Source organism: Delphinapterus leucas, chromosome X (genome assembly GCF_059928025.1).
Source record: "Delphinapterus leucas isolate spDelLeu-1000000601 "Yukka" chromosome X, BTC_Dleu_Yukka2, whole genome shotgun sequence".
NCBI lineage: Eukaryota > Metazoa > Chordata > Mammalia > Artiodactyla > Monodontidae > Delphinapterus > Delphinapterus leucas.
Window position 1 is genome coordinate 29,248,923 of NC_143150.1, and position 72,089 is coordinate 29,321,011.

The 72,089-nt window shown below is 41.7% G+C and overlaps 1 protein-coding gene across 2 annotated transcripts; it reads right to left on the reverse strand.

Moving 5' to 3' along the window:
• Nucleotides 1-18,708: 18,708 nt before the first annotated feature.
• On the reverse strand, nt 18,709-35,792 carry ATP1B4 (ATPase Na+/K+ transporting family member beta 4). Of its 2 annotated transcripts, none has more exons than XM_022561855.2 (8): nt 35,444-35,792; nt 31,293-31,542; nt 27,069-27,197; nt 26,704-26,808; nt 23,458-23,654; nt 22,506-22,562; nt 19,710-19,805; nt 18,709-18,976 (listed from the first exon to the last, which is right to left on the reverse strand). In XM_022561855.2, exons 1-8 carry the CDS (start codon nt 35,504-35,506, stop codon nt 18,815-18,817), a joined length of 1,059 nt encoding a protein of 352 aa, XP_022417563.1. In that variant the 5' UTR covers nt 35,507-35,792; the 3' UTR covers nt 18,709-18,814. The 2 variants fall into 2 exon arrangements, with proteins under 2 accessions (XP_022417563.1, XP_022417562.1); XM_022561854.2 differs by having other exon boundaries at nt 31,281-31,542.
• Between the last annotated feature and the right edge of the window lie 36,297 nt (nt 35,793-72,089).

Sequence of the window (72,089 nt, forward strand, 5' to 3'; positions counted from 1 at the left end):
AGAAAGCTGGAGTAGCAATTCTCGTATCAGACAAAATAGACTTTAAAACAAAGACTATTACAACAGACAAAGAAGGACACTACATAATGATCAAGGGATCGATCCAAGAAGAAGATATAACAATTGTAAATATTTATGCACCCAACATAGGAGCACCTCAATACATAAGGCAAATACTAACAGCCATAAAAGGGGAAATCAACAGTAACACAATCATAGTAGGGGACTTTAACACCCCACTTTCACCAATGGACAGATCATCCAAAATGAAAATAAATAAGGAAACACAAGCTTTAAATGATACATTAAACAAGATGGACTTAATTGATATTTATAGGACATTCCATCCCAAAACAACAGAATACACATTCTTCTCAAGTGCTCTTGGAACATTCTTCAGGATAGATCATATCTTGGGTCACAAATCAAGCCTTGGTAAATTTAAGAAAATTGAAATCGTATCAAGTATCTTTTCCGACCACAACACTATGAAACTAGATATCAATTACAGGAAAAAAATCTGTAAAAAACACAAACACATGGAGGCTAAACAATACACTACTTAATAACCAAGAGATCACTGAAGAAATCAAAGAGGAAAGCAAAAAATACCTAGAAACAAAAGACAATGAAAACACAACAACCCAAAACCTATGGGATGCAGCAAAAGCAGTTCTAAGAGGGAAGTTTATAGCAATAGAATCCTACATCAAGAAACAAGAAACATCTCAAATAAACAACCTAACCTTACACCTAAAGCAATTAGAGAAAGAAGAACCAAAAACCCCAAAGTTAGCAGAAGGAAAGAAATCATAAAGATCAAATCAGAAATAAATGAAAAAGAAATGAAGGAAATAATAGCAAAGATCAATAAAACTAAAAGCTGGTTCTTTGAGAAGATAAAATTGATAAACCATTAGCCAGACTCATCAAGAAAAAACAGGAGAAGACTCAAATCAATAGAATTAGAAATGAAAAAGGAGAAGTAACAACTGACACTGCAGAAATACAAAGGATCACGAGAGATTACTACAGGCAACCACATGCCAATACAATGGACAACCTGGAAGAAATGGACAAATTTTTAGAAAAGCACAACCTTCTGAGACTGAACCAGGAATAAATAGAAAATATGAACAGACCAATCACAAGCACTGAAACTGAAAGTGTGATTAAAAATCTTCCAACAAACAAAAGCCCAGGACCAGATGGCTTCACAGGCGAATTCTATCAAACATTTAGAGAAGAGGTAACACCTATCCTTCTCAAATTCTTCCAAAATATAACAGAGGGAGGAACGTTCCCAAACTCATTCTACGAGGCCACCATCACCCTGATACCAAAACAAGACAAAGATGTCACAAAGAACGAAAACTACAGGCCAATATCACTGATGAACATAGATGCAAAAATCCTCAACAAAATACTAGCAAACAGAATCCAACAGCACATTAAAAGGATCATGCACCATGATCAAGTGGGATTAATCCCAGGGATGCAAGGATTCTTCAATATACGCAAATCAATCAATGTGATACACCATATTAACAAATTGAAGGAGAAAAACCATATGATCATCTCAATAGATGCAGAGAAAGCTTTTGACAAAATTGAATACCCATTTATGATAAAAACCCTGCAGAAAGTAGGCATAGAGGGAACTTTCCTCAACATATACGACATAACGACATATACGACAAACCCACAGCCAACATCGTCCCCAATGGTGAAAAACTGAAACCATTTCCAGTAAGATCAGGAACAAGACAAGGTTGCCCACTCTCACCACTATTATTCAACATAGTTTTGGAAGTTTTAGCCACAGCAATCAGGAGAAAAAGAAATAAAAGGAATCCAAATTGGAAAAGAAGAAGTAAAGCTGTCACTGTTTGCAGATGACATGATACTATACATAGAGAATCCTAAAGATGCTACCAGAAAACTACTAGAGCTAATTGATGAATTTGGTAAAGTAGCAGGATACAAAATTAATGCACAGAAATCTCTTGTATTCCTATACACTAATGATGAAAAATCTGAAAGTGAAATTAAGAAAACACTCCCAATTACCACTGCAACAAAAAGAAAAAAATATCTAGGAATAAATCTTCCTAAGGAGACAAAAGACCTGTATGCAGAAAATTATAAGACACTGATGAAAGAAATTAAAGATGATACAAATAGATGGAGAGATATACCATGTTCTTGGATTGGAAGAATCAACATTGTGAAAATGACTCTACTACCCAAAGCAATCTACAGATTCAATGCAATCCCTATCAAACTACCACTGGCATTTTTCACAGAGCTAGAACAAAAAATTTCACAATTTGTATGGAAACCCAAAAGACCCCGAGTAGCCAAAGCAATCTTGAAAAAGAAAAACGGAGCTGGAGGAATAAGGCTCCCTGACTTCAGACTATACTACAAAGCTACAGTAATCAAGACAGTATGGTACTGGCACAAAAGGCAGAAATATAGATCAATGGAACAGGATTGAAAGCCCAGAGATAAACCCATGCACATGTGGTCACCTTGTCTTTGATAAAGGTGGGAAGAGTATACAGTAGGGAAAAGACAGCCTCTTCAATAAGTGGTGCTGGGAAAACTGAACAGCTACATGTAAAAGAATAAAATGAGAACACTCCCTAACACCATACACAAAAATAAACTCAAAATGGATTAAAGACCTAAATGTAAGGCCAGACACTATCAAACTCTTAGAGGAAAACATAGGAGGAACAGTCTATGACATAAATCACAGCAAGATCCTTTTTGACCCACCTCCTAGAGAAATGGATATGAAAACGAAAATAAACAAATGGGACCTAATGAAACTTAAAAGGTTTTGCACAGCAAAGGAAACCATAAACAAGATGAGAAGACAACCCTCAGAATGGGAGAAAATATTTGCAAATGAAGCGACTGACAAAGGATTAATCTCCAAAATTTACAAGCAGCTCATGCAGCTCAATATCAAAAAACAAACAACCGAATCCAAAAATGGGCAGAAGACCTAAATAGACATTTCTCCAAAGAAGATATACAGATTGCCAACAAACACATGAAAGAATGCTCAACATCATTAATCATTAGAGAAACGCAAGTCAAAAGTACAATGAGATATCATCTCACACCGGTCAGAATGGCCATCATCAAAAAATCTACAAACATTAATTGCTGGAGAGGCTGTGGGGAAAAGGGAACCCTCTTGCACTGTTGGTGGGAATGTAAATTGATACAGCCACTATGGAGAACAGTATAGAGATTCCTTAAAAAACTAAAAATAGAACTACCATACGACCCAGCAATCCCACTACTGGGCATATACCCTGAGAAAACCATAATTCAAAGAGAGTAAAGTACCACAATATTCATTGCAGCTCTATTTACAATAGCCAGGACATGGAAGCGACCTAAGTGTCCATCAACAGATGAATGGATAAAGAAGATGTGGCACATATATATACAATGGAATATTACTCTGCCATAAAAAGAAACGAAATTGAGTTATTTGTAGTGAGGTGGATGGACCTAGAGTTTGTCATACAGAGTGAAGTAAGTCAGAAAGAGAAAAACAAATACCATATGCTAACACATATATATGGAATCTAAGAAAAAAATGGTCATGAAGAACCTAGGGGCAAGACAGGAATAAAGATGCATACCTGCTAGAGAATGGACTTGAGAATACGGGGAGTGGGAAGGGTAAGCTGGGACAAAGTGAGAGAGTGGCAAACATAAAATAGATAGCTACTGGGAAGCAGCCGCATAGCACAGGGAGATCAGATCGGTGCTTTTTTTTTTTTTTTTTTTGCGGTACGCGGGCCTCTCACTGTTGTGGCCTCTCCTGTTGCAGAGCACAGGCTCCAGACGCGCAGGCTCCGCGGCCATGGCTCATGGGCCCAGCCGCTCTGCGGCATGTGGGATCTTCCCGGACCAGGGCATGAACCCGTGTCCCCTGTATCGGCAGGCGGACTCTCAACCACTGCGCCACCAGGGAAGCCCAGATCGGTGCTTTTTGACCACCTAGAGGGGTGGGATACGGAGGGTGGGAGGGAGGGAAATGCAAGAGGGAAGAGATATGGGGACATATGTATATGTATAACCGATTCACTTTGTTATACAGCAGAAACTAACATACCATTGTAAAGCAATTATACTCCAATAAAGATTTTTTTTTTTAAAAAAAAAAGGGCAAAGGGAACAAGAGGACTTCCCTGGTGTTCCAGTGGCTAAGACTCCACACTCCCAGTGCAGGGGGCCCAGGTTTGATCCCTGGTCAGGGAACTAGTTCCCACATGCTGCAACTAAGAGTTCGCATGCCGCAACTAAAGATCCCACATGCCACAACTAATGATCCTACGTGCTGCAGCTAAGACCCGGTGCAGCCAAATAAATAAATATTAAAAAAAAAAACCACCACAGTGATTGTCTCTGCAAAGGGGAACTGAAGGTCTGAGGCAGAAGGGGGACTCACACTTAAAAAAAATTGGCAAAGGGTACAGGATGGTGGACTAGGAAGCTACAGGCCCTCCTTTCCCCACAGAGACACTGCGTTAACAATAACACACAGACCAGAATACCTCTGTGAGAACTCTAGATACCAGTTGAGAAGCTACAGCAACTAGGCCCTTATAAAAACAAGAGGGATTCCAGTGAAAGGGTAGGAAAATTCGTGGCATTTTTGTTTACTCATTCATGTCACTCCCCCTGTTCTGCATAGTACAGAGTAACCAGGAGGAAACCCTCCATACTGGAGCTCCTCCCTCCAGAAGGAATAAAAATGGACCATATGTCCAACATTCTGACTTGTCTGGGACTGCCAGAGGGACTAGTTTCTCTCTTGCCTGACTCAGAACACTGATGGGACCAGCACCAGAGTTTGGAAGCTTCTGAGAATAGAGAACAGCATATTAGGGCTGTAGTTCTGCAGGTAGACACGGGGGGGAGCAAGAGATCAGAAAAGGTTTGAGAGGTCCTAGAACCTCCTGCAGGGATGCTTGGTGAAGGTCTTCCCTTGCAAGAAGCTAGCACTTAAAGATAGGGAGAAGTGGTTGTTTTTCAAATGCCCAAAGCCCAGCAAAAAATTACAAGGTATACAGAGAAACAGGGAAACATGGCCCAATCAAAGAAACAAAATAAAACTCTAGACATCAACCCTAATGAAGCACAGATCTATGAGCTTCCTCACACTCATTGGCATGGCTACTATCACAAAACAGAAAATAACAAGTGATGACAAGGATGTGGAGAAATTGGAACCCTTGTGCACTGTTGGTGGGATTGTAAAATGGTGCAACTGCTATGGAAAGCAATATGGAGGTTCCTTAAAAAATTAAAAATAGAAGTACCATATTATTCAACAATCTCACTTCTGGGTATGTACCCTGAAAAATTGAAAGCAGGGTCTCAAAAAGATATTTGTTCATCCATGTTCATAGCAGCATTATTCATAATGGCCAAAAGGTGGAAATAACCCAAATGTTCATCAACATATGAATGGGTAAACAAAACATGGAATATACATACAATGGAATATTATTCAGCCTTAAAAAGGAAGGAAATTCTGTCACATGCTACAACACGGATGAACCTTGAGGGCATTATGCTAAGTGAAATAAGCCAGCCACATGAAGACAAATACTGTATGATTTCACTTATATGAGATATCTAAGTTCATAGAAACAGCAAGTAGAATGGTTGTTACCAGAGGCTGGGGGAAATGGGAAAAGAAGCGTTGTTGTTTCATGGGCACAAAGTTTCAGATTTGTAAGATGAAAAAGTTTTGGAGATCTGTTTCACAAGAATGTGAATTTACTGAACGGTACTGAACTATACACTTAAAAATGGTTAAGATGGTTGTGTGTATTTTTTTGCCACAGCAAAAAAATAAGAAATAATCAGAAGTGTGCAAAGAGATTTCAGCACATGAATGTTCATTGCTATATAATTTTTAATATCAAGGAAAAAACAGGTAACAACCTTAATGCACAATTTGGAATTGATTAAATAAATTTTGATGCATCCATACCCTGGATAGTACATAATACTATTTAGCTATTAAAAGTCATGTTAAGAACAGAAAAATGATAAAGGTTAAAGCAAACATAATAACAATGAAGTGTGGTGTTTATAACATACATAGAAGAAAAATGTATGATAACACAAAAATGAAATGGAAGTTAATTGTTGTAAAGTTCCTATACGATACATGAAGTGGTGTAATATGACTTGAAGGTAGACAGTGATAAGTTAAAGATATCTACTATGAAACCCTAAAGCAATGTCTAAAAAAACGCACAAGAAATAAATGAAGCAATATAGCTATAAGTCAATAAAGTAGAATCATTTTAAAAACTCAGTTAATTCCAATAGAAGACAGAATAAGGTAGAATCATTTAAAAAACTCAATCAATTCCAATAGAAGACAGAAAAATAGAAAGGGGGAACAATGAACAGATGGGACCAACAGAAAACAAATAGCAAGATGGTAGATTTAAATACAACCAAATCAATAATCACATTGTATATAAATGGTCTAAACAACTCAATTAAATGGTAGAGATTGTCAGGATGAAAAATATGAAAGACCCAACTATGTGTGGTCTACAATAAAGCCCCTGAAATATAAAGACACAAATAGGCTAAAGTATAAGAATAGGAAACAATCACACCATGCTAACACTAATCAAATAAAGCTGAAATGGCTGCATTAATTTCAAGCAGAGTAGATACCAGAGTAAAGAATATTACCAGGGAAAAACAAAGTCATTTCATAATGATAAAGGGATCAATTCATCAAAAAGACATAACAATCCTCTCTACACCTGAAACTAACACGATATTATAAAGCAACTACACTTCAATAAAAAATAAAGTAAAATAAAAGGAAAAAAAAAGACATAGCATTCCTAGATCTTTATGTAACTAATATCAGAGGTTCAAAATACATGAAGCAAAAACTTAGAACTGAAAGGAAAAATAGACAAATCCAAACAAATTATTGTCAGAGATTTCAACACCACTCTCATAATAACTGAACAATTATTAAACAATTATTAAATCAATAAACATATAGACGTGAAAAATATGATTAATCAATTTGACTTAATTGATATTCATAGAACTCTACACCCACAAACATCTGAATACATATTTCAAGTGATCATTTGCCAAGATAGACAATATTCTGAGTTATAAAACAAGTCTTAATATATTTTAAATTATTTATTTATTTATTTGCAGGGTTTTTTGGTCAGGTATATTTAATTGAAATTAATTTATTCAACACTTTTATTAATACCTATAATGCAAATTATTTAAATAATATAAAGCATGTTGTCTCACCACAATGGAATTAAATTAGAAATCACAGTAAGATATCTGGAAATCCCCAAGTATCAGGAAACTAAATAGTACACTTCTAAATAATTCATTAGTCAAGGAAGATATCAAAAGGGAAATTAGAAAGTGTTTTGAAGGGAATGAAAATAAAAGCACAATATATTAGAATTTTTGAGGTGTGGCTAAAGCATAACTTACTTAGAGGGAAATGTAAACATGACATGTTTAAATCTAAATATCCTTGGACGTTCATAGAACTAAGCACTTACACGAGAAAAGAATAAAGTTCCCAATTCAGTGATCTAAGCTTCCACTTTAAGAAACCAAAAACATAAGAGCAAATTAAACCCAAAATAATAAGAAAAAAACCCCAATACAAATCAGAACAGAAATCAATGAAGTAAACAGTAAAACAATAGAAGAAAAATCAATGAAATTAAAAGCTGGTATTTAAGGAAATCAATGAAACTAATAAACCTCCAGCAAGAGTCTAGGGAAAAAAGAAATAAGACACAAGTTACTAATATCAGGAATGAGAGAAAAGGCATCACTATGGATTCATGCAGACATTAAAAGGATTATGAAGAAATATTATGAACATAATATTGAACATAAAAAGAGAGACATGGAAGATATAAAAAGAACCCAAATCAGACTTGTAGAAATGAAAACTACAATATCTGAGATGAAATAAGCACTGTATTAGCTTAACTATAGGTTACCAGTTGTAAAGGAAAATATTAGTGAAGATATGAAAATAGAAAATATTCAAAATTAAACATGGATAGAAAAAGATTGAAAAAAAGATCAGAGTATCAGTGAGTTGTGGGAAATTATTTTCAGTCCATCTTTTTAAAAATAAATTTATTTATTTTATTTATTTTTGGCTGCCTTGGGTCTTTGTTGCTGCACGAGGGCTTGCTCTAGTTGCAGCAAGTGGGAGCTGCTTTTCGTTTCGGTGAGCATGCTTCTCACTGTGTTGGCTTCTCTTGTGGAGCACAGGCTCTAGGTGCGTGGGCTTCAGTAGTTATGGCACGCGGGCTCAGTAGTTGTGGCTCGTGAGCTCTAGAATGCAGACTCAGTAGTTGTGGCTCGTGGGCTTAGTTGCTCCGTGGCATGTGGGATCTTCCTGGACCAGGGATCGAACCCGTGTCCCCTGCATTGACAGGTGGATTCTTAACCACTGCGCTGAGTTGTGGGAAAATTTTAAATGACCCAATATATATGTGTATTTGGAGTCCCTGAAGGAGAGGATGGGGTGGGAGTGGTAGCTGAAAAAATATTTGAAGGAATAATGGCTGAGTTACTTCAAAATTTAATGAAAACTATAAGCTTATAGATCCAAGAAGATCAATGAACTCCCAGCACAAGGAACATGGAAACTATGCCAGGCACATAATATCAAGTTGCTTAAGAATAGTGATACAGAGAAAATCTCACAAACAGCAGGAGAAAAAATATGTTACGTACAAAGGTTGACATCAGATTTCTTGAAGAAACAAGCCAGGGACTTCCCTGGTGGTGCAGTGGTTAAGAATCCACCTGCCAATGCAGGGGATACGAGTTCGAGCCCTGGTCCGGGAAGATCCCACATGCCATGGAGAAACTAAACCCATGCACCATAACTATTGAGCCTGTGCTCTAGAGCCCACGAGCCACTACTGAGCCCACGTGCCACAACTACTGAAGCCCTTGCTGAAGACCGTGCTCCTAGAGCCTGTGCTCCACAAGAGAAGCCACCGCAATGAGAAGCCCGCGCACTGCAACGAAGAGCAGCTCCCACTCGCTGCAACTAGAGAAAGCCTGCATGCAGCAATGAAGACCCAACGCAGCCAAAAATAAATAAATAAATTTATAAAAGAAACAAGCCAGAAGACATGAAGCAACATCTTTAAAGTGAAAGCGAGCACTCTTAATCAAGAATTCTATATTCATCAAAATATTTTTCAAAAACAAAGGCAAAAATAAAGACTTTCGGGCATACAAAAGCTGAAACAAACCATCACGAGCAGTTCTGCACTATAAAACACATTAAAGAACATCCTTCAAGCAGCATGAAAATGGAAATCTGGATCTACTCAAAGGAAGAAAGAGAATTGGAAATGTTAACTACATAATTAAATATTAAGAATTTTTCTTATTATTTAAATCTTTAAAAATAGTTTACTGTTTAAAGAAAAATAATAACAATGTGTTGTGGGGCTTATGATATATGAATAAGTAAAATGTATGATAACAATAGCAGAAAGGCCCACAGGGGAGAAATGGAAGTATACTACGGTAAGGTTCACATACAATATGTGAAGTAGTATAATATAACTTGAAGGTGGATTGTGATGTTAAAGATATATACCCTAAACCAGTGGTTCTCAATCAGGGGTGATTTTGACCCCCGGAAGACATTTAGGAATGTCTGGAGACATTTTTGGTTTCCAAAAGTGAAGGGGATACTACTGATATCTATTAGATAGAGGCCAGGGATGCTGCCAAACATTCCAAAATGCACAAGACAGTCCCCAAAACAAAGAATTACCTGGCCCAAAAAGTTAACAATGCTGAGATTAAGAAAACCTGGTATAAACTCTAAAGCAACCATTGAAATATAACCTTTCTTGCAGAAATTGACAGGCAGATCAAAAAATTTATATGGAAATTAAAGGGATGCAGGAAAGCCAAAAAATATCTTTAAAAAGAAAAAAAAATCTTTAAAAAGAAGAACAAAGTTGGAAGACTTACACTTCCTGAGTTCATAACCTGCTACAAAGCTATAGTAATTAAGAGTGTGGTAACTCAAAATGGTCATAGATCTAAATGTAAAAGCTAGAGCTATAAAACACTTAGAAAATATAGGAGTAAATTTTCATGACCTTCAGTTAGGAAAGAGTTTCTTAGATATGACACCAAAAACACAGGCAACAAAAGAAAAAATAGATAAATTGGACTTTATCAAAATTTAAAACTTTTGTACTTCGAAGGATTCCATCAAGAAATTGAAAAGACAGCCCATAAAATGGGAGAAAATTTTTGCAAATCTTATATTTGATAAAGGTCTAGTATCCAGAATATATAAATAACTTTAACAAATCAAGAGTAAAAAGACAACCAAACTAAAAACGAGCACAGGATCTAAATAGACATCTCTCCAAAGAAAATATACAAATGGCTAATGAGCACAAGAAAAAAAAATGCTCTATGTCATTAGTCATCAGGGAAATGCAAATCAAAACCACAATGAGATGCCACTGCACTCCTAGTGGGATGGCTCTAATAAAAAAAAATAGTAAAAGTGTTGCCAAGGGTGTAAAGAAATTGGAACCCTCATACATTGCTGGTGGGACTGTAAAATGGTGCAGCTGCTTTGGAAAACAGTCTGGCAGTTCCTCAGAGTTAAACATGAAATTACCATATGACCCAGAAATTTCTCTCCCTCTCTCTATATATAGATGGATAGATGGACAGATAGATAGATAGATATTCTCATCCCCATTAACAGTCACTCTCCATTCCCCCTCCTTCCAGCCCCTGGCAACCACAGATCTATTTTATGTCTTTACGGATTTGCCTGTTCTGGACATGTCATACAAATGGAATCATACATGTGGCCTTTTGTGTTTGGCTCCTTTCACTTAACATAATGTTTTGAGATTCATCCATGCTGTAGCATGCATCGGTATTTCATTCCTTTTATGACTGAATAATATTCCATTGTATGGATATGTCACACTTTGTTTATCCATTCATCAGTTGGTGGACATTTGGGTTCTTCCCATTTTTTGGTTATTATGAATAATGCTGCTATGAACATTTGTGTACATGTTTTTGAGTGGACATATGTTTTTAATTATCTCTCATGTATATTTAGGAGTGGAATTGCTGGGTCATTTGGTAAACTCTATGTTTGACCTTTTGAAGAATTGCCAAACTGCTTTTCCAAAGTGGCTTCACCATTTTATGGTCTCTCCAACAGTGTATGAAGGTTCTAACTTCTCCATATCCTCAACACTTCTTACTGTTTTTTAAAGAAAAATTATTATAACCATTGTAGTGGATGTGAAATGGTATCTCATAGTGGTTTTGATTTGCATTTCCCTAATGACTAATGATACTTAACATCTTTTCATATGCTTATTAGCCATTTGTATATCTCCTTTGGAGAAATATCTATTTAGATTCTTTGCACATTTTAAATTGGGTTGTTTTTTACTGTTGCGTTGTAAGAGTTTTTTATATATTCTGGATACTAGTCCCTTATCACAGCGGTCCCCAACTTTTTTGGCACCAGGGGCTGGTTTCTTGGAAGACAGTTTTTCCACGGACCAGGGGCGGAAGGGGGGGGATCGTTCAGGTAGTAATGCAAGCGATGGGGAGCAGCAGATGAAGCTTTGCTCGCTCACCCACTGCTCACCTCCTGCTGTGCAGCCCAGTTCCTAACAGGCCAAGGACTGGTACCAGTCCACAGCCTGGAGGTTGTGGACCCCTACCTTAACAGATATATAATTTACAAAGATTTTCTTCTATTCTGTGGGTTGTATTTTCACTTTCTTGATAGTGTCCTTTGAAGCACGAAAGTTTTTAATTTTGATGAAGTCAAATTTATCTGTTTTTCTTTTGTCACTTGTGCTTTTGGCATTATATTTAAGAAACCATTGTTTAATCCAAGGTCACAAAGATTTAAGTCTAGGTTTTCTTCTAAGAGTTTTATAGTTTTAGCTCTTACATTTATATCTTTGATCCATTTAGGGCCAATTTCTGTATATCGTGTGAGGTAAAGATCCAAATTCATTCTTTTGCATGTATATTGTCCCAGCACCATTTGTTGAAGAGACTATTCTTTGACTATTGAATGGATGTAGCACCATTTTGAAAAATCGATTGGCCATAGACGTGTGGGTTTGTTTTTGGACTCTCAGTTCTATTCCAGTGATCTATATGCCTATCCTTATGACAATACCATACTATTTTAATTACTCTAGTTCTGTAGTAAGTTTTGAAATTGGGATGTATGAGTCTTCCAGATTTTTGTTTTTCAAGATTACTTCGTTTTTTCTGGGTTCCTTACATTTCCATATGAATTTTAGGCTCACCTTGTTAATTTCTAAAGAAAAAAGGAAGTTGGAGTTTTGAAAAGTTTGTATGGAATATGTAGATCAATTTGGGGTGTATGACCATTTTAGCACTATTAATCTTCTAATCCATGAACACCAGTGTTTTTCCATTTATTTAGTTCTTTAATTTATTTCAACAATATTATGTAGTTTTCAGTGTACAAGTCTTACACTTCTTTTGTTAATCTTTTTCTAAGTATTTTGTTCCTCTTTTATTCTATCGTAAATGGAATTATTTTGTTAATTTCACTTTGAAATTGTTCACTGCTAGTGTAGAGAAAGACAACTGATTTTTTATTTTTAAATTTTTAAAAATCTTATTTTTTTTTAAAAATAAATTTATTTATTTATTTTTGGCTGCATTGTGTCTTTGTTGCTGTGCACAGGCATTCTCTAGTTGCGGCTAGTGGGGGCTACTCTTTGTTGTGGTGCACGGGCTTCTCATTGCGGTGGCTTCTCTTGTTGCAGAGCATGGGCTCTAGGCACGCGGGCTTCAGTAGTTGTGGCATGAGGGCTCAGTAGTTGTGGCTCACGGGCTCTAAAGTGCAGGCTCAGTAGTTGTGGCACACGGGCTTAGTTGCTCCGCGGCATGTGGGATTTTCCTGGACCAGGGATCGAACCCATGTCCCCTACATTGGTAGGCAGATTCTTAACCACTGCACCACCAGGGAAGTCCCACAACTGATTTTTTTATACTGATGTTTTATCTTGAGACCTTAGTGAACTTGTTCTTTAGCTGTAATAGTCTTTTTTTTTTAAACATCTTTATTGGAGTATAATTGCTTTACAATGTTGTGTTAGTTTCTGCTGTATAACAAAGTGAATCAGCTATATGTATACATATATCCCCACATCCCCTCCCTCTTGTGTCTCCCTCCCACCCTCCCTATCCCACCCCTCTAGGTGATCACACAGCACTGAGCTGATCTCCCTGTGCAATACAGCTGCTTCCCACTAGCTATCTATTTTACATTTGGTAGTGTATATATGTCAGTGCTACTCTCTCACTTTGTCCCAGCTTACCCTTCCCCCTCCCCGTGTCCTCAAGTCCATTCTCTATGTCTGTGTCTTTATTCCTGTCCTGCCCCTCGGTTCATCAGAACCTTTTTTTTTTTTTTTAGATTCCATATATATGTGTTAGCATATGGTATTTGTTTTTCTCTTTCTGACTTACTTCACTCTGTATGACAGACTCTAGGTCCATCCACCTCACTACAAATAACTCAATTTCATTTCTTTTTATGGCTGAGTAATATTCCATTGTATATATGTGCCACATCTTCTTTATCCATTCATCTGTCGATGGACACTTAGGTTGCTTCCATGTCCTGGCTATTGTAAATAGAGCTGCAATGAACATTGTGGTACTTTACTCTTTTTGACTTATGGTTTTCTCAGGGTATATGCCCAGTAGAGGGATTGCTGGGTCATATGGTAGTTCTATTTGTAGTTTTTTAAGGAACCTCCATACTGTTCTCCATAGTGGCTGTATCAATTTACATTCCAACCAACAGTGCAAGAGGGTTCCCTTTTCCCACACCCTCTCCAGCAATTACTGTTTGTAGATTTTTTGTTGATGGCCATTCTGACCAGTGTGAGATGATATTTCATTGTACTTTTGACTTGCATTTCTCTAATGATTAATGATGTTGAGCATTCTTTCTTGTGTTTGTTGGCAATCTGTATATCTTCTTTGGAGAAATGTCTACCTAGGTCTTCTGCCCATTTTTGGATTGGGTTGTTTGTTCTTTTGATACTGAGCTGCATGAGCTGCTTGTAAATTTTGGAGATTAATCCTTTGTCAGTTGCTTCATTTGCAAATATTTTCTCCCATTCTGAGGGTTGTCTTTTGGTCTTGTTTATGGTTTCCTTTGCTGTGCAAAAGCTTTTAAGTTTCATTAGGTCCCATTTGTTTATTTTTGTTTGTATTTCTATTTCTCTAGGAGGTTAGGATTTTCTATATACAAGATGATATCATCAGCCAGAGGATTGGAGAGGAGGGAAAGGATGTGACCCTCCTCCTGAATCTCATTTGTGAGCATGTTTGTTCTGATTCAAGTCAGATACTTTTATGATTCAAGTTAACTGTTTTATGAAGGTTATATCATTCTATTCCGGGAAGAAAATGTTTTATGGAAGCCAGACTCTGAATGCAGATTTAAATTTTGGAATTCTCTTTGGTAAAGACAAAGTAGAACAAATCAAGATGGTTTCTTTCTTTCTCTTTCCACCTTCCTTTTCTTCCAAGCAAAAGGTGTTGACAAAATGCCAGAGTAGAGTGAAAGGACTGTTCTTTGGAGATCTTAATGTTAAAAATTTGAAAAGATTTTAGTCTAAAAGTTCAGATACAACCATAAGTAGGTATAGGATTTGACAGGACACTGACAAAATGTAGTGAACATCTATTCTATCTTCCACTTCCCATCCGTACACCCTTCTTTGGTAACAACACTTCAGTTTTCCTCAGGAGGATCACCTCTCCCTGACTTTCATTCCAGGCAGGTTGAGTGGTATTGATATCACCCCAAGATCCAGGGCTGGGCATGTGACTCAAGCCTGGCCAACTAGAGAAGTTTCCCCCTGTGGCCACAGAGGTTGGTTCAGGGATGGACACAGAGTCCAATTCAAGCCAATGAGAGACTCAGAATTTTTATTTGAACTATCAGGGAAGAGAAGCTATCTTTTCAAAGGGGAATTAGCCTTTAAGGATGTCAGCCTGGCAATGCTGGCAGCCATCATGCATATCTTGATTTGTGGAGCGTGAGAATGAAGCCAATGTGATGGAAAGCAGAATAGATAGATGGAGAGAGACTGGTTCCTAATGACATCTTAGAGTTCCTGGACTTTTCAGTTATGTGATTCAGTAAATTCCTTTTAGATAGTTCCAGCACTGTATCAGGCTCTGAGGAGTCTGTCCTCAGAATCTCAAAACCTTGGTGGCTGTGCTAGGTATTTCGTTTGCCCCTCCAAATTCACTTTCTACCCTTTTCCACCCTGCTTTCTTCCTTGGGAGGCTGACCTGTATGGACCACATCGGTGGGCTTCCTTGCCCTCTGACTTTTGGTTGATTTTGGGCAATGGGAATGAAACAACTTTTAGTTTCATTCTCCTGTGGCCAAATCCCAGGAATTGGGAAAAAAAAAAGTGGGAGGGAGAAGAAGAAAAAAAGTCTTAAATTAATAGGCTGTCAGTTGTCGAGTTTTCCACCCACATGTCTGTCCAGTATTCCTATGGGAAAATCAGTGGTACAGTTTAGAAAGAGGAAATCATACACTACTTTTTAATTTTAATTTATTGCTGTCAACAACTCCCCAAGACAATATTAATGTCTTCTATATGAAGATTCCCAGCAAACAGATGCCTAAGAAAGGTAACTTCAGGATAATAATTTCAGAGGGATAAGAAGTAAAAAATCCTAAGTCTAGCATGGACAAAATCATGAAGGCATTTGAAAGTAGTATTTCTCATTGACAATCAAGTAAAACCAAGTGCACTGCAACAGATGGTATACAAATCAAATCCTGGTACAGCACAGTTTGGGGGACTATTTAAATTAACCCATTAGAAGTTTATTGAATTGTTAGAATTCAATTTTAGTGAATATATTATAATATCCAGTTCTGTATAATAAAGCTGTTTTTAAATGTCCCAGCTGACATCCCCAACTGCCCTAGTACTATTCATTACTGCTTTGAAACTGTGGACACGATGGATTCCACTGAATGAGAAATACTGTATGACAAAAGATTCATAATTCCTTGTCTAATAGTCAACATATTTAACAGGATAATGTATTATGTATAATATATAGCACCAGTTGAATTCCTGTGAAATGTTAACTATTCTAACTCAAATTTGACATATGTTTTAAAATGTTTGGGATATCATTCATTGATTTTTAAAAAGATGGTACTTCCTGGTAAGCAGCAGCTCAGAGTAGAAAGAGCACTGGACCTGGAGTCAGATGCAACGCAGGTTGTTTTCACTAAACGCTCTAATATCCTTTCCAGATCTAATGTTCTATTACCTTTTACTACTAAATCTCGAGAGTTTGGTTATTTGAGGTAATTTTTAGGTGGCTTTAAAGTTGTTATCTTCAAGTTTGTTTCTTTTTAAAGGTTAGCTTTGAAAATGGAATTTGGTAAGGAAAGGCGTTGGGAGGAGACAGTTTCATTGTTTTTTGTATTTTCCACAAATCTGCTGTCGCATGTCTTTTAATCACTTGTTAATAGCAGTCAACCCCCCTTTACTCTGTCACTAAAAGTTGGAAAGGTGTCTGGGAAGGAGATTCCAACGAGCAGCAGCAGTCCTTTCTGCCATAAGCCAAGAGAGAAGCACTACCCGAGAGACTAGATTGCTGTGGTGTCTTTACATAAGTGGCTCAAATTCCCATGATTAAATAGCTTAGACTTTATTAAGAGAGTTCACTTCAGCGAATGCTGCTTTTGTTCTCAGATTTCCTTCTTCCCAACCCCACTTACATTTACATCTCCACATCAATGTCTGACCAATAGAAATCAAAAGCCTAAAATGTCCAAAAGTGATCTCAACATCTTCCTCTCCAATCCTGCTTCACTCGTGTATTTCCAGTCTTAACAATATCACTATCCCACTGGGTGTAGCCAAGCTCAAAACCTTGGCGTCATTCTTGACTCCTTCTTCTCCCTCGTTGCCCATTCCCCAGTCTTGCCCTTCTCCAATCCACCCTTCACACTGTGGCTGCCAAAGTGCTCTTTCTAAAAAGTAAATATGATCACAGAGCTTCCCTGCATAAAATGCTTTCATGACTCCTTTTCACCTACTCGATAAAACTCAAAGTCTTCTTTCAGTACCTGTATACATTTCTAGCCCAATCCACTGCCGCTCCCTGCCATTGCTCTGAGCCCTTTACACTCCAGCTACATGAACTGCTCAGTTACCCAAACACACCATGGTCTTTCGTGATTGTGACTTTGCATGTGAAATTTCCTCTGCTACTTTCTCAGCTTACTTTTCTTCATGTTCCCATAGCATTTCCACATACTAGTATTATAACTCTTGTCACGCTATATTGTAGTTACTTCTTTACTTGTTTTTCTTCATTACCATACTGTCAGTTCCCTGTTTTGGGAGAAGGTAAACATTGTAGAGGAGATTCAGACTCTGGATACTTCTAGGTGGCATTTAACCCTGCTTTGGACCCTGAGACACTATGCTCTTCTCTGATGCTTTCTTTTTCTCCTTGTCCCAGCCCTCCCCCTGGTGGAGGTGTTAAGGAACAGTGGAATGGTCACATGGCCAAAGATAAGACAAAGCAGCCTGGCTGATCCACAACCTGGATAAACCTCTGCCTCTTATCATTTTTTAAGCAACTGCAAAGCTGGCTAATGGGCCTTGAGTTTAGGGTGGCCTGGCAGGAGCTTTCTGTCTTACCACGTATCAGTTGGGAGACCCTGATTTCAATCCCCAGCGCTGTAACGAGGTGTGGGCGGGGACGGTCAACACACCTATCCCTGATGGTCTCAAAGAACATCACACTACTGTCAAACAAAGAGCTCAAGAATTAGTTGGTGGAGATCTTCCTTGTTTTCCTCCTGTGTCTGAAGCTGAGACAAACCTTTCTGCAGGAACATTTGCCTTTGGATTACACCATAAAGCAAGGAATCTAATACCAGTCACGTCCACATGGTAGGTGTTCTCCCCAGTTGCAGTGGGCCTCACCTCCCAAAAAAAGTTATAGGGAAGGTCTATGTTCTGGTCTATCCCAGGACAATATCCAGTTATCACTGACTTCTGTCCCAGGTGAAGATAACCTAGTCTGTGAATCAGTATTTAGTTGCCCATGTGAGGCAGCCAGTTTCACAAGCACCCCTGGATGTAGAGTTCCCTAGGTATGGTGGCCCTAGGTGTATTCTGGATTGGTCTGGTTGGTGATTCTCAGGGAAGGACCTTGCCAGGCAGGTTAACAAAAATGGTTAGTTATCAGCCTGGTTGGGAGGAATCTTACCTCTAAAAACAACAAATTTTTAGAAAACATGATGAATTTGTAATCATTACGGAAATCCTCCTTCATGGCTATTGTGAATTTTATCAGATACTATGTTACACTACAATGAGACTTCTAGCAGCAAGAATGGGTTTTAGTTTTAAGTGGGAGAAAAGGAAATTAATATAAGCTATTTGTCATCAGGAGAGACTACCTTTAAAAATCAAATAGCTCCCACAATGCCATTTCGAACATATGTCAAAGGCAAGGAAAGATGATCTGCTGTCTCAGGTGTCCACTTGGCTGTCTCCCAATTGAAGAAAAAGAATTCAGGTGCTACCAGGGTAACATGAAATAAAACAGAAACAGAACTGGTGGGAGTGGCCCCCTGAAGTTCTTAGGTTTCTATGTTCAGAGTAAAGATTACCCTACCCACAAAACGATCATTGATGACATCATTTATGATGCCTTTGCCCTTCAGTTGGCACTGCACAGGCACCGCTTGGTTCTTCACTACATCTGTAAAGTGCATTGCCACCAGCGGGGAGGTGTAGTTAACCTGTAGGTGGAAGAACAATGAATTCTAAGTGTGAGGAGGGGAGGGTATGTAGGGGAGGGCAATAGGATGGAAGTGATCAGATAATCAGTGCAGGAGGATGGAACAACCTCCACAAAAGGAACTGAGTAAATCCCATGATGCCAAGCCACAAATGGCTAAAGCAACTGACATGCTCTCTCTGCCCTGGGACAGTGGAGAAATGACATATTTCTCTCATAAGTCAGTGTCAGTTGTCTGATTGTCCTCTGGGGAAAACCAATTCTAGCTCAGCGTGATATGATTTTCTAGATATCAGACCATGAATCAAACCAGAACTAGTATTTATCAAGTCTCCATGCTGGAGATGAAGTTTTCACTGCCCCAAGGCTCTAAGTGGGAGAAACAGGAAAGTGATTATTTGGGCATAATTTAGTGCAATGGCAAGTGATTTGTCTGCTCCTGGCTCTGCCACTAATTAGCTATGTGACCTTGGGCAAGTCACTTCCTCTCTCTGAACTCTAATCTCTCCATCTGTAAACTGAAGGAGTTAGGCCAGACCGTGTCTGAGATTCCTCCAGGTTTGGAAAGGAGCAGTTGGGATAGGAATTGGTAGAGGGAACTCCTAGTTTGGGCCAGCAGCTATTCACCCCTTTGCTACTACCTGCTGCTCCCTAATTCTCATAGATCCCAGCCAGCCCTTCCTTTGTCTCTGAGCCCTTTCTGACAGCAAAGACTGAAGGGAATACAGACTTACGTGAGTCAGTTTGCCATAGTAAGGGTAGTAACGGAGGTCAAAAGAAGCCGACTCTGGGTAGTAATTGATGGATCGGATGTCGTTTTCATCACCTCTCTGTAAGTAAAAGCAAGTACATATCAGGTGCTGGGTCACTCAGTGAGTTGGAGCCTGAGCTAAAGGGGCTTGTGTCCCAGGTGAAATCACTGTGTGACCCACAACTGTCTCAGGAAGACCACGAAAGCAGAATGGGGCATAGCTCAGCCCAGACTTATCCCCAGAGGAGTGTTTCCAGGGAGAGACTGTGCTTTGGCTTTTCAGTGCAAAGAACACTGAATAGAAGGCCCAGACCACGGAGGCTGAAGGTTCTCAGTATGGCTCTATGCTGGCTTCTAGGGGACCCAGGCAGAAGGGCTCCAAAGGGCTTGCAGTACCCAGTGTTGCTCTGGCAAGAGGGCCTACCATGCCAGCACCTCTCCAAAGAATCACACTGGTCCTGGTACCCAGTCTTGGACTTTGGAGCTGAGGCAGGTGTAAGTTGGAACATGCCTAGTAAATCCCACTCCACAACAACGTGCACACGGTGTGCTCGTTTCTGGTTGAGGTCAGACCCAGTGCACAGGGACCTGATGCATAGGGACACAGCCTGTAGTTGGCTCACCTAAATGCACGTCTCTTACCACATTCTCTGAGGTGCTTAATTACAGGAGGTGGGGTCAGGAGGATAAGCAAGGGGGGAAATGATTAAATAAACAAGTCTACCCTCATCATATCATGTCAGGTAGGGGACTGCCCATTCTGCCTATGCGTTAGGCTTGCCCTAAATAGCAGAGGTCTAGAGGTTACTAGGGGGCAAATAGTGCATCACTACTAGCAAATCACTCACTCGGGTCATGTGATTACTTCTATCGATGTAGTATAATGGCTCTTAGTATAAACCGAGCTCTCCTTAATTTATTCTAATAATTACCTCATCATGCTTGATTTCCACAAGTGGGTGTGGATTTGACCAGTGTTGATTATTATACAATGTATAATGACTCAGTGTTTCTTTTTTTTTTTTTAAAGGACAGTTCTCAGCAAGGTTCCCCATAAGCTGAAAAATGAATGGCTTCCACTAGGGAACTATAAGCAGGACTCAATCCAATTAATATGCTGGTTTAAGACTGAGTTCGTCTTTATGGTTTATTTATATATTCTTGTGAAAAGTAATGAAATTCGTTGTTTTGTGAATGGTGTGTGTAATCAGTTCCACCAGTTTGCAGTCACACCTCACGTGTGTATGTTTGTACATGCTCACATATATGTGGCCAGAATGAATGTCCTTCCTCCCTTGTTCACCTAGCAAGCACTGCCTGACCTTTCAGAGCTCAACTTCAGTGTCACCACCTCTCATGTGGAACTAACCTTTCCCTCTTTAATGTCCTGACTGCACCTTTTTTTTTTTTTTTTCCGGTACGCGGGCCTCTCACTGCTGCGGCCTCTCCCGTTGCGGAGCACAGACTCCGGACACGCAGGCTCAGCGGCCATGGCTCACGGGCCCAGCCGCTCCGCGGCATGTGGGATCTTCCCGGACCGGGGCACGAACCTGTGTCCCCTGCATCGGCAGGCGGACTCTCAACCACTGCGCCACCAGGGAAGCCCCACACTGCACCTTTCATAGCACCTGTATTACTTGATGGCCCTGATTTCAGAGACGGAATCATATTTATCTTGGCACCCCCAACACCTAGCAAAGTACCTGGTACTTAATAAGTGATCCATAAATTCTTGCTGAATGTGAACTATTGACTGAATAAATGCTGCCTTTTGCTGCTTTCTGATCTGCCACGATCGAGACTGGAGTTTTGAGCAGCATTTCTGGTACTGAGAATGGGGTTACCCGGCTTCACACATTTGCAAGACAACCGTCCAGGACTGGGGGTGTAGTAGGTGTTACCAAACAGGAGGGAGCTACTGCCAACTTTAAGAAGCAAACCCCAGCAAACCCAAGATCTTTGTAGGCTTTTTCCTACAAAGAAGCTAATTGGCACAGATGAGATAGGAGTTAATGGTCCCTTGAAGGACAGTTAATTAGCATATTAATTGAGTTCTGTTTATACTTCCCTTGTAGTCATTTGTTATTGCAACACCCAGTGCCACTGGTCATTGCTGCAAAAAGTGAAATCAGTTTTATTTATTTATTTAGTTTTGTATTGCTATATATGTTATATTGTAAAATATGTCAAAGAGTATGGAGGCTACACACACACACACACACACGCGCACACACACGCGCGCACACACACACACGATTTAAAGAAGAAGAAGAAAATTGACCCCTGAAGACCTCCACCCAAGTTAAGAAACAGATCAGAGCCTGTCTTTCCACAAACACTACCTCACTTTTGTGATATCATTCCCTTGCTTTTCTTTTGTGAAATCAGTTTTAAAAGCAGGGACTAATGACTCTAATGAAAGCTGCTTGTTTAGTTCAAAGAAACAAGTAATTAGAGCAAAAGTGTAAACAGAATTTCCGTTAATGACTTGGCACATTGTTGTTTCCTGCTGTGGCTCTTAGCTGAGGTTCAGTCTTTGGCTTTCACAGGTATAAATCAGCACACACACACACAAACACTACACACACGAATACACATGAATGGAATGCTTTCTGGAAACAGGGAGGCCTGAAGGTATAAATGGAGGTGTAGTTATGAAAAGATTAACCCTTTCCCTAACCCTTAGGCAACCATCCATGGTAAAGCCCTTGGAAGGGATGACCCACCCTTTTGCATGAAACAGATGTGCTAACAGTACTTACTCAAAAGGGCACTTTACCTGAACTTTGCAGGAAACCTTCACAGGGTCTCCAGGCTCAGGACGAAAGCCAACAATCTAGCAAAAGAAAACCAGCGTTTTTTTAAAAAACAAAAACCAAAACAGATTTGACAGTAAAAATATGGCTTTTCTAAATCCCCCTTGAGTTGTCCTTTCTTTAGGCATAAACATGATCTATTTTGCCCTCTCAGAAATGTTACAGAAAGCAGAAAATGCAAAGTATCTTCTGAGCTGCTCAGCTCAGCTTACTTCTTATTTTATTTGTGCCTGATATTCATACAATGGTAACTGCAGCAGGATTACCCTGAAAATGTAAAGAACGTACTGGGTCAAGAGGAGTGTGCCTGGTAAGGCTCTGCCACACCTGAGGCATGGCAGGAGAGAAGGAAAATGCATTTCTTGTGATATAGGAATTGTCCCAGGCTTCCCTGGTGGCGCAGTGGTTGAGAGTCCGCCTGCCGATGCAGGGGACATGGGTTCGTGCCCCAGTCCAGGAAGATCCCACATGCCGCGGAGCGGCTGGGCCCGTGAGCCATGGCCGCTGAGCCTGCGCGTCCGGAGCCTGTGCTCCGCAACGGGAGAGGCCACAACAGTGAGAGGCCCGCGTACCGCAAAAAAAAATTTTTTTAAATAATAAAATAAATAAAAAAATAAGAATTGTCCCCCATGCCACCCCCATGTCAGTCCCCTGTTCCAAACAGCTCAAGATCTCATTCCTGACAGAGCATCAAAGGTTTAGGGGTGCTGGAGAAGAATCAAAATAGAAAGTGTTCAGGGAGAAAAGGAATTATTGCTTGGTAGGTTTGTCTGGTTGTTTGTATTAGTGACGCTCTTGGTAAAAATGGCCACACTTACAGTGTATGAAGACAGAGCCCAAGAGAAATGTAGCGGCCAGAGCCCTCCTACCCAACTCATCCACTTATCATAGACAGAGTGACAAGGGCCAATATACCCGGTTCATCTTTAGAAGGATGCAGGGCTGTCCAGTAGAGTAGCCAAAAGTAGGGTCCTCCAGGCCAGAGCAGTTCTTCAGGAAGGAGCGCTTAAATTGGCAGGCCTTCTTGTCCTCATCCTCATCACCATCTTGGATGAAGTATTGGCCCGGGGGGCAATCTACGTTCATTTCCTCTTGAAGACTGTCGTTATAACCTAAAGTGTGGGCGGCAAAGGGTCGTGTTAGATAGGTACTACAGAGGAAGGCCATGTTTTCAGTAGTTCTCTTCCCTAGTTTCCTTTCTCCAGGAACTTGCTTGTGCTCCTCTGAAAGCCCACTCAGTTTGTCCTAGGGCCTGTGACGTGGCATCAGGTGCCCAAGGCCCTTCATCAGCAACATCCCTCCAAGAAGCCTTCTGGGCTGGTCCCCTCAGCCCACTTTGATTGCTTGTCCCCTTGCTTTTCATTCCCTTGAACTTCTTCGATATCTGTCTCTGGATTGTGTGTTTATCGCTTTATAACTTTTCTCTATTTTTCATTATTTCTTTTCTGATACGGTAAATTGTAAACTTGGAGGGCTGCCTTTCCTACTTCTGGGAGAGGAATAGGCAAAGTAGTAGATGGATTTTGGAAGAAGGATTGAATCATATCGAGGCATGGCATATATAAGGAGGCAAAGCCCCTGGGTTAAATATCTTTAAGTTCAGCTTAGGGAAACATCTCTCTGAGGTCAATGAGAGGCACCCGATGCAAGACAGTGAAGAGTGTGTGTTGTGGGACAGGAGGAAGGGGGAGGACAAAGAGGAGGAGATAAACCGGCTCCTCATTCTTTACAGAGGGAAGTTAGCACTGCAAAATAGAAGCTTAGGTTGAAAGACAGAAAACAATGACAACCATAGGGTCTCCACTGAGAGGGTGAGGGGGTGAGATCTTGTCTACTGAGACCTGAGGCACTCAGAGTTAGTGTCCCTTTACACTGGATGGAATTTAACATGTGCCCAAGGTACATATATCAGGGAGAGAGCTGAAAAGGGCTATCTGTGAGCTGACTCTTTGGGCTACTAGATGCCAGAGAACTGGGCTTTAGAAATTCCTGCATTATTTCCAGTTTGGTTCTAAATGATGGAATCCAGTTAGTCCTGTTAGATCCAGCCCCCATGCATTCATGTTCCAAGTAGCTCAGTTTTTTAGAGGAGATTGTGCACCTACAAACCACCAGCGTTGAAACTCCAAACGTAACTGGGAATTTTAAATCTATTCTAATTATGGCTAAGCCTTTATTTGTCCTTTGACAAAGCTACATTCAATTCAAGGTTTTGTTTTAATCTCTCTCTCTCTTTTTTTTAGAGTAAACTATGTTCAAATAACAACTTTCTAAATAGAAGCTCTAATCATGTGCTCCTTGTTTCTCTTGAGGTAGTTCCATTAAAAATACTGTGACATGGACATGACCCTTATTGCAAAATCCCTGTCCTCATGGGAATGAAATTGATACTCTGGGATGTCTATTTCAGAGATGTGTTCCTTTTTAACAGGGCATATTATCTACACTTAGGAAGTAAAAAACCCAATGCTTTTCCTAATGTTCCCCACCTGTGTCATCAGGTCAGAATTGATATTTCTGAATCTACTACCTTCTCAGAGGAATTTCCTCAGCAGAGATTCTGGCAGTACATTTGCAATAGCTCACAAACATTTTGAAAGAAAAGAAGATATTGTGCTGCCTATGATGCCCAAAACATTTTGGGGAGCCAAAAGTGGAACTACATGGATTCAAAAAGAACCCAGCCCCTCTAATTTTACAGGTGAGGAATCTGAAGCTCAGACTTAAGCAAGATGACACTGAGCATTACCAATACAAAGCTGAGTTTCTAACTCCTGGTCATATGGCAGCAACAAAGAATTATGAAAAGCAGAACTTCTTGAGCTTTAATGGACATACAGATCACCTGCAGATCCCCATTCAGCAGGTCTGGGTGGAGCCTGAGATTCTGCCTTTCCAACAAACTCCCAAGTGATGCTGATGCTGCTGGTACCTGGGTCACACTTTGAGTAGCAAGGGTGTCGAGAACAGAAACAAGGGTTTAAATTTAAACACTACTGCTACTGGGAGACTTTGATCACATTTCTTCTCCTTTCTGAGCCATAGTTCCCCCAATGGGGATGATAGACTCGGCTATGCAGGGTTAAAGTTCAGTGACAACATTTACACATTTAAATAACACTTCCTATCACATAAGAGAATCCTCTTAATTCAGTGCACATTCTGTTGGCCACCCCCATCACCCCACTTCAGCCAGGCCAGGGAAACCAAACCTGGCTTTTTTTCCACAAATAATAGGTGCAGTAAACCCATGGGGGCTCCTCTTTGATAGCTGGATAAATACAGAGACTGTGTGCTCTGTGTTTAACCTTAACCAAGCTGCTACCTCAGTTTTCACCCTGTGTAAGGGCTTCTCAGAAAGCCATTCATTCAACCCTGAAAATGTATCTGATGACGCTATAGAAAACACTTGCTATCAAAATGTTGGAGTGAGTGCCACCCAGAGATTCTTCCTCTAACTCCCTTTTGGACTGCTATTTAAATGAAGACACTTTTTCTCCTCCTTTATGATGGATCATCTCCAAGAAATGAATTCTCTTACCTTGAGAAAACATAGGAGGCAAGAATCTTCCTGTTCTGGAGAACACTCTTCTTTTCTCACCACTACCTCCCCCCGAATTATCTTTTTTTTTTTTTTTTTGCGGTATGCGGGCCTCTCACTGCTGTGGCCTCTCCCACTGTGGAGCACAGGCTCCGGACGCGCAGGCCAGTGGCCATGGCCCGCGGGCCCAGCAGCTCCGCAGCATGTGGGATCCTCCCGGACCGGGGCACGAACCCCCGTCCCCTGCATCGGCAGGTGGACTCCCAACCACTGCGCCACCAGGGAAGCCCCCGAATTATCTTTTATAATTGATCATTATTGAGCCATCTGGATGTGCCCAGGACATAACTAGGTGCTATAGGGTGTTCAGGAAGAGAAAACAAGTTCTCTGCCCCAATGAACTTATCATCTTACTGGCTTATATGCTTTCAAGGCAACATACAATCACAAACCACAGCAGTTTTGATTGTATCTGCAGGTGCTGAGGGGGATGCATGGTAAGGAAAAACCAGAATGGGCAGTGCTAGTAAGACTGGGATTTCTGAGCCAAGTGAATTTTGAATTTTGAGTTCCCACCCATCACCTTTCCAAAGAGATTCTCACCATTCAGAGGAACTTACCCTGGAGAAAGCCATTTAGACTAATCACATAATGCTGCCAAGTGTCAGGTTCAGAAACGTTGAAGTTGAAGTTAAGGCTATGGGCGAAGGGTCTGATCATAACTCCTGGCAATGAAAACAGGTCTTGGATATATTAACCCATTCTTGGGATAATTTTTTTGTATCGATTCCCATGAAACCATTTCCCCCCAGGCAATCAAAATGAAAAGGACCATAATTTGCTAAGTACCATTTTACTTTTACTCTTAATAATTGAATCCCTAAGTCATTACCGGGAAGAGCCAAAGTTAATTGAAGCTGAACATGCTGTGCAAGCAGATTTCTGTCCAGCAAGTTCTGAGAGCACAGGGTATTTGGGCACTCACCAGGAGGCTTCACCCTCTCAGTGAAGGTCGGCATGTAAGGACTGATGGTCAGAAATAGCGTGTACATGCAGAGGGTGATCACAGCGGCCAGGGAAGCATAGAAGAAGAAGTAAATGACTAAGATCAGGCCTGCAGAACAATCACAGATGAGGGTGGTCAGTGCTGGCCAACAAGCCCTGCCTCTGCATTTGAACTCATGAACCAGAACCAACCCAAACACGTGACATGGCTTTTTGTTTAATTCCCCAGATTCAGTATGTCCTTGCTTATTCAGGTTTCACCAATTTGCAATTGGTGAGAATTGCGTCAGAGGTCTGATTGCAGTTTACCTTTACAGCATCTCCGATGGAAGGGCTTGCTGAGCAAATGATGACCGTGAACGAGATTACAGGGGCGTGGAGTTTAAAGTACTGCAGAGGGCAAATTGCTTGGGAGTCCTCTGGGCAATGGTTGATGTCCTAAGTACAAATCATTCTTCGCTATTCATTAAAGTAGGTGCCCTAAAGAGTCCTAGCAGCTTGGTTCCAGTGATTATATGTATTTGCAAGTGATGAAAACAGCATTTCTTTTCACATAGCCTATAATTCAAACCTTTGATTCGTTTCCACTGGGTGTGCCTCTAATGAAGGCAAAGTGAGGTTTCACTTTACGTATTTCAAATCTTCTTTATCTTTGGCAAAACTCTAAGTGACTCTGCTTTTCAAAAAGAACACTAACGCAGGATGGGGAAGGGAAGAGGGGCAAACTGTACTTAATTACTGACACCTGCTACCTGTGAACTCAGCCTGTGAGCTATAAGTTATAGAACCTCCTGGCACCCCCGACTCCTCACAGGTAAAATGGGGATAAGTTCAGCACTTACCTCATATTCTGATCAATATCCCTAACACTATTTGAAATTCAGCCTTTCCTTACATCCTGTTCTGACTCTACCACTTCCTAACTGTTTAATCTTAGACATGGTATTTACCTCTCTGGGCCTCAATTTCCTCATCTGTAAGATGAGGATAATAATAGTACTTACTTCTTAACATTGAATAATGCATATAAATAGCACAGCACAGAGCCTGGCATATACTAAGTGCTCTGTAAGTGGCAGTCTTCATCATTGTTATTATTAATATTATTATTGCCATAGGACCAGAAGCACAGTTGCGTGAATTCTTCCTCTGTGGGCTGGATTAGCACTAGGTTTGCCCCAGGATTAGGCAGCACAGAATGAGTGAATGAGCATGAGATTGCTGCTGAGAAGCTCTTTCAAGTCCTCCTTGGGGCTCTCTCAGAAAATAACATCTAGCTCCACTCACAGCAGTGACATGATGTCGGAGCTACAGATTTGAACTGAATCATGAACCAGAAACTGGAACAAACCACATAACTTTGCTGTACCCCAAACCAAATCCAAATATTAATTTTTTATAAGTAGATATTCATTTTAATTATTATTTATTTATTAAATATTAAATTTTAAGTTGAACCATGAACCAAATAAAATGAACCAAAAAAAATAGAAAAAAAGGAGTAGGGAGAAGGAGAAAAAAATTCTTACTAATCTAACTAGAAGTGAACCTTTATGTTTTATAAGATGAACTAAAGCAGAACTGGAATATGAACACATTGATTCAGTTGGAGTCCCTGGAGAAGAAACAGCAGCACCTCGTGTGCTTGTGATACTTGGCTGCTGCCCGCCTGCTGTCCTGATGGGATGTGCCTTGTGACTCCTCCTCCAACCCTCTACCCCCATCCCCATCCTGGGAACCGATCAACAGCTGGAGCCATCCTGGGGGACCAGAAGGCTCAGTTTCATGGATGAGAGGAAAGCAATAGAATACAGGTACATTCCCCTGGAGATATCTTCCTTCTTGCCCAGGATGTGTGGCCAGGAAGCTGTAGATGGGAGAAGGGCACTAGCAAGGAGTCCCCTCAGCTTTGCCCAGGAGTCTGTGCCCTGAGTCTGTGATAGGCTAACTGTCTCAGCTACACCACCCCTTGCCCCCGGCAAAACCAAGCACTGTACCCACCTGAACCCATTGATCCCTCCAACCCTTTCTGCTCCAAATGTCCAAGTTTTACTTGGGCTGCTCCTCTAGGTAATCCAGGGTTTTCTCCTGAATGTCCCACCCAAGCTTGGATAGACCATTATATCTTGAATAGAGTAGGCACCCACGATCCCAACTCTTCAGTCCTTCCACTAAAACACCCCATCAGGTCCTAAGGCCCTATCCATCAGGGCCTTGCTCATTGCTAGAGTTCATGAAGACAGCATGATGTTCTGGCAAGAGAATGAACTCCAGTGTTCATCCAAGCTGGGTTTGAATCCCAGTACTGCCACTTTATTAACTGTGTGACTTTAGATAAGTTACTTACCCTCTCTAAGCCTCAGTTTCTGCATCTGTAAAATGGGGATAATAATATTACTACCTCATACAGTTCTTGTCAGTACCCAATAAAATAACATAAAGCTCCTAAGAATAGAAGTTGCCCAGCTATCAGAGGAAAAGCCCAGAATATAATAATAGGCTGGGTGAATATGTTGGTCATTTTGATGTCCAGGCTGGGACAGTGTTAGTAAGTGCTTAAGTGGCACCTAGTTCTCAGGCAGGAGGGCAGCAAGGCATGTGGCGGCCTAGGCATTAGCATCACTATTTGCCCTTTGCCCAGGGGTAGCCCGGGCTCTCCTTAGACCCGCTACCCCGAGGCCTGGATACGGCCTACCGTGCAGTGTCCCCACTGCCATATCTTCCCTGGGCACTTGAACCTTCCTCCCTCATCCCCACTTGTTGGCCTATGGATTGTTCTCCGCAGGCGCAGTTGGAATCAGCTCATCTGGTTAAGTTCCAATGGCTGGCTGTTTAAGGGTTAACGTAGGGCTCCCTCTCCCAGAATCACACTTGCATTTCACAAGGCCTGTTTTTCCAGTCCTCTTTAGGCAAGGGAGAAACAGCTGTGCCCCCTTTTGGAGCCCCAGTGAGTGTCCAGCATTTGTCTGCAGCTTCCAGAACGTCGGAATGTTCCTTGAATGGTACATTTGTTCCAGTTGAGAGTTCGAGGGATGGGCAGGGGTGGGGCTGGGAACTGAAGAGGGGTGAAGGGAGGTGGGTGTTGTTCAGAGCCCCACACCTGCTATTGCTAATTCCAGGCAGCAGGGCTGGCTGTTTCACCCTGACTGAGCTGAATTAGAAACATAAACTACAAAGGAGGGAATTCTCAGCCAAAGGGGCCTTTAGAAGGCATGACCACTGACTTTAGCAACCTAGACCCTTGGCACTGGGGGACTCTTATTTTATCCATAGAGTTATCTATTGTTTTCTTCTGTGGGTTAACTGAATTCAAACCAGCGGCTGCTCTTTTCCTGGGATGTTCAGAGACTATGGCGAGTGTGAATTTTACCACAAGCTAAATCTCCTGATAAGGATCAGCATTAATAGTTCAAGAGGTGAGTAGGACCCTGGGAGAGGCGTGCTGGGGAAGCTGTGAAGTAAAGGTGGTGGCAGCATGTGGTACAAAGAGGAAATGCTGGGGACCGCAATTCTGCCATTGATCAAGCAATATGGGGACTCAGCCTTAAATTGCTAGAAATGATCCCTTTAACCCATTTCTCTCTATACACCATGGGATCGATCGCAAAGCACATGCAAGCTGGGGCCAGGGGCAGCCGTGGCTCTCCTTCACTGATATTACGAGGTGAAATGATGAGGCTGTACAAACCCTTGGTCAGGTTAGCAGGGTCTTGGGTCTCGTATCTTAGGAATAGTCTTCTGCATAGTACTTTGTACTTTACAATTTTAACATCTTATTGGAGCCTCAGGCTGATCCTGTGAGAGAGGTAAGGCAGATACTCTTTCCTTCATTAAGCAGGTGAGGAAACTGAGGCTCAGAGAAAATAAACGATGAGCCCAAAGTTACAGATAGAAAGTGACAGGGCTGGAGCTTCAAAGAAATCTGCACTTTTTCAGCTCATTCTTACTGTCTCTCTGCACTGCAAATGCTGTTGAGCCCAGTGTATTTCAGCTATACAATCAAGTTTGTTCACCCACTTGGGAGTTTGTTCTCATGAGATCTGCCCATTAATTTCCCTAGGCAGTGATCCTGTTACATGAAGTGCTAGAGAACTTTGCAGACAAGCCCATCCAACGTATGGTAAAGGAGTCCTGGACACCAAGCCAAAAGCAAAGGACACCCGACTGGGGCATTGGGACAACTGGGACTTACTCCAACTCTGACCTGTTCGGGCCAGAGACATCCTTTTCTCCGGATCCGACAGGTATTCGTTCACGATCTGCCATTTCCGCCACCAGGCACTGCCTGTTTCCTGAGCCTGACTCTCTTCCTCTTCCTTTTCCTCTTCTTCTTTCCCCTCCTCTTCTTCCTCCTCCTCCTCCTCCAAATCAGGTACCACCATCACCCGAGCCTCTTCTTCTGCTTCTTCCTCTTCATCTGCTAAGTAGTTCTGATTCACTTCATCCTGATCATCCTAAAACAGTGACAAAACACAATCCCCTTTTTGGAGAAGAAGATTTCCAATGGCACATCCCACCAGCCAAAATAAATGGAAAACGACTCAATATTTGGAGATGCTTCAGATGTCCACTTACCCATAAACATACCTGTTGTTACAAGAGGCAGATTTCTTTCTCTCTGTTCTTTTGAAGGAAATATCCTTTCTATGACCCATTTTGACCCAATATTCTTTCCATAGAGGTGCAAGTTTTATTATCGGCTTCAGGCACTTGGGCTGTTCCCCTAGGACTGCTCATGTCATTACTCTGTCCTGGGGCCTTTGCTTCCCGCTTAACTTTGTCTGGCCTGTCAGGGCAGAGCTGAGCTCAACACTGGAGGATGGAGTAGTTTTAGACACTCGTGTCCGTGATGGCAAATTCTCAGTCCAAGCCAGCTTTGTCCTAACACCCTGTACACTTTCAGCTGCTCAACCTCACCATCCTAACTTGTGGCTAAAAATAGCCTGGGACAGACATCAGGAGGAGAGGCCAGCTGCCGTACCCCTCCTCAAAACTTAGACTGCCTTCCCAACAGAAAACAAGAGATGGGGGCGTTACTTGCTGCTTCTCTGACTGTTGCCCACACTGGAACCTCCTCCTGCCTTAAGCAGGTTGGACAGACCACCTGAGGGCTGGCACGGCAACTGATACGTCATCTTCCCCCCACCAACCCCATACCCTAGGCAGAAGTCTGGGCACGCAGTAAATGCTCAGCATATATTTGTTGATTGACTGATTGCAGCCATTACTTGAGATCTGAAACTGTAATCTTCTCCGAGTGGTTCTAAGAAAATTAAACAAACAAACAAAAAAACAACAAAAAAAAGAAAAACCCAGACTTCACCAAATGGTATTTCCAATGCCTCCCAGCCACGGGCTGGAGGGTTGGATCTTTGCTCTTTGTGGGTCTGAGGCCACCGTCCCTTCTCTCTGCTGTCCAAATCTGAAGAGTGGCGGAGCCTGTGCACCTGTTGGGGTTGGATGTGTCAAATGATAGAGGCCAGGGGCTCTGTGCTGCACCCTCCCTGCCTGATTCCTCAAAGGCCATTTAGAGGACACTCAGCTAAAAGGGCTGCCATGGCCGGGGGGGAGGGTCAGAAAACTGGATTGTTCAGAATCAGTAAAAGTGATACAGCGTGACGAGGCTGTACTCTCAGCATTCAGTCTGCCCGGCGCTATCTAGCTCTTGATTATAAGCACTCTTGAATTGCTCTCTAGTTTGTTCAAATGTACAGCTTTATGTCATGCGCCATATCAGCACTGACAGGGACCTTGAAGATTCACTTCTCCACGTGAGGCCCAGAGAGGGGACAGGATCTAGCCAAAATCACTCAGCAAGGTCATGATAGAGCTGACAGTCTCAGAACCATGCTTCCTGATACCCTGGACAATGTGATGCTTCTCACAGTGAGCACAAGTGCCTAGAGGCGGTTTAGCAGAGGTGGTTTATGGAGCACGACGATGTGTTAGATTCTGTGTTCCCAAGAGACTGGAGGTGCTTATAGTCAAAGATTTCTAACTCTGACAAGGACTCATAGAGTAAGGCTTAGGAAAATAAACCTCATCACTCAATGTTGAATGGATTAATAAATGTTCTTAAATCTCTTTCCCTTGTGTTTGAACATATGTACCCATTTGACCTCCAGAATGACATTCTGAGCACCCGGGGGCAGGGTCCATATTTTCTAACTCCTTGATGGCTCTCCACAGTGTGGAGCCCGCAGCTAGGTAACCAGCAGGTACTGAACAAACGTCAGTGATAACTGCCTGACTGAAAACTCCTGAACCAGAGCTCTGGGGGAATGCTCTCACAGAGCTTGCTGCTCCGGCCTCAGCACTCATTTGGACTGTAGTGGGTAGTCATCATGGCCCCCAGAGAATCTAATGCAACTGAGAATCTCAGAGAATTTGAAGTATAACATTTCAACGTGGAGACATTTATATTCCCTTTATATTTTCTGGAAAACTTCCTTTTCTCTCCTTGTTGCCTGTTTGCCTGCCCTCCACCAAGGAGGCAGCTGGCTTTGGCCTCAGCCTGATCTTATTTGTAGATATGAGCTCTCACGATAATCCCATTAAAGATGGCTTGTCATTAAAGCTTTACCCTCCCGGGAAGAATTAACCTTCTCAGAGCTAATTTCCCCACGGCTCTCACACTGCCTGAGCTTCAGGAACCACAAATATCTTTTCCCCTCTCCCCTGCTTCCAGGTATAGGAGAACCTCACATTGTACAAGAGAGGCACTTTTGTGCAACTAACTATTTAACGGAATCCAGTAGGGAATCCTTTGGTAATGAGAGGGTCTGTTTTTGTCAGTTTCCTAAAGTGGCACTGCCCTCATGTGATAGTGTATGTGAGTGTGCTGGGGCCATCGTGTTGCCCTAAAAGGAAAGAGTCTGAAGGGCAGAAGGTGGCTCCATTTTGAGCACTCTAAATATATAAACATATAAACAAATATATAAACAAACAGTATGACCCGAAAGGTAAATTTGTGCCCTGCATTGAGTAACACCCTGTAAACATTCGAACAGTTGGTTAATTGTCAAAGAGACATTAGCACCCGATTATTCACTGCATCAAATAATTTCTTTTTAAATTTGATCAAGTAGCCCCTATAAAGAGCAAGATCCCCTGATGCATTTAAAATCCAAACCAGTTGACAAATAATTGAAATTATACACAACGCTTTAGCAGCATTATAGAGAAAAGATGCGAAGTAAGGAATAGTTATGTATGCCCTACAGACTGTGACTGCTCTGAGACCTGGTAGGGACTTTGGGGATGTCAAAAGAGAGACTCTACAAACTGTGGCTGGAAAGTTACGAGAAGCCCTCCGCAGGTTGATACGGGGTTGGAGGAATTCGTGTCTGCCTCTGCTGGCTGTTGACAGTCTCCACTTAGCTCCCTGGTTATATAAGTGGACATTCCCCCCAAAAAATGGATTAAGCTTTGTTTCTTCCTGGGGCCCAGATCACAACCCTCTCTGGGGGAGATTTCAGAATATACCTCCCCGCAAAGAAAACTACTGCATGCGGCATATATTCATGATTTCTAGCAAAGTAAACGCAAAGAAACTTTGGGTTCAAAAAAATTTCTAATGCACCCTGGAGATAAATGGTGACATTGAAGTTGGGGTGCGTGAGTGTTGGGCAGGGCAGGGTGGCAGGCAGGGAGGCAATGGGTGGTGGAGAATCAGAGGGCTAGGGAGTGTGGCATGCTGCAAATATGATGGAAAGAGCACAGGATCAGAAGTCAGGAAACTTACATTCTCACTTTGGCTCTTCCAGTAACTTGCAAGTCACTCCTGTGCTCTGAGCCCCAGCAGCCTCCTTTACATAATGAGGGGTTCTGGAGAGATGATGTCTAGGACTGCTCCCAACTTCTATCTAGGATTCCATGCTTTTAGCCATCGTTTGGAATTTCTGCTTTAGAAAAGAGCAGCTGGGTTCCTAAGAAGCTACCACCCAAAGCGACTGAGACAGCTGGGTAGGCAGCGCCTTTCATTTCCTCTTCCCCTTCCCTTCTCTCTTGGCTAAATTTCTTGCTCTCGGAATGAAACCTCTATTCCCAGACTCCAAAAGGTCTGTTCAAATTCTAGACTCCCACGAAAAAATTTTAGAAGTCCCCCTTATTCTCTGGCATCTTCCCCTTCCCTTATGTTTGTTGCACAGGAAGAGGGGCTTCCTCTTTCAATCCAGCAATTTAGGGTGCAGTGGGGTACTGGGAGTCACTGCTCGAGCTTGAAACAATGGGCTTCCTTAAACTTCACTGTTCCTGCCCATCTTAAGGAGAAGCAGCCCTAAGCCACCACCTACACATCCCCCAACCCACCCCACTAAAAAGGGACAGCAAAATATTCTGCTCCCTGGGACTCACAAGTCTGTAGCGATAACCGTATGGAAAGGCCGGAGCCCTTCTGGACCGGAGCTGCCTTCTCATGGCTGTTCAGTGGGCAGAGACGCGGCAGAGGCAGGCAAGTGGCTGAGAGCTCTGGAGCTTCTGCTGGTACAGGAGACACTGGTTGCTGGGGATACTTGGCGCCTAGTAAAAGTGAACCCTCCTGGCATGAGCCCTTCCCCAAAATAATCTAACATGCCCCTCTCTCATTGGTTGGCCCCTTCCCTGAATCAAAGGAAAGCCCTTATGGAAAAGCAAGCTCATCATTACAGGGAGGGGGAGATATTCTGGGTCACGAGGATGAGCGGCTCACCCCCCCGCCCCGAACTTCATGTCTCTTCTCACTCCCTGCTCTTCTGTAGCGCCTGAGCTACTATGGGCCCAATGGAAATCTTAAGTTGTGTTCTTCTCAACTGAGAGTTGGATATCAGTGTGTGCAGGGGGTGGGGCGTGGGTGGGAGTTGGGGGTGAGGGGAGTTGGCCAAGAATAACTTTCTTTTTTCATAAGGCTGATCTCATGCAAAAGGATCTAGGGTGTCAGGAAAGATTCCCTTTGCTCTCCCCACCTCCCCCCACACACACACCAAGCCACCTACGATATTCCTTATTTGTGTCAATCCACCAGCCCCTTAAAGGTGGATTATGCGTTCTGATTTTAGAGGCCAGGCTTCTGCTTTGCCCCTCCCTGCCCAAAGAGGATCTTGGACATAAGAAGCCTTTTTCTAGCCTACATGTCAGAATGACCCCATCAGCACTACCCCTCACACACACACCCCTTGGAATCCTGGCCAAATTTCTGTAGTGGTTGAGCTCTATATTTATCCCTTAGCATCAGGGCAGGGAACAAGCCAGAACTTTGCAGTGTCAGTTTCCCAGACATATATAACTCCTGAAGCCAATGTGGGATCCAACAAAAGAAAAATTAGTAAAAACAGCCAAGAACATTGTATAGCATTTTTGGTTTGTTTGGTTCACCCCACTGGAGCCTGGGTGGCCAAAAGGCCTAAGAGGAATGTGAGATCCTTCACAAATCCCCTCCCCCCCATTACACCCAGGTGACTGAGAATGTTGCAGGTACTGAGATTCTGGGCACATTCATAACCAAGAAAGCCAACCCAACCTCTTAGATAGACAGATTTATTCATAATGCCAAGCCTAGACTATTCTGATGAAGACAGCTTCAATAGTGGTTAATTTTAAATATAGACTCCATTTATTAGAACGTTATTACTCAGGATTCTTTCTTATGGAGTCTCCCCCGATACCCTCATTTGAAGAGAAAGAGAACACTGACAAAGAAAAGAGAAACTCATTCCTCTTTTTGGATTTTAATAAAAGCAAAATGTATTCCAGGGGATAACCTGGTCTCAGTAGACATTGAGCTTTATCTTTACACTTTCTCCACTTGAGATTTGAGATTTTTGTGTGATTCCTGATGTTAAGTATATGAGAAACCTGAAGCCCTTGGGAGCCTCAAAAACCAAACAGAGGATAGGTAAATTGGTCTTGTCTTACTAAGGCAGAAAAGACAGTACAGTCATGTTAGCAAGATCTAAAAAACTAGGAGTAGGGGGTAACATTATTCACAATAGCCAAGATACGGGTACGTGTCCTGTCAAGAGATGAATGGACGAGGAAGGTGTGGTATATATGCATACAACGGAATATTATTCAGCCATGAGAAGGAAGGAAATCCTGCCATTAATGACAACATAGATGGACCCTGAGGGCATTGTGCTAAGTGAAATAAGTCAGATGGAGAAAGACAAATACTGTATGATCTCATTTATATGTGGAATCTAAAAAAGCCAAATTCATAGAAATAGAGAGTAGAATGGCAGTTACCAGAGGCTGGGGGGTGGTGGGGGAATTGGGGAGATGTTGGTCAAAGAGTACAAACTTCTAGTTATGAAATGAATAAGCTCTAGGGAACTAATGTATGGCATGGTAATTGTGGTTAATAATACTGTACTACATACTTGAAAGTTGCTAAGAGAGTAGATCTTAAGTGTTTTCACCATAAAAAATAAATGGTAATTATGTGACATGCTGGAGGTGTTAGCTAGCTCTATGATGGTAATCATTTTGCAATATATATGTGTATCATATACATTGCACATATATACACATATATATGTGTATAAAATCACATTGTACACCTTAAACTTATGTAATGTTGTATGTCAATTATATCTCAATAAAAGTGGGAGAAAAAACTAAGAGTGGGAGATAAAAGAGGATTTGGAGCAATGTGAACTCAGGTAACAAAATGTTCCATTCTCCAGAATCTCTCATTCCCTAGCATTCTGGGTAATTTGGGGTTTGCCATATCCTTAATATATTTGCAGTGTATTTTGACTATAGCCCAGGCTGGCTTCTGGAATGCCAGCTGTTGGGTGGGGTAAAATAACAAAATCCCATAGGATCTCAAAGACAGAAGTCTGTATGAGCTCACACTCAAAAGACTAAAGGAGAAACCATTCCTGCCAATTTTGGAAAAAAGCAATCTGCTTAACAGTGTAGCAGACTGGAGCCAGAAGTGGCCAATGGGGCTGCAAATGAAGCAGTGGCTACAGAGGCAAGAGAGGAGGGAGAAAGGAGAGGCTTTGAACTTGATAGCAAGTTCAAAGGCAAATGATTCAAGTCCCTAAAACGATATGGCCAGTCCTTGTGCACAGATGTTAGCAGCTGCTTCTATAAGCCCCTTTTCCTGGTTGCCTGCCTCAGGAAAACCACATGGTGGCTGATGGGGAACAGAAACGGTCTTACGGACTGGGCTCTCCTGTTCCCAAAGGAAGGAAGAGAAGGTAGCACTTTTGAGAGATCCTTTGCTTCTGAGAGGGGCTAGTTTAAGGCATCTATTCCTGTGGGCTATTTACACAATCGTGTGTGTGTGTGTGTGTGTGTAAGGGGGAGTGTCCTAGAGCCATCAAAGAGCGGTTATGTACTTTCCCCGCCTAGGGATTGGCTAAGTCTTCAGGGAGTCTCTAGGAGGTCATGTGCAGTGGAGCTTAAGAGTTGTTTGCCATTGGAGTCACCCAAGCATTGCTGAGTGCTCTCTAGAACCCCAGTCCCTTCCAGAAGTAGTGACCTTGAGGACTCTGAAGTCACTGGTGAGGAAACTCCAGGCTGGCCTAGGACCTGAGGCTTCCCATGAATGCTGCCCAGCATAGGGTGTCATCTTCAAAATTTGTGGAGGAGGGGAAACTCATTTGGGACTGCAAAGATCAGGGAAGGCTTCCCAGAATAGGCGGGGTTTGGGCTGGACCTTGAAGGGCAGTCCTTCAAGCTGGAACAGCTACTGCTCGACTTTGATGATGCCAGTATGGTCCCCAGTGCCCAAAGTTCCCCTCCTGAACAGCTAGCCTCTGAGTAGTGGCCAGCAAGCGTGGCCAGCAGGCTCACTGGCTAAGGCCAGAGGGTTTCTTTGACCTGAATGATCCAGATAATGGCCCCAGATCCTTATTTCGCTGAGTTCCAGGAAGAACCCTTAGCACATCACATTCCTGAGCAGAGTTTCCATCTGTCGAGTACAGTTGTACAGTGAGCGATGCTTTCATTTCGAGGGACTGAGGGCTCTAAGTTGGTGACTATATAAGCTTAGACCCCTAGGGAAACAATGAAGGCTTGGGAAATAGTGAGGTCCTTGTGGAGTTTCAAGCCTATTTCCAGTGGCTAAAAGGCACTAATGAGTATAATGCAGGCAAGCGACATTGGTTCAAACAAACAACTAATTGGAGTTAAGAGAAGAAGTGTGCAGAGGCCCCTAATGAATGGATATGCTAATTGGTCTTCTTTGCTAGCCCCTTGGGCTTTGGCTGTGACATAGACTAACCTATTAGATGCCTGCTCTGTAATAGCTGCTGAATGCTGGGGCCCTTTATTGCCATGGTAACATTGATGTCGAGAGTCTAGCTGAGCCCCGGATCTCTTAATTTACTACTCAGGCGGCTACAATTCTTTGGGTTTTATTATTCTTCATGCCCCGGGTGCCAGAGTGGCAGTGAATCATGCTTATTCATCCTCTGCACCACCCACGGTGTCTTTGAATAAGTCAGGGTGTCTCTTACTGTGTGTGATGAGCAGATTATTAAGTTCGAGCCTGTTTCTGCCTTAGCTAGACTAGTGCCTCTCAGAAACCCAATGTACCTCTCTAACCACTTGCTTACCTGATACATCAGATGGCTTTTGGTGAGCGGAGCGATGGCACTGCAGTGGGCTGGCAGAGGCCCAGCCTCCCAGGAGCTTTGTGCTTGCTTGGTGGGCAGGGAGAAGCAGAGCAATATAGGTGGGACAGCACCCACCAGGAGCATGAACCTTGGAGACACATGCCATCCAAAGGGAGCAGTCAGAAGGGGAGAAGAGTCACTGCAGAGAAGGTCCTGGCTGGGAACTGTGGTGCTGGAAGTTTCAGTCTCTCTAGGGTCAGGGGGAAGGGCCTGGGTAGAAAAGGTGATCCCTCGTTCTTCGTGACTCCAGAGGAAGGGAGCAGCCACCAAAAGCTAGAAGTTACTGGGAGGATGGATTTCACTTTATTTTCTCAAAGACACTTGTTTAAAAAAAAAAAAAAAGCTGGAAGCTGGTCACAGAGACCAGCTGCCTCTGAAACTTAGTAAGTAACTTGTCACATGAGCTGCCCAAGCTTTGGTCTCTCAGTATAGAGATGTTCTAAGATGTTCTAAGCGTGCACAGCCAGGGGGTGAAGAGTAGGACTCTTCCAATTTTGAAATCTTTTGTGTCTATATATGATGTTGTTTAATTTATCAGGACATATGCTAAACTTGGGTGATACTTTATATGCACATGTGCTTGCTTTAACAGCGCAAATGCTAAAATTGGGATGATACTCTATATGTGTTTGTCTGTGTCTATCTCCAGCCATAGATGAAACCTTGCAACAGGTGCAGAGGTATTTTCCTGACACCCCTGTTGCTAAGAAATGGGCAACCTGAAGCTTAAAGATAAATCGGTCAATAACCCCCCAAATTACAAATGACTCTTGCTAGCAGAAGAGATTCTTGGTTTTTGTGGGTTTTTTTTTTTCCATTTCACTGCAGCATTTGACTGGGCATCCTCATGGGAGAACTGGCAGACTAGAGAAAACTGTGGGCTACACAAATTCAGAGCACCTTTACAAGGTTTTTCTTTCTGTTTATTGGGAATGGAGGGTGTAGGTTGAGGGGGAGAGGTTTTCTTGAGCTAACTAGAATCTAAGAGGTAGCATTTTCCCCTGTGACAGGCTGGACAGAGAGGTGTAAACATAAAGACAGTCAATCAAGTGTGCAAAGCACAGAAAGGGGCTGTTAGGCAACACCGGTCTTTTCCACCAAAGCCTGCAAGCCTGTTTATTATCAAGCAGCAGCATTTCCCCACACAAAGGACAATGATATTAATCCAACCTGAACCCACTCTGGATTCAGCAAGCACCAGTCAGAAATCACAGTGGCTCTTAGCGGCCTCTTAAATCAAAATCAAATTCATAAGCAAGAGCTTAAGGTCTCTCCATCAACATCCCTGATTGGTTACTCACTTGCTGTAAGACCACAGGAATGCCAATTGATTTCTCTATTAAACCATCTCTCCACCTTTAAAGATAATAAGTCCAGTGTCCCTGCTTCCTCACTCTCAGGAATGCTGTGGGCCTAGAACTCTTCGGAAGAAAATGGCAAGAGAATTCTGAAGTTGGGTGGAATTATTGCTCATTAGGGAGTATATAGCTTAGTGTTTAAAAGCATGAGCTTTATAAGTGGTACTGGATTTGAATCCAGTTCCCACTCTTAATAGCTGTGTAACCTTAGAGAAGTTACTTCACTTCTCTGAGCTTCAGTTTTCCCATCTGTAAAATCATCAGATTGGCATAGGATCAAATGATGTAATTTATGTACAGTGCTTGGCTTAGTTCACTCAATTATTATTATTATTATTGATAATAATACAAACCAACCAAACAAAAATACCTTGTCCGTTTCAAGGGCGCTTCCTCACAAGGCCAATGACCAGAGTAGGGGAGAAAGCTCCCTCGGGTTGTAGGCAATGACCCCATCTGGCCTACTAATGTCTCTCATGCTAGGGATTTGGGGCCAGGCAAGAGGGAGAGGGTATTTGGAGGTGGAGTGAGAGGTGAAATGTGAAGGCAGACATGCTAAGCCTGAGGTGTTTTGGAGGCAGATAAGGACTTTGAGGACCCTCATTCACACCACACCGTGTAAAACAGCAGGTCAAACTTCAGTGCACTAAAAAGTCACCATAAGAGCTTGTTAAATGTGCTCATTCCCGATTACTCTGCAGATTACTTATTAATTTCAAAGGGAAAATGTACCTTTGCAATGAAGAGTTCTAGAAGACACCACCTTACATAAGTGATCAAATTTAGCATCACCAATAACAGGGCAATTGCATGTGAACCTCCTGATGTGACACAATGGGAAGTAAACAACGTTACTTCTGTAGTATTCTTGCCAAAGATGTTTAATATGAACCTAATCGTAAGGAAACAATCAGACGACTCCAGACTGCAAACAAGACAAAGGACCTGGACTCTTCAAAAATATCAGCATCATTAAGAAAAAAAGCCAAAGGTACTGTTCTAGAATCTAGATTAGAAGAGACTAAAAAGAAAAGACAATCAAATGAAATCCATGATTCTTGACTGAATCCTGTATCAACACAAACAGCTAGGATGTTTTGGAGATAATTTGAGAAATTTTGATATGGACTCAATATTGAATAATATTACTCTATCAATGTTACATGTCTTGGATGTGATATGGTGTTATTATTATGCAAGAGAATGCTTTTGTTTGTAGGAAATACATGCTGAAGTATTTAGGTGCAAAGTGGCATGATACCTGCAAGTTAATTTCAAATGTTGTAGCCAAACACATACATGTTTTTATTACATGTGTGTATGTGTGTATGGAGAGAGAGCATATGTGCAAATCTAAAATGTTAATTTCCAGGTGAAGGATATGCTGTTATTTATCATAGTTTACTTTCAGATTTTTCCAAATAAAAAGTTGGGAGCAAAACATAAATTCTTTCCTAGAGCTCCATCCCACATGTGCCTTCTCATAGCCTCAACACTCCCTTGCACCCCAGTTCTTAGATGCCTAATATCCCCTGCTGCATAGCATCAGGAAATAGTTGGAGTTAAGGAGACATGAAATCAGGGAGAGCTCCATGAAGGCAGCTACACCTGAGCTTGGCCTCCAGGGTTGGGGCAGGATTTTGCTAAACAGAGATAGCAGGAGAAGAACTGGAAGAAAGAGGCAACAACTCAAATGAAGCTCGAAGAATATAGAACAGAGGTCCTCAACTTTAGTGGACACAGAGTCACGTGAGGAGCTTGTTACCTATGCAGATTCTCTGATCCCGACTCCAAAATTCTGATTCTGTAAGCCTGAAGTTGGGCCCAGAAATCTGAAGGTTTAAAGCATGAAGATGACTCTCCTGCAGAGGTTTGAGGACCATGATTTGGGAAACACTGGCATGGGCAGCTGCCTATTCCACATACACACAGAACTGGCCCTGTCTCTCTCGTGTTCACCTATGAATCTCTCATAGGTGAATTGTCACCAAGGCTGATGTAAACCTTCAGGGGAAGTCCTCTGTACTAGACCTGTTAGTCACGGTGTCTGCCGTGTCCAATACTCTCCTCACTGCCTCCTGGTCAGGAAAGCAAATCCAGCTAGTTGTGGGATAGGGGTGACCTTGACTGTACCAGGAATGGGCCGCAAGATTTGGTGACGGATAAGGTAGCCAGGCATAAAGAGTTCTGTCCAACAGGATTGATGGCATCAAGCTAGGGCAATCAGACCAGCAACCTGTGGACCTGTTCATATAGACTACAGGGAGAATTTTCTAGTCCCTGGCAAGAGGAGAATAGAGCAGACTTACAGAGGGAAGCAGCGACGTTATACAAGAGGAAGGGAACATGACGCTGAGGACTAGAGCTGCTTTGGAATCTAGTAGGTCTTCCAGGCTATGTGTTTCGTCATCATAATCTTTCTTTTCTTGAGGTATCCTAAATAGACCTCTGTTAAGTATGATAAAAGGATTAAATTAATGTGCCTTCTATGAGGTTCCCAGTTCTTAGAGAACTGCTAATGCCCACACTGAAAAAGAAAGTGTCTCTGGGGCATGTTGCTGCTCACCTGAGGAGCTGGCAGGACAGAAATAAGCTAATTGTTTCCCTGTCTTTTGCCTCTTCAAACAGACATACAGCTCAAGAAAAGAGACCCCGAGTCTACTTTCTCGAGACCCTCCTTATTTCACACATGCCTGCATCCCAAATGCCTCCCTTTCCTATCCCCAGTCCTCCTTGCTTGGTTCACCGTGGTGGAAACTCCAAGTTATGTAGCCCTTTTCTGAACTGTTTGCTTCCCATCAACTCTGGCTCCAACCCAAGCGGAGCCCAGCTTGGTAAATCCATGCCTAGAAGTCAAGAAGTGAAACAATCGTCCTCTGTTCAGACAAGAGCAACAGCTGCTAGAGGGGGTCAGGAAGGGGAGAGCCAAAGGCTGTGGGGAGGCTAATTCTGCTGCTCGAAACTGCCAGTGGGCCATTCGGCCAGGAGAACTGGTTATCTGGCTGGACTCTCAGACCCAAAGACACCAGCACATTGTAGATTTTGGATGCAGGGTGGTGAAAGAAAAATTCATGGTCCAGTCAGACTTTAGGACTCCCAGCCCTCAGCTCTTTGCAGTACCTCAGTCCTTACACCACCCTTCCACCCTGCCTTTGTGGAAGGAAGCATGATGTGGCTAGGCGTTGACGTTGTCCTGCCCTTTGCCTCTGGGGATTCTGTCTTATGGCAGGATGACCAGAAGCTGTCAAAAGGAAGATTCCTCAACCTACTCCTCTACCACCTGAAGACTAGGACACTAGCCTCTGAACTCACTAAATATACAAGGTATAGAGAGGAATTCTAGCCTCAGATCTGCTAGGAATGTACAGTATAATGTTGGACTAGTTAGTCACTTAAACTCTTTGGACCTGTTTCCTCAAAGGGCTGTTGTGAGGACAGCATGCGATCACTCTGGTGCAAATGCTAGACAAATCATCAGGCCTTCTGGTAGAGCAGTCCTCTGGGGACATGATAAGGGGGAATGGCCTCACTCCTCCACAGCCTCCTGTTTCCCCTCTCCCCAACGCTGTAGGGGCAGCTGTAGCTCCAGCTTTAGTGAACAGAGAGAATGATTGCCTGACATCCCAACATTGTTGAAGCTAAAAAGAGTTTGTAGATAACAAGAGCAAAAGACCTATATGAACAAAAGGGGTATTTGGGACTCCTGAGATTAGAAATGTCTACCGAAACCACTTTATACAATTAATTTGCAGGTTAGAAATATATGGAAAATGTGATCTTGGGATCCCACCATTGTATACCCCCTAGGTGGCCCAACAAGGATGTAGAAGGCCCAGTGCTTTTTGATGTAGAGCTTGGCAAGTAACCCCCAAAGAGCTAAAACTAGCCGGTTATTTATGAAGTATCTAAGGTGCTCCAGTTGTTGTGTCCTCTGGGAACTTTTGTTCATCAGGATGAATATGCCTGACAAAAGCCTGACTGTTACAAGAACCATAACCCTGGGCAAACAGCGTGATTAAGCAGATAGGATGATAGATTAAAGACTTCCATTAATCTAGGGGACAGAGGGAAAGACAATTATAATCAGATACTTTAAACCTCTTCTCTGCTTAATGGAACACCCAAATCATCCAACTTGAAAAGTAAAGTCAGGTCTAGTGACACATAGGTATCGGAGAAGGGCAGGGAGGAATGACATCATACGATGCAGCAACTACTCCTGTGTACGGCTCAGGAAGCAACAGCATCCTGGGAAGAGAGTGTGGGTTCTGGAGCCAAACAGATATGGGTACAGTTCCCATTCCTGACACTTCACCTGTGTAACCATCAAGACTTGTGATGGTTCTGAGATTTTATCTTACTTGCAAGCTAACAACTTAGCCTGCCACAATTTTTTCGTGGATGCTGGCAGAAGACATGAGACTCCTGGGTCAGCAATAGTAGTAGCCAGAGTATAAGCTTTTTCTTGTGTCAGTTCCCCTTGCCCCCAAGTCTCATAGGAGCTACTCAGAAAGGGCCAGGTGACACCTGCGCATGCAGTGGGTTGTGTTACAGGAGAGCAACACTGAGCTTAATGAGTCTGAATCTTTTATGATGAGCAGTAAGTTTGCCTTTCCATTGCTCCACAGGGAGACACTGTGTCTTCCAAAGCTGTTCACTATACAAATATCCTTGAAAAAATAGTCCAGAACCATGTCAGTCAGTGTCTCTGTTCACAAGATGTGGAAAAACATGAGAGATCCATGGGAAATTATCTCACAATAATGATCATTAGCAAGTTATTGAACCTCTTTTTTTTTCACCTGTAAAACATGTATTATAATATTGCCTATCTCATGGAGCTGTGAAGATTAAATGAATTCATACATGTTAAAGCACTAGACACCTAGAAGATGCTCAACAAGTGTTAATTTCATTCCTCTCACTCTCACTTTCTCACCACTGTTACTAGAAGGCCCTACTATTCCACACTTCCTGGTTTGTTCCTGCAGTCACTTCATGGCTCCCAACGAAGACTTCAGTTTATTTCTCACCACCTTTTCTCACTAATTTGCTAGTTTCCATCTACGTCCCGTCAGGATTTAAGTCCTGCTTAACTAATCAATTATTTATTTAAAAGATATTTATAGGACACTGACTATGTGTCAGATACTGTGCTGGGTGCTGGTGATACAACCAAGAAAGAAAAGGACACGGTCAACAGCCTCATGGAGCATGCCCTTTCTTTGGGGAGATCGACATTAAACAGATAAGTCAGAAATTATTGGTCACCAAGAAAGCATGACATATGGAAGAGAGCATTATCCCCATTTCCCTCGTTTGATCTGCACTGCCTCACTGAGAGACACTGTCCACGTAGGATCATATCTCTTACCACTTTTCCTTGATGGAGTCAACTTCACTCCTAGGCCCTAACTAGGTGAAAGGTCAATCTAAACTTGTGGACCAGCTAGGATGTAGAACACTGTCCAAGGAGTGGAGTCCTATTACTTTCCAAGACAGGCAGCAGTACTGGTGATAGAAAGTGGGGTCAGAGAAATAAGGCTTCTATAATCTGCAGAGGACTTGAAAGAACAGATCCCAGTTGACATTCTTTAAGAGAAAATACAGCTGCCAAAGGTGGTTTTTGTTTCTTTGTTTGTTTTGGCTGCACTGTGTGGTGTGTGGGATCTTAGTTCCCTGACCAGGGATCCAACCTGGGCCCGGGTTGAAAGCGCTGAGTCCTAACCACTGGACCACCAGGGAATTCCCCAAAGGTGTTTTTGAAAGCAAATCTGTTGGCCTTCACTTTTAAGGAACCTACACAGTGCCCTCATTTTTCACAATTAGCTACACAAACCTTCCTCCCCTTCTTCAAAGGTCAGCTTCACCTCTGGCATATAAAGAAATGATCATGCACTCCAAACCAGCGAGATATTTTCTCTTCCTTCTCCTAGCTGAATTTTTTTTTCTCCAATAGGATTGTAAGAACCTTGAAGGCAAGGCCTGTACCTTACACTTCTCTTGTAACCCACTTCTACTCTTTCCCTTCCCAGCAAAGCCTGCATCTGTTCAGTGACAAAAATCTGTTCTCAAAAAACAAAAACAAAAACAAAAACAAAAACCTAACTAAAAAAAGGAATGATGCTATGGAACGGCATGGTGTTTACAAGCACATTCGTGGTTATTTTATTTATAAAAATTCCCAGACTTCTCTGGTCAGTCACTCTTATGGTATCAACAAAAACATTTTTTTTTCCCAAGTATATTTTGTTAGCCCAAACAGATCCGTCTCCCTAGTTTCACAGATAGAAAGTCAGGTGTTAATTTGAACCAATCCCGTGCTAGTACAGTACTGCTAGGAATAGAAGCAACGAAACATTATCCCTAACTCTCTTTAATCAGTAGCTCGGTCTCTTTCTTAGTCTAATCCCCTTGATCATGAGTCAGGGACCTTTCCAAGCGGTATGCCAAGACTTCTGTCACTGTTTCTCCCCAGGGCAGGGGGCAAGCCGTGATTAACTTCAGGGGAGGGCATGAGATAGAAGATTGTTACCTCTCAGCTATTGTAATTTGGAGGTCAAGGGGAGAAGCCAACTCATTGGAGAGAATGAGATTGGAGGGAACTTGAAGTGCTTGTAAGGAGACCCTCACAAGACGGGAAGAAGAAGCTATGACAACTGCAAAAATCAGCCCAGGCACTAAATCTGGCAGTTCACTTATCAAGATTGAACCTAGGAGACTTTGGAAAGTCAATAATTCCTTACTTGGTTCTAGAGAGGAAGATGGTGTAATGGGGAAAGCATAGAATTTTGACTTTGATAGCCCACTGTACTTAATTAAGTCTAAAGTTAATATATTGACATACCTCTTAAAAAATGTGAGCAACTTAGAGCACTATAACTGTAATCACTTCTCTCCAGACATTTCCTCCTTTAACAAAAAACTGTGGAATATCATATACATACAGATTTTAAAATAGACTTTGTTTTTTAGAGCAGTTTTAGATTGCTAACAAAATTGAACAAAGTACAGAGAGTTCCCATATACCCCCTCCCCTCCCCCCCACACAACCTCCCCCACTATCAGCATCCGCCACCAGAGGGGTACATTTGTTACAATCGATGAACTTACATTGACACATCAGAATCAACCAAAGTCCTTAGTTTACAATGGGGTGCCCTCTTGGTGTTGTACATACTATGCATTTTGACAAGTGTATAATGGCATGTATCCACCATTACAGTATCATACAGAATGGTTTTACTGCCTTAAAAATCCTCTGTCCTCCATCTATTCATCCCTCCCTCTCCACTAACCCTTAGCAACCACTGACCTTTTCACTGTCGCCTTAGTTTTACCTTTTCCAGAACGCTGTATAATTGGAATCATACAGTAGGTAGCCTTTTCAGATTGGCTTCGCTCACTAAAGTATACACGTTTAAGTTCTTCCATGTCTTTTCATGGCTTGATAGCTCATTTCTTTTTAGTACTGATTACATACAAATGTGACGCATAAAATATTATCGTGTAGCCTAATGAAAAAATTTTAAAAGCTAATGCCATAGGGAAACCACTACCCAGGTCAAGAAATAGAAGATTGACAGCACTCAAGAAGTAACCATCCTCCTGTGTGGACTTCTAAAAGACAACTAGTCTGGACTCTTCAAAATATAAATAAGATGAAAAGAAAAAGTGGAAGGTTTGTTTTAAGTTAAAGAAATCTAGAGAGACAAAGCAACAAAATGCAATATGTGAACCTTGTTTGGTTATTGGTTCCCCACCACACACCACCCAAAAAAAGGCCCATAAAAGACATTCTTGGAGAAATTTGAATATGGACTGTTTATTAGATGATGTATAAAATTATGTTAATTTATTCAAGAATGATAATAGTATTATGGTTATATAGGAAAACGTCCTTATTTGGGGGAGATGCATGCTGAAGTATTTAGGGATGTTTCCTGATGTCTGCAACTTATTTTGATATGGCTCAGCAAAAAATATATATGGATATATATGGAAGTTCCACTTCTGGCAGGACAACGTGAGGAGCTCTGTGGACCAGCTCTCCAGTGAAACTGGTGAAAATTATGAAAAAATACGTACAACCATTAAAAAAATCTCTGGAAATTATCCTAAGGACATACAGAAAATGAAGAAACATCTACTCAGTAAAAAGTCTACTAAAATTTAATGAGAACATGGGGAGTATGTGGTATTGGAACCAAGGCCCTTTCCCTTCCTCCCCCTTTTCTAGCTCTGCAAGAAGGAAACTCCTCTCCGGATTGGTGCAAGCAAGAACACAGGGCTCCACCTTTCCCTAGCTCCCAGTTGGAAGGCTATCTTCTTAGAAGGCGCAGGATGTGAGCTTTTCTCATCTTGCCCTTAGCTACCTGTCGCTGAGGCTAAGATCCAGTGACCATGGCCAAGAGGCGCAGGCTTCCTTCTTTTACCCAGCCACCACTTGTGGGATGGAGACTCTACCCTGGGCATGGCACCGCTGAAAATACTGGGGCCCCATTACCCTTGTTCTGGCTTGTAAGGTGGTGGTTCTGTGCTGGGAGAAGCAAGCGTAGAAAACTTGAGGCTACTGCCCTCCATTCCGCCAAATACTAACCTCCTAGAAGCAGAAGAGAGGAAGGAGCAGAAAAATTATTTGAAGAAATAATGGCTAAAAACTTCACAGATTTATTGAAAAACATTTGTCTACACATCCAGGAAGCTCCATAAACTGTAAGTAAATACAAAACAAGACAAAAACAGGAAATGCAAGGAAACACGAAACAAGGAATTCATAAAGAACTCTTACAACTTGATAATACCAAGAGAAATAACCCAATTAAAAATTGGGCAAAGGATTTGAATAAACATTTCTGCAAAGAAGAAATGCAAATAGCCCATAAGCACATTAAAAGGATGCTTGACATCATGATTGATCAGAGAAATGCAAAATTAAAAGCACAATGAGATGCCATTCACACCCACTAAGATAACTATAATAAAAGGTCAGATAATAACAAGTGTTGTCAAAGACTTGATAAAATTATAACCCTCATACACTGCTGGTGGGAATGTAAAATGATGCAGCCACTTCAGAAAACAGTCTGGCAGTTCTTCTAATGGTTAAACATAGAGTTACCACATGACCCAGCAATTCAACTCCTAGGTACATACCCAAGAGAAATGAACACACATGTCCATACAAAAACTTATATACAACTGTTTATAATATAGCAGCATTATTCATAATAGGTAAAAGGTAGAAACGACCCAAATGCCCATCAACTGGTGGTGAATGGATAAACAAGATGTGACATATCTATACAATGGAATATTATATGGCCATAAATAAGAGTGAAGTGCTATTATAGACTGAATTATGCCCCACCCCACCCCCGAAAAATTATGTGTTGAAACCCTAACCCCCAATGTGACTGAATTTGGAAACTTTAAGGAGATAATTAAGGTTAAATGAGGTGCTAAGGGTGGGGTCTTAATCCCATAGGAATGGCATCCTTGTAAGAAGAGGAAGAGATGCCAGAGATCTCTCTCTTTGCAGGCACACAGAAGAAAGGCCATGTGAGGACACAGTGAGAATGTGGCCATCTGCAACCCAAGAAGAGGTCTCACCAGAAACCAACCCTGGTGGCACCTTGATCTTGGACTTCCAGTCTCCAAAACTATGAGAAAATAAGTTTGTTATTTAAACCTCCCAGGTTGTAGTATTCTGTTATAGCAGACCAAACAGACTAATACAATTACTGACACATGCTACAACATGTATGAACTTTTAAGATACTGAATGAAAGAAGCCAATCACAAGAAACCACATATGATTCCATTTATATGAAATGTCCATAATAGGCAAATCTATAGAGCCAGAAATTATATTAGTGCTTGCTGGGAGGATGGGAGGATAGGGAATTGATAGCTAGAAGTATGAAGTTTACATCTGAGGTGATGAAAATGTTCTAAAATTGAATATGCTGATGGTTGCATATATCCATGATTATACTAGAAACCATTGAGTTGTACATTTAAAATGGGTGAATTGTATGAGATATGAATTACATTTCAATAAAGCTGCTAAAAAATATATGTAAGTATACATGGAGAGATATAAAGCAAAATGCCAAAATGTTAGCAACTGTTATATCTAACTGGAGGGTACATGAATGTTACTTGTATTATTCTTTCAACTTTTCCTGTATCTGTGAAATTTTCCATAATAAAAAATTGGAAAAAAATAGAAGTCCTCCAGTGTGTCCCTTCCTGATCACTCCCATTTTTCCTTTTCCAAGAAATAACCAATATCCTGACTTTTGTTAATCATGTCCTTGGTATTCTTTATAGTTCTACCACCTATGTATGAGTTCCTAAGCAATGTAGATTAGTTTTCCCTGTTTTTCTGCTTTATATACATGGAGTCATACAGTATGTAATATTTGTTCTTGGCTTGTTTCCATCAGTGTCATGTTTGTAAGGTACATTCATGTTGTTGCATGTAGCTGTAGCTCATTAATTTTCACTGCTGACTAGTTTTCCATTGTTTGCAAATATCACAGTTTTACCCTTTCAACTGTTGGTCAAAATTCAACTGCTTGAATTTTGGCTTATTCAAGTGTAAGGGCTATTAAGACAGTGCTGCTAAGAACATTCTTGTACATGTCTTTTGATGAACATATACACAAATTTCTGTTGGGTGTATATATAGAAGTGGAATTGCTGGGTCACAGAAAATGCATTCGTTTCAAATCTGCTAGATAATGCCAAACTTTTTCAAAATGGTTAAATCAAATTACATTGCCACTAGCAGTGTGTCAGACTTTCTGTTGTTCCATATCCTTGCCAGCAGTTGGTATTGTAAGGATTAAAAAAAAAAAACACAAAGCCAGCCGCCATTCTGGTAGATGTGTGGTGGTATCTCATAATGGTTTTAATTTGCATTTCTCTGATAAAGTTAAGGACATTTTCATATGTTTATTGGCCATTTGGATTTCTACTTTTGTGAAGTAACTGTTTATGACTTTTTGCCCATTAAAAAATTTTCTTATCATTTTCCAGCAGTTCTGTATATGTCCCAAGTCCTAGAACTTTATTTGCTACATATATATTGCAAATATCTTCTGCTACTGTATGGATCAATTTTAATTTTCTTCACGGTATCTTTTTTTTTTTTTTTTAGTATGCGGGCCTCTCACTGTTGTGGCCTCTTCCGTTGTGGAGCACAGGTTCCGGACACGCAGGCTCAGCGGCCATGGCTCACGGACCCAGCCGCTCCGCGGCACGTGGGATCTTCTCGGACCGGGGCACGAACCCGCGTCCCCTGCATCAGCAGGCGGACTCTCAACCACTGTGCCACCAGGGAAGCCCCTTCATGGTATATTTTAATGAACTGTTTCATTTTAATATAATCAAAGTATCAATTTTTTCTTTTATGGTTAATAGTTTTGTGTACTGTTTAAGAAGTTCTTAAACTTCCAAAGCTGTGAACATAATCATTTACATTGTAAAAGCATAATTTTGCCCTTCAGATTTAGATGTATAATCTACTTGTACTGATCTTGGGATATTAATTGAAGTAAGGGTCCAACCTCTTTCCTTTTTTCCATATTGGTACCCAATTGTCCCAGCACCATTTTTGAAAAGAAGCATCTGTGTCTCTTGGCTATTCTTTCAAAAAGAATTTGCCATCCAGCTGCAAGGAGTGCAGTTAGATGTCAGCCTCAAGGTGCAGCACCTTTGAGATCGCTAAAGCATTTAAGCAGAAGCCAAGCTCTTCCCACGCAGCCCCTAGCCAATGAGTGAGCATGGGAGGCGTACTAAGGCCTGATCCTTTCTGCCCATTGAGGGATTCCTCTAATGAACTCTTCATCCAGGATGCCAAAACTTTCACGATCTGAGGTTCTCCATGCCCAATCCTGCTTTCCCTTCCTTTCAAACATTACCCTCCAATAAACCTCTTGTACTTTGTACTCCAATTCAGTGTCTCCTTACCAGAGGACCTAAACTAACACATCTACTACCAGGAGTGATCCAAGAAACCAGGTAGTAAAATGGTATTTGGGGGATGGGATTACTCACTAGCAGGCTGTCACCATAGACCCCATCCCCAGTGGTATGTGGGGTATGGATTGTCCCAGGCACCAGATGGTGGCGCACTTGCTAAAACTTTCACAAGCAGTGTCTTGGGGAAATGTTCTGTGGAAGGGAATGCCTTGTCAGTGCAATGATTCAGGCTTTTGGGAAATGGGTTGGTGCAGGGTGGCGGGTGGGAGAGGAGAAGAGGGAATCCTACAAAGACAATGAGATTTGCCAGCTGTCATTTAGTTGCATTGATACCTACAGAAGGCTAATGAAAAGGTGAGGGCCGTTAACAAACAAATACTGTGAAATCCAGAGTGTCTCTTTGGTAGCTTACACCGAAGCTCTTATCTTCTGCGGTGGAAGAACAGAAAAGAAATCTCAAGACCAAACTCAGGATTTTAAAGAATCCAGGTTCTTTAATCCAGGTTTAAAACTTCGAATCCAGCTTCGAAGATGACTGTTTGGCAGAGGCAAGTCTATTTTGTTAAAATCAGAGTCTTGGTTGGGAAAACTTGGGACACATGTTGATGAGTGACCCTGAACATTTTGACGTCTCCCTTAGTCCGTTTGGGCTACTATAACAAAATACCACAGACTGGGTGACTTATAAACAACAGAAATTTATTGTTCACAGTTCTGGAGGCTGGAAGTCTGAGATCGGGGTGCCAGCATGGTTGGATGAGGGCCCTCTTCCCAGGTCTCAGACCTCTCTCTGTGTCTTCACATGGTGGAAGGGGCTAGCGAGCTCTTTGGGGTCTCTTTTGTAAGAGCACTAATCCCATTCGTGAAGGCTCCACCCTCATGACCTAATCGCCTCCCAAAGGCCCCACCTTCTAATACCATCACATTGGGCATTAGGATTTCAACATACGAATTTAGGGGGGACACAATCATTCAGATCATAGCAGCTCCCCAGACTAGCATTGCCAGATTTAGCAAATAAAAATATAACAAAAATTAAAATATTGCATGGGACATACTTATACTAAAATTTTATTTATTTATCTGAAATTCTAATTTAACTGGGCATCCTGTCAATTATCTGACACTACTACCCCAGGCCCCTCTGCACCCTCAGAACCTGCACAGATGGCCCATTCCTTCTTCTTTTTTTTAATACAAATTTTATCCACATTGTTTTTTGGTAATTAATTAATTAATTAATTAATTTATTTTTGGCTGCGTTGGGTCTTCGTTGCTGTGCGCGGGCTTTCTCTAGTTGCGGCGAGCAGGGGCTACTCTTCTTTGAGGTGCACGGGCTTCTCATTGTGGTGGCTTCTCTTGCTGTGGGGCACTGGATCTAGGTGCATGGGCTTCAGTAATTGTGGCATGCGGGCTCAGTAGTTGTGGTGCCTGGGTTTAGTTGGTCCGCAGCATGTGGGATCTTCCTGGACCAGGGCTCAAACCCATGTCCCATGCATTGGCAGGCGGATTCTTAACCACTGCACCACCAAGGAAGTCCCCCATTCCTTTTTATTAAGAAATAGCACTCCAGCCCACCCCCATGTGGGAAGACACTGCAGAGGCCTCTTTCCCTCAAGGCAACAGGAGACCCCCCCCTCAGGATCTGCCCCCACCTCTTCTCCTGTTGGGCAGGCATAGCTGCATAACCCATCTAAGAACAACATGGGCCTGATAGGAGAGGACAGGGCCTATAGCCCAAGGGATCCACACAAATTAGCTAGAATGTGTCAGCAGCAGTCAGAAGGGTATTCATGGGACCTGATTTTGAGGGTGCTCAATCAAGGGGGCCATGTCATAAGACTGGATAAGGGAGAGTTTATTGATCTGGGGGTACTCTCTTGGGTTACAAGATCTAATCGCTGTAATAGTTCATTTTTTTAAACATCTTTATTGGGGTATAATTGCTTTACAATGGTGTGTTAGTTTCTGCTTTATAACAAAGTGAATCAGTTATACATATACATATGTTCCCATATCTCTTCCCTCTTGCATCTCCCTCCCTCCCACCCTCCCTATCCCACCCCTCCAGGCGGTCACAAAGCACCGAGCCGATATCCCTGTGCCTGTAATAGTTCATTTTATGTGTCAACTTGACTGGGCTAAGGGATGCTCAGATAGCTGATAAAACATGGTTTCTGCGTGTGTCCGTGCGAGTGTTTTTGAAAGAGATTAACATTTAATTCCGTAGACTGACAAAGAGATCCACCCTCACCAATGTGGACAAGCATCATTTTAAAAGGCGAAGGAAGGGCGAATTTCCTTTTTCTCTTCTTGAGCTAGAATGTCCATTTTTCCTGCCCTTAGACATTGGAGCTCCTGGTTCTCAGGCCTTTGGACTCAGAAGAAATTATAGCACCAACTTACCTGGTCTCCGGCTTACAGACAGCAGATCATGGGACTTCTGGCCTCCACAACCATGTAAGTCAATCCCTATAAATTTCCTCTTATATTTATCTATATATATCCTATTGATTATATTTCTCTGGAGAGCCCTTATTAATACAGATTTTGGTACTTGGGGTGGGGTACTGCTGTAACAAATACCTAAAAATGTGAAAGCGGCTTTGGAACTGGGTCATGGGTAGAGGCTGGAAGAGTTTGGAGGTGCGTGCTAGAAAAAGTCGACATTGCCATGAATGGACCATTAAAGGCAATTTGCATAAGCGCGCAGAAGAAGGTAAGAGTGTAGAGAGAGCTTCAATCTTCTTAGAGAATACCTAAGTGGTCATAAACAGCCTGGTCACAGTATGTCACGGCATGGACACTAAAGGTCATTCTGATGCAGTCTTGATGGAAATGAGGAACATCTTACTGGAAACTGGGGGAAAGGCCATTCTTGTTATAAAGTGGCAGAGAGCTTCACTGAAGTGTGTTCATATCTTAGAGTTTTGTGGAAGACAGAATTTGCGAACGATAAAATTGGATATTTCGCTGAAGCTATTTCAAGCCAAGTGTTGAAGGAGCAGCTTGGCTTCTCTTGAATTCTCATAGTAAAATGAGAGAAGAGAGAAATGGCTTAAAATTGTTAATCAAAAGAAAAACAGAAATTAATATGTATAACTGATTCACTTTGTTATAAAGCAGAAACTAACACACCATTGTAAAGCAATTATACCCCAATAAAGATGTTAAAAAAAAAAAGAAAAACAGAAATTAAAAGTTTGGAAAATTCTCAGCCTATCCATGTGGCAAAAGCATATTCAGATGAGAACACTAATAAGCATGACCAAGGGATGCTTTGATAAGGGGATTAGTAGGGGTGTCAGCCATGGACTTAATCAGCCACCTCAGCAGGAAAACAGCCAATTTGAACTGAAGGAGGAGACAAGAAAGAATGAAAGGAAAGTTGTTATTAGACTTCTTAGATTTTGCAGGACGGGACCATAGAGCTATTCACCTACAAAAGTACAATATTCTTCAAGACAAGAAGAAGGACCCAAAGGCAATTCAGAGATTATCAGGGCTGCCTCCTTGGTTTCAAGAGCGGGGGGCCATCTCCAGAGTTTCAACAAGCCAGATGACTCCCACTCAGAGCTGTGGGTGCTAGAACCCCTGCTCAGTGGAGTCATGGGGGGTAGGGTCACCCCCAAGACCCAGACTGATAGAGCCACTAGCATGTGATTTCAGCCCAAGAGAGCTGCCACATGGTTCAGCAAAGCCATGAAGGTCAAGTGTCCCAGTGTGTCCTGAAGGCAGGACGCCTACCCCAATGTGTCCAGAAAGCAGGACCTCTGCCCCAGAGGGCAAAGAGTTACGTTAAAGAAGATTATTCTCAAGCCTTAGATTTAATATTGTTTGCCTTGGAGTTTCGACTTGCTTGGAACCTGCCACCCCTTTCTTCTCTCCTATTTCTCCCTTTTGGAATGGGAACGTCTGCCCTATGCTGGTCCCACCATTGCATTTTGGAAGCCCATAACTTGTTTGATTCCACAGGTTCACAGCTGGAAGGGAATTTGCCTCAGAATGAATCATACCTTGAGTCTTATCCATATCTGGTTTTAGATGCTATTTATTTTAATTTGAATAATGTATTTTATTTAGCCTATGTGGTATTATCATTGTAATCAATATCAAAATATTTATGAGATAGTTTATATTCCTTTTTTTTTTCTTGGACTAAGTCTTCAAAATCTGGTCTGTTTCACACTCACAGAGCATCTCGATTCGGGATAGCTTCATTTCCAGTCCCCAGTAACCACATGTAGCTTCTGTATTGGGCAGCCTAGGTATAACCCAATCCTGTCATTTAAAAGAGAGAGAAACCAAGGATCTGAGAGATCTCTTAGAGATTCTCCAATAACAAAAGAGTTTACATTTGGAGAAACGGTTGTATACCAGATTTTCGCTCCATCATGCGCCTTTGGGAAACAATTAGATGCTATTTAAATGAGACTTTGGACTTTAGACTTAAGTTGATGCTGAAACGAGTTGTCTTTTGGAGCTGTTGGGATGGAATGGATGTATTTGCATGCAAGAAGGACATTAATTTTGGAGGGCTGGGGTGGAATGCTGTAGTCTGAATGTTTGTGTTCCCCTCAAATTCATATGTTGACATCTTAACCCCCAAAGGTGATGGTATTAGTAGGTGGAGCCTTAGGGAGGTACTTGGGTCATGAGGGTGCAGCCCTCATGAATGGGATTAGACCCCACAGAGCTCCCTAGCCCCTTCTGCAAAGTGAGTACACAGTGGGAAGGTGCTGGCTGTGAGCTAGGAAGAGGGCGCTCACCAGGACACGACCATGTTGGCACCTTGATCTTGGACTTCCCAGCCTCCAGAACTGTGAGTAATAAATTTCTATTGTTTATAAGATACCCAGTCTGTAGTATTTTGTTATAGCAGCCTGAACGGATTGAGGCAATACTCCAGCCAGGACCCTGGGAGAAAGATGCACATTTGCTGCTAGGGTGACTCCTAGGAGCCTGGGCAACGTGGTGACCCACGCTGAGTGCGGTAAAAATGCCTGAGTTGCTACGGGAGACAGTGGAGGAAGGGATTAAAAGGCGCAAGGAAGTAGGCATGCTGCAGTGTATATATTATGTGAGACCAAAAGACCCACTGGAGACTATGTTCCATGCAAGGGCTCACTGTTCAGCAAGGCCATGAGGAAAGTGCTAGTGAGACAGGCAGTAGCATTACTAGGAAGCTGAGTACTCATTCACATATATATATCTGCAATGAATGAGCAGCAGCCTGAGAAAACCATGATTCCTTGCCAAGTTCCTAAACCTGACTCAGTTTTCAGACCTAGAACCCACTGGCTGAAAAGGTGGCCAGGTCCCCAGGAGGAAGGACCCTAAATCACTATGGCAATTACAGACCATAATACTAACCCCAGTTCTTTCCCAAAGGGACCTATTGCCGTTTATTTGGGTGACTGTACATTGGGGAAAGGGGAGACATTTAGAGGAATACTGGACATTGATACCCAGAGACTGAAAGTGTCATCATGGCTCCCTTTAGAGAGTGGATTATAGGGAGACCAGATAATAAATAGAGTCCTGGCAAAAAGACACCTTACAGAAGGTCCACTAGGTCTTTACATGTACTAGGTGCTCATTTCCCTGGTCACTGTGTCTTCACTGGGATTGGCATACTCGACAGCTGGAGTAACTTTCACATTGGGTCTTTGTCTTGTGGTGTAAGAGCTACAGTAGTGGAAAGGCCAGGTTGAAGTTTCTAAAGCTGCAGCTGACAGTCGAGATAATAAATAAAAATCAGTATTCCATCCCCTGCCCCAGGATGGGGTATGGCAGAGATTGGTGCTACCTTAAGGATCTCAAGCATGAAGGGATGGTGTTCCCCATTTCACACATACACCAGTATAGACCCTGCAGAAATGAGTAGAACTTGAAAGATGACTGGAAATGACCGAAAGTTTAAGCAAGTAGTAGCCAATCTCAGCTTCTATGCCGGTCATGGTATCTTTACTAGAGCATATTAATTTGGCTTGTAGGTACATGATATATGGCCACTGATTTGGCAAATATGTTCTTTGCTATTCCAAACAAGAGAGAGGATCAGAACGAGTTCACATTTATGTGGAATGTATAACAATATTCATTTAAAATTTTGTCCAGGGATATGTTACTTCTTCTCCCTTCTGTTATAATATAGTTCAAAGAGATCTGGCCTCTCTGAACAGCCACAGAAACATCACATTTATCCATTACATTGATGACCGCATCATGCTGATTGAGCAGGACAGCAGCAGATGGCTAGTGCTCTGGAGGCCTTGGTAAGACACATGTGCTCCACATTGTAGGAGATAAAAACTATAAAGATTTAATGAAGTTTTTTTAAGGATCCAGTGGTTAGGAGCATGCAGGAAAATCCCTGCCAAAGTAAAAGACAAATGGTGGCATCTTATAATGCCTACTACAAAGAAGAAAAGCACAGTACCAGGAAGAACTGTTTGGGTTTTAGAGCAAACCATTCCATACCTAAGAACACCGATCCACTCATATACCTGGAGACATGGAAATCTACCGCCTTTGAATAAGTCACAGAGCAGGAAAGGGCTCTTTTCAACAGATCCAGGAAGTAAAAGCAGCGCTGCTGCTCAAACCATATGATCCAGCAGACCCTATGGAGTGGGAAGAATAAGGGGTGAGAAAATATGCATTGTAGAGTTTATGCCAAGTCCCAGTGGGCTGCTGTTACAAAATGGGGACAAGATGAAATATGAATGGAGCTTACATAATCCATTTGGACGACTCCTGGTACTCCTTTGCCTTGCTGCATTTTAACTGTGAATGGACAAGTGCAGCAACCCCAAACCGAGGTGTGTATGGTTGCCAAGGGCTCAGATTTCGCAGTAATGAGGGTTTTACTGACAACACCAAGTAAGCCACCAGGGCTAGCAGAGGTGGTATCTGAGGGTGAGAGGAATTTAGGATGGATAGTAAAGGAAGGAGACAGCACACATAAAGCAGCTCCAGAATTTTTAACCCATACCACTGCAAAAAACATACCCACTACCTAGAGTACACTATGTTTACAATTATTTTGCTTTTAAGTCTAGGTTATATAGTCAAAATATTGTGTTCAAAAGTTTCTTGGGTTAGTTCTCCCTCCACTCCCAGCCCCTAAAATGGCTGTATTATTTAGCAAAAGTAGAGTAAAGCAAATGACTTTCGTATATTGATTTTGTATCCAGCAACCTTGCTAAACCTCTAATTATTTTCATGCAATTATTGCTTAGTATTTTCATTGTATTATTTTTTAAAATATTACCAATTATACACTACTGTTTTGCCTTGTTTGTTGTGGATTTACCCACATGATCACCAATTCTTTCTCACTATTTCTTTTTGTGATTTAGACCTTCTTTTTGATATCACTTTTTTTCTTGATGTACATCCTTTACTAAACTCTCTTAAGTTTTTATCTGAAAATGCCTTTATTTCACCATCACACACAAAAGATCATTTTTCCTGGGTATTAATTCAGAACTGACAGACTTTTGCCAGCCCCGTGAGGATATCATTGCATTATCTTCTTTTTATTATTATTTATTTATTTATTTACTTTTGGCAGCATTGGGTCTTCGTTGCTGCACACGGGCATTCTCTAGTTGCAGCGAGTGGGGGCTATTCTTTGTTGTGGTGCGTGGGCTTCTCATTGCGGTGGCTTCTCTTGTTGCGAAGCTCAGGCTCTATGTGTGTGGGCTTCAGTAGTTGTGGCGCACAGGCTTAGTTGCTCCGCAGCATGTGGGATCTTCCCAGACCAGGGATCGAACTGTGTCCCCTGCATTGGCAGGTGGATTCTTAGCTACTGTACCGCCAGGGAAGTCCCTCATTGCACTATCTTCTGATTTTCATTGCTGCTATTGAGAAGTCTGCTGGCAGTCTGTCTTTCCTTTGTGGGGGATCTGTATTTTCTCTCTGGCTACTTTTTTAAAATTAAAAATTGTATTGATAGAATTTTAGATTTACATACAGTTGTAAATAGTCATACAAAGATATACCTTGTATACTTTGCCAAGTTTTCCAGTGGTAACATTTTGCAAAAACAATGGTATGATATCACAACCAGGATATTAATATCCACTGATCTTATTCAGATTTCCCCAGTTTTACTCACATTCATTTTTGTGTATATGTCTGTGTGAATGTATATTAAGTTCTATGCAATTTTATCACCCATACAGGTTTGTGTATCCACCACCACAGTCAAGACAATAAACAGTTCCAACACCACAAGAATCCTTCATCTTGCCCATTTATAACACACCCATCTCCCTCCTACCCCCTCCTCCTGTCTCTAATCTTTGGAAAACACCAATCTGTTCCTCATTTTTATAATGCTGTCATTTCAAGAATGTTATATAAATGTACTCATACAGTATGTAACTTTGGGGGATTGGCTTTTGTCACTCAGCATAATTCCCTGGAAATTCATCCAAGTTGTTGTGGGTACCAATAGTTTGTTCCTCTTTATTGCTGAGTAGTATTCCATGGTATGTACATACAGCACTTTCACCATTCTCCCATTGAAAGACATCTAACCAATACCATATTTTGCCCAAAAGTTGCCATGAACATCCAGGAACTGGTTTTTGTGTGAACATAAATTTTCTTTTTTTGTGTGATAAGTGCCTCTGGCTACTTTTCAGATCTATTAATCTCTGGTAGCCTGGTTGAGTAATAGAATAGAGTTTTGATGTAACTCAGAATGTAGCACAGAGAAACAAGGAGATGATAAATATGAAAGAAATTAAAAGAGATAGAAGATGGTATGAAAGTCCAATATACATCTTATTGGAATTTCAGAAAGAGCAAATTGAAAGAGCTGAGGAGAGATAATACTTAAAGAGAAGATGGCTGCAAATTCTCCAAAACTGGTGAAAATATCTGAATCCATAGATATAGGAAACACAATGTATACCAAGCAGAATAACTAAAATGAACCTAGAGTGAAATTCAAAAAAAAAAAGACACATGCACCCCAATGTTCATTGCAGCACTATTTACAGTAGCCAGGTCATGGAAGCAACCTAAATGCCCACTGACAGATGAATGGATAAAGAAGATGTGGCACATATATACAATGGAATATTACTCAGCCATAAAAAGAAATGAAATTGAGTTATTTGTAGTGAGGTGGATGGACCTAGAGACTGTCATACAGAGTGAAGTCAGAAAGAAAAACAAATACCGTATGCTAACACATATATATGGAATCTAAAAAAAAATGGTTCTGAAGAACCTAGGGGCAGGACAGGAATAAAGACGCAGATGTAGAGAATGGACTTGAGGACATGGGGAGGGGGAAGGGTAAGCTGGCACGAAGTGAGAGAGTGGCATGGAAATATATACACTACCAAATGTAAACTAGATAGCTAGTGGGAAGCAGCCGCATAGCACAGGGAGATCAGCTTCGTCCTTTGTGTCCACCTAGAGGGGTGGGATAGGGAGGGTGGGAGGGAGACGCAAGAGGGAGGAGATATGGGGATATATGTGTACATGTATAGCTGATTCACTTTGTTATACAGCAGCGACTAACACAGCATTGTAAAACAATTATACTCCAATAAAGATGTTAAAAAAACCAACAAAACAGAACAAAACAAAACACCAAAACTCTATTCCAGCATTACCCTGATACCATAATCATAGAAAGACATAAAAAAGCGAAGTGCAGACCATCTTCAGGACCCTAGACCCTTCAGGAACATAGACACAAAAACGTCAAATAAAATTTTAGCAAACGGAGTCCAGCAATATATAAAAAGGATAATAAACCATCACTAAATTATTATTTCTCCCAAGAATCAAAAGTTGGTTTAACATTTGAAAATCAATCACTTTAATTCCCCACATTAACAGACTAATGCATAAAAAAAGCTTTAACAAAATCCATCATCCATTCCTGATAAAATCTCTCAGAAACTAAGAAGAGAAGAGAACTTCCTCAACTTAATGAAAGCAACTATGGAGGGCCTATAGTTAACATCATAATTAATCATGAAAAAATGAATTATTTCCTCTTAAGATAACAAAGCAAGTATGTCTGCTCTCACCACTTCTATTCAACATTGTATCAAAGATTCTAAGTCATGTAATAAGGCAAGAAAAAGGGAAAAAAAGGCATACAGGTTGGAGGAAGAGGTACAATTTTTATTCACAGGCAACATGATGATCTGTGTAGAAAATCTTAAGGAATCTACAAAAAATTGTTATTACAGCTAATAAGTGAGTAACAAGGTTGCAGAATATGAAGTCAATATACGAAAATCAATGGTATTCATAATTCGAAAAGATACATGAACCCCAATGCTCATTGCACCGCTATTTACAATACCCGGGACATGGAAGCAACCTAAATGTCCATCAACAGAGGAATGGATAAAGAAGATGTGATACATACATACAATAGAATATTATCAGCTATAAAAAAGAACAAAATGATGCCATTTACAGCAACATGGATGGACCTAGAGATTATCACACTAAGTGAAGTCAGACAGAGAAAGACAAATATCATATGATATTATGTGGCATATCATATGATATTATATGTGGAACCTTAAAAAATGGTGTAAATGAACCTATTTACAAAACAGAAACAGTCACAGATGTAGAAAACAAATTTATGGTTACCCAGGGGGAAAGTGGGGGAAGGATAAATTGGGAGGTTGGGATTGACATATACACACTACTACATATAAAATAGATAACTAATAAGGACCTACTGTATAGCACAGGGAACTCTACTTAATACTCTGTAATAACCTGTATGGGAAAAGAATCTAAAAAAGAGTGGATATATGTATATGTATAACTGAATCACTTTGCTGTACAGCAGAAACTGACAAAACATTGTAAATCAACTATACTCCAATAAAAAATTTTAAAAAATATCAATGGTATTGGGTTTCCCTGGTGGCGCAGTGGTTAAGAATCCACCCGCCAATGCAGCGGACACGGGTTCGAGCCCTGGTCCGGGAAGATCCCACATGCCACAGAGCAATTAATCCAGTGTGCCACAACTACTGAGCCTGCGCTCTACAGCCCTTGAGCCACAACCACTGAGCCCATGTGCCACAACTACTGAAGGCCATGCACCTACAGCCTGTGCTCCACAACAAGAGAAGCCACCGCAGTAAGTCCGTGCACTGCAATAAAGAGTAGCCCCTGCTCACTGCAACTAGAGAAAGCCCGCGCACAGCAAAGAAGACCCAACACAGCCAAAAACAAATAAATAAATAAAATAAACTTATTTTTTAAAAAATCAATGGTATTTCTATATACTAGCCTTGAAGATCCTAAAATTGAAATTAAAAACAATGCTACTTACAATAATATCAAATATATGATTTTGACATAATGAGCAGACAAAAGATGTGGAAGATCTGTGCACTTAGAAGTGTAAAACATTACTGAGAGAAATAAAAGAAAACCTAAGTAAATCGTGAGATATAAAGTATTACTGAATTAGAAGACTCAATATTCTTAAAATGTCATTTCTTTCCAACTTGATCTGTAGATTCAGCACAATCCCAATCGAAATCACAGCAGCTTTTTTTTTTCAGAAAGTGATAAGCTGATTCTAAAATTTATATGAAAATGCAAAGGGGACCTAAATGTCCAAAACAACTCTGAAAAAGAAAAAATTGGTATAGATATAGACATAGACATAGATATAGATAGTGGTGAAAAAATTTTTTTAAACTTCAGGGAGTCAGCATCAAGGATACACATTGCTTCTTCTTTAATTCATATTGGGCTTCATGGAGGAGACAGAATTTGAGCAGCAGTTAAAAAGACCAGTGAAGGAGACAAACTGAGGGCTGGTAGACCTGATAAATGACCTGAGGTCTATGTCCCTGAGTGGAGGATGGAGCAGTTCTAAGCACCCTGCTGGTCCAAGGCTAGGTGGACACACAGGATAGTCTATGTTGGCAAAAAACAAGATGGGAACTACACTGGATTTCAAACCACAGAGGGCATGGCCAAGGAAAAATGCATTCATAAATCCAAGTTTTTCTGGTTTCTGTTACCTCTCTTGTTGTGCCTTCTCAATCTTCTGGGTCTCAAAATGACCCTTAAATATTGCTGTTCTTTACAGTTCTTTCCTAAAACTTCTATTCTTTATATCATACAAATTCTTCCTGAGTGATTTCACCCCCTCCAGTGTTTTAAACTATTCTGACAATTTCCACATTTTTATCTCTATACCAGACTGACCCTCCCAGTCTTCAGATTTATATACTCAGCTTCCTACTGGATATCTGTACCTAGATATCCTACAGATATCTCAAACTCAAAATGTTCAAAATTGAATTAATTAGAATGATGTCAGCAATAATGATGTGGTAAGGACCACAGAAAACACTCTCTTCCACAGAAGCAATGAGAACACTGGTGATAATGGTCACAATCAACTTTTTTAGGCCTCTGGGAATTAACAAAATGCTTGCAGGAATCAGAGAGCATTTACTGAAGAAAAGCAGCTAAGTTGTGATAAGAACAGCAAGCTTAGTGGCATTGCTCTATGCCCATCCCCTTCTCTCCAGCTCTGCAGTAACCTTTACAACGGACAACCCACAATCATGTAGAAAACCAAGAGCCTGGCAGCCACTGGGGGAGGCAAAATGAGGTTAGAGCGCCTTCAAAGTGCTATAGCCATATACTTATCATCTGACCTGTCTGATATTTCCCTGGAAGATCCCACTCACAAGACTTGTCTTTATTTGACCTGACTCAGAGTTCACCCAAGTGTGAACAGCCTTGTCCCGGAGGGTGTTTACTGAAAATAATAAGTGCCAATTATTTAACGTCATTGCTGCTAGATGCAATGGATAATAGTTGGGACACAATAGGCTAACCAAAAAGCTTAAAAGGAAAAGCAGGGAAATGAAAGATCCATAGGGGTTTTGACAAGCTCAGACAAATTCCTAGGAATCTAGAAGGCCACACACATGTGTTGGGCTATGTGCATGCTTAGGAAAAACCTGAGGAGGCCCAAAGCTCTCACCTCTGGCTGATTTTGAGGTTCTACATAATCAGGAAATGCAGCTAAGACAGAGTTTCAAATTATCTGGCTCAGTGTTGAAAGCCCCAAAGTGAACACAGAGCCCCTCAATAAATACTGGGAGACATTGATTCCAGGCATTTAAGGAAATCTCTGTCTAATCATTAGCTGATCAGTAAGCCAACCAAGTGAAAACTTCAGTGGTCACACATGACAAAAAATACAAACTTTACAGAATTACTTCAGAAAAGTCATTAACCAAACAAACAGCAACAATAACAAAGACAAACAGAAAAACAAAACAAAACATAAAACACCCTGGGCATAAGAGAGCATCTAATTTCAAGAGTTGCCACGTTATATTTTTCAAACAAAACAAAACAAAACAGTATAAGACATGCAAAGAAACAAGAAAGATAGGCTCATACACAGGGGGAAAACGAAGTCAATAAGAACTGTTCCTGAGAAAGTCCAGATACTGGAATTACCAGACAAAAACTTTAAATGAGTTGTTTTAAATATGCTGAAATAAAGGAACTCGAGTCTACTGAAACTAAAGCAAAGTATGAAAATGATGTCTCATCAAATAGCAATTATCAACAAAGAGATAGAAATTATAAAATGAATGGAATAGAAATTATGGAGTTGAAAAGTACAATAACTGAAATGAAAAATTCACTAGAGGGACTTGACAACAGAATTAGCAGGCAGAAGAAAGAATTAATGAACTTGAAGATAGGTCAATTGAGATTATTTTTTAATCTGAGGAGCAGAAAGAAGAAAAATGAACAGAGCCTCTGAAACCTCTTGGACACAGTGAAGCATACAATGGGTGACCCAGAACGAAAAGAGAGAAAGAATGGGAAAAAAGTATATTTGAAGAAATAATGTCAGAAAGCTTCCCAAATTTCATTTAAAAAAAAGAAAATATGAATCTACACATCTGAGGAACTAAATGAATCCAAGTAGGATAAATGTAAAAAGATCCACACCTAGACACATCATAATCAAATTGTCAAAAGACAAAGCAAAAAGAGATCATCTGGGCTTCCCTGGTGGTGCAGTGGTTGAGAGTCCTCCTACCAGTGCAGGGGACATGGGGTTCGAGCCCTGGTTCAGGAAGATCCCACATGCTGCAGAGCAATTAAGCCGGTACACCACAACTACTGAAGCCTGCACGCCTAGAGCCCGTGCTCTGCAACAAGAGAAGCCACCACAATGAGAAGCCCGTGCACCACAACGAAGAGTAGCCCCCACTCAGCGCAACTAGAGGAAACCCACGCACAGCAATGAAGACCCAACACAATCAAAAATAAATAAATTTATTTTAAAAAAAGATCATCTTGAAAGCAGCAAGAGAGAAGTGACTCATTAGATACAAGAGTTACTCAATAGATTAACAGCTAATTTCTCATCAGAAACAATGGAGGCCAGAATGCAGTAAGATGACACGTTAAAAGTGCTGAAGGAAGAAGACTGTCAACCTAAGAATTCTATATCCAGCAAAGCTTTTCTTCAGAAATGAAGGAGAAATTAAGACATCCCCAGATAAACAAAAACTAAGAGGAGTTATTGCTGGCAGATCTGCCCCACAAGAAATACTGAAGTGATATTTTCGGGCTTAAATGAAAGGACACTAGATAGCAACTTGAATTCACATGAAAAAATAAACTGTTAAATTTAATTACGTAGGTAAGTATGAGACAATATGAATGTATTTTTTCTTTATAATTCCTTGTTTTGATCACCTCCTCTTCACCCCATTAGTGAAGGATGGATTCCCCATTCTAGGGTTATGGGGATGGCTAGGACAGGTGAGATGGATAGCAGTTTATTAGTTTATACTCACAGTCCAGGGGAGGAAGACACCACATGCCATGCAGGGCCACAAGGGGGTTGCACTTGGGAACAGGGTGAACAAACAGGGTCTGAAGGAGTCAGACTTTATAGTATCAAGAATATAGGGCTTCCCTGGTGGCGCAGTGGTTGAGAGTCCGCCTGCCGATGCAGGGGACACGGGTTCGTGCCCCGGTCCGGGAAGATCCCACGTGCTGCGGAGTGGCTGGGCCCGTGAGCCATGGCCGCTGAGCCTGTGTGTCCGGAGCCTGTGCTCCGCAACGGGAGTAGGCCACAACAGTGAGAGGCCCGCGTACCGCAAAAAAAAAAAAAAAAAAAAAAAAGAATATGAGGTGACCCTTGGTTTCCACAGAAGGATGTGATTGGCCTGTTTGAATAATTCCATGGGCTGACATGCTACTCAGGGTTAAGTAAGAACTTGCCTGATCCCCATGATAAGGAGAATTTTTTGGCTGGGGGACTTTATCATCCATACGAGCAGAGTGAGGAGAGGAACTTGGAGTTAGGCTATTTGAGGCCCTCCTGATTTTACCAGCTGTCAAGGCAGCACTTAATTTTAAGATTTACATTGCAGCTGACCTCTTGAAGGTCTTGATATCACTTTAAATCTTGGTTGTGATTGAGACTTTTAGGGAGTAGAAGTGCCTCCCTGGGAAGTGAAGGAGGAACCTGACCAGGAGAAAGAGGGCCACATGGTGAGGTGATCATCAAAAAATAGTAACTTTAGAGGTGACCCCTTTGTGGCCAATAAACGCATTGGAGGGACCTGTGTGGCATTGGTGCAGGGAGTACCTGTCCCCAGGGGGCATGAATTTAGACTAATCAATGCCTGTGGCAATAGTGACACCCAGTGGGGGGTCCATTTGCCGCTCTGTAACTTAAATAAGAATTCTCTGAGGAGCTCAGTTTGCCTTTCAATTAAACCAACTCCCTGGGCCCTATTGGAGAGGTGGAAGTTCTGCTGAATGTCTTCTTTAAGAGCCAGCATTGTGTATTTTGAAAAGTGAAATGAGAACCTTTGTCATGATCAGTTATATCTACAACTCCAAAGGAGATAAGAAGTATCCTGGTAAGAACTTGTATTGTGGCCTTAGTATATGTCAACACATGTGTGACCTTGATTTATATTTTGGGTATCTATGAGGCAAGAGATTCCCAGAGTTTTTACCCCAAAGGGGGCAACTCTTAGGCAATGGCCCGAGAGTTTGTAAAAATGTGCAGATGAGACTAATTTTTGGCTAGGGCATCCACTGTTAAAATGACTACCTGAAGTGTGGCCAATTGTGCTGACTCTTGTGTGCCATCCTTTTCAGAGACATTCTGGTTAAGGGATGAAAAACAGCAACATTCTACTGAACTCCATCAGGTGTGACGGTGCGATGCCACCCATAAAGTGTATGAACTCCCATTATTAGTCACTCAGTTGATCCTAAGGGAGTCCCCAGGTAGCCAAGGGAGAGGCTTGACCTCCTCCAGCCTCATGACCTCTGGCAAAGGACTGAGGATAGAGGAGGCCACGTCTCCTGTAGCTGGGATCCACTAGAGGGCCCAGGTTCAGTTCCATCCTGTGTCAAGGCCTCAGTAGCTGTGATGTGCTTGTGGGGTGCTGCTTCCAAGACCCAAGGCATAATGAGCCGCTAGGTATAAAAGGTCACAGGCTCAGGGACTGTGAGAACCTCAGTTTTCAGGGGATCTCAATATGTGGCCATCAGTTGCTGCCCTGATGGTATATAGTGCAGGCCTATGAAGGGCAGTTTCTTACATCAGAAGCCTAGGGACAACTAGGTCATTGCAGGTGGCCTAGAGATTCCAGGGGGTATGAAAGGAGGTTGCTGAAGCTACAATGAAGGAGTCTCTGAGGGCACTAAGAGAAGTGCTTGTTGATTTCAATTTGACAGGTTCTAGAGCTTTCTGTTGGAGAAGGCCCCATTCAAGATGGGTCAGTTTGCAAGTAGCAGCATCAGTGAGGTAAAATAAAATTTGTAAATGAAGAATATGGTGCCTCCAGAACCCCAAAGGGAGATCAGCTCGGTGCTTTGTGACCGCCTGGAGGGGTGGGATAGGGAGGGTGGGAGGGAGGGAGACGCAAGAGGGAAGAGCTATGGGAACATATGTATATGTATAACTGATTCACTTTGTTATAAAGCAGAAAGTAACACACCATTGTAAAGCAATTATACCCCAATAAAGATGTTAAAAAAAAAAAGAAATACTCAAAGATATCGGACTTGTATTAACATTGTGGGCACTTAAAGGGTCAATAACTGTTTCCTGACAGTGTCAGAGATGGAGCAGCTCTCAGTTTACTAAAGAATTTTCAGGATTGTAACAGAGGTAGTGGGGCCTTGCACTGTGTGTGGAGCAATAGTCTATCCCCTTTTATGAGCTCCTCTGTGAGTATTTGTATGTCCTTAATAAATGTGTTAAATGAATCTCCTTGGAGGAGGACGTCATCAAGGTAATGTCATACCTGTATTCCTAGAGAAAGGTGGTTGCAGTTAGGATCTTTCGTGTGATGGCAAGGCCGCTGAGGTACCCCATGAGTAGCCTAGTAAAGGTGTATGTATCCTTTCGGAGGTGAAGCCAAACAACAGTTGAAAAGGTATTGAAGTAGATACTGAACAGAATATATTATCCAAATCTATAAAAGCAAAATAGTTGCCGAGTGGATGGAGTCAGTAATTCCAATAATATTGGGTATTGGATATGGGGGCCATAGTGGATGGGGCTGCTGAATTGAGGTTGCACTTACGTACTGTGAGGCACCATTCATTCTTTCCAGGTTGAAGAACGGGCCAAATTGGGATGTCAAATGAAGGAGCAGTGGAGATAATCACCCCTTCACTAGTTCAGTCTTACATATAGTAAGTTCTAATCCTTGAAGGCCCTATTTTAGGTTACATTAGGTCATATTAACTATTTTAACTGGGGAATCCATGGCACCTCACTTAGTCAAAGAAATTTGTAAGTGCCAAAACTTTATTTAATTTTAATTTATTACTCATGGGTCAGAGTGTCCATGCCCACTACAGGATATTTTAGGATAATGGGTGCAATGACCATGGAGAATTTAGGCAAAATAGTAATTCTGATGGTTAAGGTGAGGCATACCTATTTGTCCTATATTTTACAGTCAGTAATTCCCTTAAGATTATAGAGGATACCTTGTTTAAATTTAACGGGTCCCCAGGTATAACTGTGATTTGAGCCCCAGTATTAGTCCACGAACGTTTGCCAATTGGTGCATTTCAACTGCAAGTGTTGAAGTGAATTCAGAACCTATGTTGTAAAGGTGTAAAAGTTCCCTTTTGTCTTTTTTGCTGTATAAATTATTTTAGTAAATTTTGTGTTTCCAGTTGTGTTAAATTGTGGACCTTTGTTTCAATTTAATTTTTTTTCTGCAACCCTGAGAATTGAGCTCTTTGTTGCAATGGAGGCGTAAGCAGCAGAGTGGTGTAACAGAAGATCATTGGGTCCACAATTCTGCTACAGCCCCACTCTTTCCCCTACAGGGACTTCCCTTTCCCCCTCTCTTTTCTTTTTCTAAAAGTTCCCTCATAACAATTTAGATTTCTAGCCATGTAAAGCTGCTGCTTTCAGTTTCTGTCTCTACCCAATCACCTGTGATGTGGACCTTCTTGGTGGTTATAGGGAAAGGTTCAGGGCCCTGGGGCCCACTTCATAGGCAGCTGCCTTCTCCTCCAAGGAATTCCAGTCAATCTTCCCTGAGCTGAGTCCACATCCAGTAAGATCATTTTGTCTATGGCCTGGATGGGATTCATCAAGCCCCGTGATTACAAGATTAGGACTTTTGGCGTGCTTGTAAGCAGCAATGTTAGGTAAAGCCCAGACACATTGGCTAGGGGTTATGGATTGGGACAGCAATTAAGTATGAAATACTCCTTGCCATTTTCTTTTTATCCTCGGTGCCTGGACCGTGGGCCACCATGGATATGCACCTCAATACCTTTGGGGGTCAGGAGAGCATACACAACAGTAGCAAGGGAAGCAGCAGTATAGAGAGAAGTGAAAATGCTACCCTTGCCTGAATAACAATGACTATTAGGCAACTAATAGTCAACTTAATTCTCCCCAGGGTGATGGTCTTCCTTTCCACGAACCTCACAAAGAAGTGTCCCTGGGCCCATCCTGGCAGTGCCCAATCATGAACA

Excerpts from the sequence above, each read along its gene's own strand:
- ATP1B4 (XM_022561854.2), bottom strand. The coding sequence starts at position 35,506 with ATGAGAAGGCAGCTCCGGTCCAGAAGGGCTCCGGCCTTTCCATACGGT. Across the intron at positions 31,543-35,443 it reads ACGGTTATCGCTACAGACTT|GATGATCAGGATGAAGTGAA; the intron begins GTGAGTCCCAGG and ends TCACTGTTTTAG. Across the intron at positions 19,806-22,505 it reads AGGTTTCCTGCAAAGTTCAG|AGAGGTGATGAAAACGACAT; the intron begins GTAAAGTGCCCT and ends TTTTACTTACAG.